Source organism: Nicotiana sylvestris, chromosome 11 (genome assembly GCF_000393655.2).
Source record: "Nicotiana sylvestris chromosome 11, ASM39365v2, whole genome shotgun sequence".
NCBI classification, from domain to species: domain Eukaryota; kingdom Viridiplantae; phylum Streptophyta; class Magnoliopsida; order Solanales; family Solanaceae; genus Nicotiana; species Nicotiana sylvestris.
Genome location: NC_091067.1, coordinates 33,062,301 through 33,134,389, shown reverse-complemented (window position 1 = coordinate 33,134,389; position 72,089 = coordinate 33,062,301). Strand labels below are relative to the sequence as shown.

General features: G+C 39.1%; 2 protein-coding genes, 1 long non-coding RNA gene and 1 other non-coding gene across 4 annotated transcripts in view; 3 read left to right on the top strand and 1 right to left on the bottom strand.

Moving 5' to 3' along the window:
- LOC104230587 (uncharacterized) overlaps positions 1–1,144 on the top strand; it is a 7,248-nt gene extending 6,104 nt beyond the window's left edge. Inside the window, exons 11-12 of the mRNA XM_009783429.2 lie at positions 372–516; positions 793–1,144. Coding sequence (XP_009781731.1) covers positions 372–516; positions 793–848 — 201 coding nt within the window. The 3' untranslated portion in view covers positions 849–1,144. The remainder of the gene's footprint in view (positions 1–371; positions 517–792) is intronic.
- Positions 1,145–44,854: 43,710 nt separating this feature from the next.
- LOC104221067 (ER membrane protein complex subunit 8/9 homolog) lies at positions 44,855–54,469 on the top strand. Its single transcript, XM_009772047.2, has 6 exons — positions 44,855–45,364; positions 46,197–46,343; positions 46,445–46,507; positions 53,904–54,070; positions 54,171–54,250; positions 54,318–54,469. Exons 1-5 carry the CDS (start codon positions 45,155–45,157, stop codon positions 54,199–54,201), a joined length of 618 nt encoding a protein of 205 aa, XP_009770349.1. The 5' UTR covers positions 44,855–45,154; the 3' UTR covers positions 54,202–54,250; positions 54,318–54,469.
- Positions 54,470–56,195: 1,726 nt separating this feature from the next.
- On the bottom strand, positions 56,196–56,297 carry LOC138882402 (U6 spliceosomal RNA). Its single transcript, XR_011404009.1, has one exon. It is a non-coding gene; the product is annotated as a U6 spliceosomal RNA (small nuclear RNA).
- Positions 56,298–60,584: 4,287 nt separating this feature from the next.
- Positions 60,585–65,612, top strand: LOC138882378 (uncharacterized). The gene is made up of 2 exons (XR_011403969.1): positions 60,585–63,266; positions 63,386–65,612. It is a non-coding gene; the product is annotated as an uncharacterized lncRNA (long non-coding RNA).
- The last annotated feature ends 6,477 nt before the right edge of the window (positions 65,613–72,089 follow it).

Sequence of the window (72,089 nt, the reverse complement as noted above, 5' to 3'; positions counted from 1 at the left end):
AACCTCTGGTGTTTACAGTTCCCGATTTTAATCATTTTTAGCAAGGGTCACATATACTAGTCAAGAATCTATGAACTTTGCCACATGATACTACCTGTCTACATTAGGTCCACCAGTTTGATTAGTCATAGATATTGAAGACAAAAGTTGACAACCTCTCGCTAAATGTTGTAATGAGATGTAAACTAAAAAATGCAGTCTCATTACCTTCTCAAGTTCTTTTTGTTACTTTAGTAAAGTAATGACGCATTGTACAACTCTATCTGCATGTCCTTCACCCGCCTTTCTTATTTGCTGATTAATTACCTATCACGTGTAAGGTTAATTGCGTACCAGGATCAAAGTCTAAAAACAATTCTATTTGACGTTAGGCTTTTCCAGAAGAACTTTTCTCTGTTCTTCGAACTCTGCAATTACTGAGAGGGCTTAGTGTTGGTCTGGGAATAAGTCATTCGTGTGCTGAACAGTGGAGACCTATCGCTGAGGAAGCTTTGTACGATGCTGGCAGATTGACAGGTTAGTCCGTAATACAACGTCTCATTCTTTGTCCAGTTAATTAAGTCAATCCATATCTTGGCAAGATAATATGCAGTCTTTATATTTGTACCACTTTATTGTTGTTGTTGTTGTAATTTTATATTTGTTGTTGGCTGGGAAAGGAGTTTGTAGTGATACACAGATGAGTATTTGAGTGCTATAGTCACTACGGTTACTAAGTGAAATCTTGTTTGATATACTGGCTATACAGCTCTAACAATGAATCACATCGTTATACGTCTTATTTTGTTTCAGCTAAAGATATGAAGCGATCACGTGGACATAAAACTAGAAGAAAGCCTGGAAAATAACATTTAACTATGGAGGGGAGCTAGTATGAGTCAAATTGGAGATGGTCATGTTGCTAATGTTTTGGAGAAAGAGCTTTTCATTTCTATTCATTTGCATTTGTAGCAAAGGTTTTCAGGACAAAGTGCAATTGATTTCATAAAACACTTCATATCTTGTACTTTTTTTTTCCAGCGGCCTTAGAACAAAATCTGCACAACATGGCCTGTAATCAGTTGATAATTGCCAAAACAGGTAAAAGAGATGTTTTGATTGGCCTTGACACACATCAAAACATGTCATTACTTTCATTTTCTTACCATAAGGTCCTTGTATTTGATGTTTAGTAAAAGTGATGGTTGGGCTAGCTTGCACGCATCTTGATAATTCCAGTGGAAACTCTACCACCAATGCTTAAGCAGAGGAAGAGAATTAATCTCTGTGTATTTTGATGTGAATTATGGTCTCAGATAATTTTTATCCACTTCATTGACCGAACTATAGTCCCTATTGGAAGTGAAAAGAGCAGTAATCTAAGCATTTTGCGCCTTAAACTGGTAAAAGAACACCATAACATTTTTCTTCTTGTGACTTAAAAGTTTATTTTTTAGAAAGAGGATGTTTGGATTGGCTAAAAAACTGGTCAAACCAGCTTAAAACACATTTTAGCTTGTTTGGTGTTTGGCAAACTAAAAAGTGAAAAAAAAATAGCTGTTTTTTTAAAGATAATATCTGTTTATCCGTACCCCTAAATATCTATATATAATTTCTAAAAGTTATCAAGGCAGTCAATCCCTTTTATTAGGGATGGTAATGGGGCGGGGCGAGGCGGGTTCAAACAATTTTTAAATGGGGGGGGGGAGGGTTGCAGGTTTAATGCGGGGCAACTTTGAATTTTATCTTTTTTGAAACAAAGCAATCATTTCAACTACAATTTCACATTCTTCTTCACTAGCAAGAATACTATTTTGATTTATAATTAGTCAATTTACATAAGTCTCACCAAAATGATATTACATAAGTCAAGATATCGTATTAGTAATAGGAAATGATAGTAACTCATTTATTTTGGAACACCAGCGTAATGCTCTCTCAGTTTTATGTTTATGTGATTCTATTAAACTCTGTCAAACTAAATTGTTTTAGAAAAAAAAATTAAAGAAAAAAAATAAGTGGAGCGGGGCGGGTCCAAGCGGGGCAAGGCGGGGCAGGTTGAAAACTAAAAAAATAACTATGTGGGAGCGGGGTGGGTTGAATTTTTTGTGGGTTTTACGAAACCCGCCCCGCCCCATTGCCCTCCCTGCCTTTTATATTTCGTTGGACCATCTTTAATTTGTTTTCCTCGTAATCTTTCCATCATAGAAGCATTTGCAAATGTTTTAAAAGCATAATGTTATTTATTAAGGGGAAAAGATTCAAATTTATCATATTCAATATGTCTTACATTGCTCTTCGTTCGCCTTTTGATCCATAGACATATGCCCCGGTTCATCTTTTGATTCATGAAAGGCCACATCACAATTTCGTCCGATATTTATGTCACGCCCCGAACCTAGGGGCGATATCGGCACCCGGTGCATCACCTATTCTTCCGTATCAACTTGTGATTAAGGGGACTCTGAACATATAATGTCATACTTTGGCCATGGGCCACATTGCAAGACAATTTGTGAAGCAACATATAAAATTGAACGGAAGCTAATGCTGACTAAACATCAATATAAAGCTGGGTCGACAAGGCCGTCATAACTACTACACATGACAAACCAACAAAATATACATACAAGGCCTACAAGCCCAACATACTGCACTAACTAACAGGATATGTCTATAAGCCTTTACTGATGGATGTACTATGATCGGAACAGGGCCCCCGACCTACCCATAACCTATATACATATATACACAAGATGTACACAAAACTCTAGACCCGGTAACTCCGAAGGACGTGGAGCTTATTGATAAAGCTGAACTCAGCAACACCTACTGAGGAGGTCTACCCGTCTGTCTGTCTGAACCTGCACGTATGAAATGCAGCGTCCCCAGAAAAAGGGATGTCAGTACGAAATAATGTACCGAGTATGCAAGATAATAAAATAACTGAAAGTTGAAACTGAACTGATAATATAATAACTGAAAGTAACCGGGAGTCAAAGATGATCTAGAGATATACTTACCTGCTGATACTGACTCAACTCTCTTGACATAGTAAGTAAAATAAATGTCCGGTCTTATAAGGCTCGATATATATATAAAACTGCTCTGCCGTAGTAGGCTCGCTCATAGACGCTCGGCCATACTAGGCTCTGTATCTCGGCCATGCTGGGCTCGCTCATAGGCGCTCGACCACAGTAGGCTCGGTATATAACTTACCATCTGATCAGAGGTTGCCCAATAGGGGCATGCCCACCTATTATAGCTCGATGGTGGTGAAAATACTATAATACTATATATATATATATATATATATATATATATATATATATATATATATATATATAGAGAGAGAGAGAGAGAGAGAGAGAGAGAGAGAGAGACCCTCCGCTCTCTTGACTGGAAGAAGACAATACTCAATTAAATATGAAGTCCTGATAAGAGAGAATATTGTAACTTATGAGATTATGATGTATATAAATTCAGGAATACGAACTTCTCTTTATGCCTCGTTACAAACTCATGTAATTATGGATCATGCCAAAATGAAGGAAGGGCTTAGCCTTAACATACCTGAGTCGGTTCTCTGGACAATCCTTCTAACACACGATAATTGTGACAAAACTCGTGATGACAAGATCCGAGTAGGAAAAAATTCATATGATATTCTTGAGAAAGATTATACCGGGTTTCTTTAGAGTCACGTTGCTAAGATGCTTAAGGATTTTTTTGCTTGAATTCTTGAATTCTTACGTGAATCTCCATTGCCTGACAATTTTATGTAAGACCTTTCTTTTGAATTAGATAAGTTTTGGGCTTTAAATGGTATGACTAAGCCATATACTACTTAAATGTTCCACCTTTTCACTCAATGTATAAGAGTCATAATTTGGATAAGATTTTGCTGCCACGTTAGCTATCCTTAGTCTTTATCCGAAGACCTTAATTAACCATCCACCAACTCCTTAATCAACTTATTAATTCCTCACTAATCCAATATTTAACCAATTATCCATATAATTAAGAATTATCTCAAATTACTTAAAATACTACTCACTTGACACACTTTATGTACCCTACTATCATGGTCATGTGGTACCTTATATGGCACTAGCCCATAAATATCGGGTATTGTAGCTCGGTCCGTATTTTATCCCAAATCGATAACCTTTAATGAAACTCATTTTCTTTGATTCGTTTATGCTTTATGTTTCACGACACTTACTTATTGCTTGTTATAAATAGTATAAATGCTTATAATCTCAAGAAAATCTCATCCCGAGCTTATGTCGATTAACTTACGACGAAACCTTAACGTGCAAAAATGCGGGATGTAACATCCTTCCCCCCTTAGAAACATTCATCATCGAATGTTTACTCTTAGAGACTTTGGGAAAATTTTGCCAGAGTCTCCTCCATATATTAGACTAAAACCAACCTGTACGCAGCCAGAAAACATACTATACATGTCGCACATGGCCAATGTCTATAAATAACAACACTTGACCTCACACACCTGTCTATTATAAATTCTAAAAATAAAAAATAAGAGCTTACCTGATAACCTACTGTCCTGAATAGAGCTGTGCTGAAGTATCCCACCTCGAGTCATATCTTTAGTTTGAAATAGGTGGGGGTATTTAGACTTCATTTCTTCCTCCGCCTCCCACGCTATCTCTTCCACATTCTTGCTTCTCCATAAAACCTTTACGGAGGCTACCTCCTTATTTCGTAGCTTGCGGATTTATCGGTCTAGGATAGCAACCGAAATTTCCTCGTATGACAAGTCCTCCGCAATCTGTACATCATCCGTGGGCACCACTCGGGTAGGATCACCAATGCACTTCCGTAACATAGATACGTGAAAAACCGGATAGACAAACTCCAATTCTGAGGACAATTCTAACTCATATGCTGCTTGGCCCACTCTCCGAATGATCCTATAAGACCTAGTATACCATGGGCTAAGCTTGTCTTTCTTGCCAAACCTCATCACGCCCTTCATAGGTAATATCTTTAAGAATACCCAGCCATTAACCCTGAACTCTAAGTCTCGTCGACGCATGTCAGAATATGACTTCTGATGACTCTAGGCTATCAATAGTCACTCCCCGATAAGCTTTACAGCCTGCTGAACCAGGTCTGGCCCATGTAACCCAGATTCTCCAACATTAAACCACCCTATAAGAGATCTGCACTTACGCCCATACAAAGCCTCGTACGGAGCCATCTGGATACTGGAGTGGTAACTGTTATTATATGCAAACTCGATAAGAGGTAAATGTTCATCCCAACTTCTTTTAAAATCCAACACACATGCTCATAACATATCCTCGAGCGTCTGAATTGTGCGCTCGGCTTGTCCATCAGTCTGTGGATAAAAAGCTGTGCTAAGATTCACCTGCGTTCCTAGACCTTTCTGAAATGACCTCCAAAAATGTGCTATAAACTGGGCCCCACGGTCAGATATAATAGATATTGGTATTTCGTGTAGCCGTACTATCTCCTTAATATATAACTTTGCATAATCTTCTGGTGTATATGTAGATCTGACCGGCAGGAAATGAGGTGATTTCGTGAGCCTATCGACTATTACCCATATGAAATCGAACTTATGATGAGAAGGAGGTAAACCCGTGACAAAGTCTATGTTTATCGCCTCCCATTTCCATGTCGGGATCTCTATAGTCTGTATTAGCCCTCCGGGCTTCTGGTGCTCTACCTTCACCTATTGGCAACTAGGACACTGAGCGACAAACTCAGCAATGTTCGTCTTCATATCATTCCACCAGTACACATCCTTAATGTCATGATACATCTTCGTCGACCCAGGATGAATGGAGTACCACTTATAATGTGCCTCTGACATAATCCTGTCTCGTAGCCCTGATACATCTGGAACACACAGACGACCTCTATATCTGAGAACCCCATCTTCCTTGAGCTCTAACAATGGCTTCTTCTGCTGCGGAACTTGCTCTCTCAACTCAACCAACTCTAGCTCCTCATACTACCTCTCTTTTACTTCATCTATGAGAGATAATTTTGCAGTATCTTGGAGTACAACTCCACCATCGCCAGAGTCTACTAACCGAACCCCCAAATAAGCCAATTGATGAATCTTTCTAGTTAATTGTCTTTTCTCGGCCTCTACATGGGCTAAGCTACCTATAGATCGGTGACTTAAGACATCTGCTACAACATTAGCTTTCCATGGATGGTAGAAAATGTTAACATAGTAATCTTTCAATAACTCAAGCCATCGCCTATGTCGCAAATTCAACTCTTTTTGCTTGAAGATATATTGCAGGCTTTTATGATCTGTGAATACATCAACAGAACACCATATAAATAATGCCGCCATATCTTAAGTGCATGGACAACTGCAGCTAAGTCAAGGTCGTGGGTTCGACAATTCCGTTTGTGCTTCCTTAACTGCCTTGAAGCATATACAATTACCTTCCCATGTTGCATCAGGACACATCCTAACCTGACACTTGAGGTATCACAATACATGGCATAACCATTTGGACCCTTTAGAAGTGTTAGAACTAGCGCAGAGGTCAACCTATTCTTAAGCTCTTGGAAACTCTGTTCGCAAGCCCCCGTCCACTGAAACTTAGTTGTTTTCTACGTCAACTTCGTCAATGGTGCCGAAAGGGAAGAAAAACCCTCTACGAACCTCCGGTAGTATCCTGCTAAGCCTAAAAAGCTATGAACCTCTGTCGAAGTGGTAGGTCCAGGCCAGGATTTCACAGCCTCAATCTTTTGAGTGTCTACCTTTATACCTACATCGGATACAATGTGCCCCAAGAATGCTACAGACTTCAACCAAAACTCACATTTAGAAAACTTAGCATACAATTTACTATCACGGAGGGTTTAGAGTGCCGCTCGCAGGTGGGCCGCATGCTCAACCTCTGAACGTGAATAAACCAAAATATTATCAATAAATACTATCACGAACAGATCTAAAATCGGCCGGAATAGGCTACACATCAACTCCATAAATACGACATGTGCATTCGTTAACCCGAAGGATATGACAAGGAACTCGTAGCGGCCATATCGGGTCCTGAAGGTTGTCTTAGGAATATCTTTCTCCCGAACTCTGACATGGTGGTACCCCAACCTCAAATCTATCTTGAAAAGCATCTAGCCCCCCTGCAATTGATCAAACAAGTCATTGATCCTTGGAAGTGGATACTTATTCTTAATAGTTACATTGTTCAGCTGCCTGTAATCGGTACACATCCTCAACGAGCCTTCTTTCTCATGCACAAACAATACCGGTGCACCCCAAGGTGAAGTACTGGGCCTAATGAAACCTTTCTCCAGCAAATCTTTTAACTGTTCCTACAACTCCTTCAGTTCGGCAGGTGCCATTCTATACGGAGGGATGGATATTGGTTGAGTTCCCGGAAGCAAATCGATGCCAAAATCAATCTCTCGTTCTGGAGGAATACCTAGAAGCTCATCTAGAAATACATGTGCATACTCTTTGACTACTGGAATAGACTTAAGTGTAGTTATCTTAAAATCTGCATCTCTAACTCGCACAATGATAAATGCACCCTTTTGCGATCGTTTTCCTCGCCTTTAGATAGGAAATAAACCTACCTCTGGGTGTCACTGTATTACCTACTAATGATGTTCAAATCCACTACAAAAAGTAAATGGACACGGTCGCATGCAATATAATATACCCAACTATGAGTCGGGGTCGAATCCTACAGAGAACAATATGTAGGCGATTAGGAATGTAAGAGAATTATCACTTGTTATGCAATGCCAAACACTTAGAATTGGTTTTAGAAAAGATTTGTACCTAAATACGAAATGTAAACTAACCTAAAAAAAAGTAAAATGATCAATGATTACAAGTATGGATGCATCGGGAATTACACTCAAGTAACGATCCAATGTATTTCACAATTTTACAAATATGAGCGAGTTTATGTGTCACACCTCCTTTTTCCGCACCAGAGAGGGTGCAAGGGAGTTTTTCCAATTAAAGGACAATCGAAACGGGATTTATTTATTTATTTCAGAGTCGCCACTTGGGAGATTTAGGGTGTCCCAAGTCACCAATTTTAATCCCGAAGCGAGGAAAATAATGACTCCATATTACAGTCTGCGTACCAGAAATCCGGATAAGGAATTCTGTTAACCCGGGAGAAGGTGTTAGGCATTCCCGAGTTCCGTGGTTCTAGCACGGTCGCTCAACTGTTATATTCGGCTTGATTATCTGATTTTATACAAGTCTGAACTTATGTGCAAAATTTAACTTTTAACCGCTTTTATCATTTACTGTTTTTATCAAGAATTGCAACGTTGTGAAAATGTATCTCGAACCGCGTTACAATCAATGTACCCGTGGTCGTCGACACACTTTGACTCCGTTGAGATTTGGATTTGGGTCACATCAATGTGCACCCGAGTTTAAGGAAATTAAATTATTAAAGGCGCGCCTAAAGCGACTAGCGTATTTATTTTGGGTAGGACCGTGGAATTTTACTAAACGGTCCATCCCGAAGTCTAAATAATTTTTAAAGCAAATATTTACTGAGGGCCCCGCAATTTGTATTTTATTTGGCGAGGCTCATCTCATTCTTATTTTTTTTTCAAAATGAATTTGCAACGTCATGGACACGCATCTCGAACCACGTCACAATCAATGTACCCGTGATTAGAAACACATTTCGACTCCGTTGAGAATTGGATTTGGGTCACATAAATGTGCACCCGGGTTTAAGAAGGTAAGATTTATTAAGGCGCGTCCTAAAGAGTCTAACGTATTGTTATTTTAGGAGGGTTGTGAAATTTACTAAACAACCCGTCCTGGAAACTAAATGCTTTGATAATATACGTTTAACGAGGGCCCCGCATCTTGTGCGTTTCTGTTTGTCGAAGCTCATCTCGTCTTTATTTTAACAGGATATCCTATAGCAACTACGTTTCTTGTCACATTTGTCTCTACTAGTTGAGGTTAAAAATGACCCTATTCAATTACATGCTTGCAGGTTATTATAACGGAATCCCGAGTGCCTTTGCAGAATAAGAAAACATGATCGTGCCCATGGGCAGCTAATCGAGCACCGTGGGCCCAAACCCAGCCCACACGGTATTGGCTGGACCTGGGCCAGTGCCTTTCTGATGAAAGGCTGCTGGGTTCGTTTGATTCGGGCTCGACCTTCGGGAGGTTGAGAAGTGCAGCCTTGCGCCGTTTATTTTAAAGCAATGGTTTGTCAATTATAAGGAGACAATTTATCAAAAGGACATGAAATTAACTAACATGGTTAGTTCTATGTTTTAAGGACATGCTAACCATAAAAAAAACCTAAGATACAACCTACTGCATTTGAGACCCTTTTATCTATCAACCTACATATACAAACTAACATTCAATCACCACATATTGACATCTATTGGGCACACAGGCTACCTTCAGTATCTAAACAAGGATGCAAACTATTACATATTACATGAATGTTTAATGTAACCATCTATGTATAAAGACATTCTTCAGGACTTTCATTTATACTCATGCTCAAATTTCCCAATTACATTTGACAGTGCATTGGTTGTGTACCTGGTATAGAAGACAAAGAAGAAAGGAATGATCAGCTGGGCAGTATGCAGTAAACACAGCAACAGCAGATACACAGCAACAACACAGCAACAAAATCAACCAACAAAGATGAAGCTCCCGAGTAGTCGAGCAACAAACAACAATCCCCGAAACAGAGTATGAACCAGCAGAGACAGCAGAGTATTCAATGTAAACACCCCAGCAATTCAACAACCACAAACAAGCTCAAACAGGCAACTAACAGTAATTGGCCAAGACAGCTAAACCAACATAAACTCTTATGTAATTTTCAGACAGTGTTTGGTTACAATATTCTGAGACTTTATGTTTCTTGTTTTTCTTTTCTGAAGACTAAGAAATGTCCAGCCTCGAGACTAAAAATTCCAGTCTTTTCTCTCTCTTTTCTGAAGACTAAAAGTCCAGCCCCTTTTAAGTTCTCAAATGGCTTCTTTATAAGCCAAATGAACCAGTGCAGTTAAGCTGCCTTTTTTTTTTTTGCAACTTGCAGCCTGCCCATACCCCTTTTAGCCCCATGCCTCAGCATCTTTTGGTGTCAGCCCCCTTTATTCCCCACGCCTGGTTTTGTTTAATCAGGAGTTATGGGCATCATTTTATTATTCAATTTAAGCCTCATACCCTTGTGTCTTGTTCCCCATTGGTATTAGTTTAATCCTAAATTAGTACCCTACTTGTCAGCCCATTTATACTAATCTTTTCTGTCTTTTCCGACACCCTAGAATGCCCTTGTTAACCCTGGATTATTATTGCCCTGCCTATTGCAGCATCAGGGCACTTTGGGCTTTGAACGTTCGATTTCAGAACTGCCCCAACCTGGCCTTTAATTGTTTACAATGTAGTTACAGACTACCAATCATGGGTAATGCCCAACATTCAAATCACAATACAGGCTCATTAGTCATGCGACATTATTAGCTCATTCGATTCATTAGTTATAGAAAACTAATCGACGACATTTATTGAGTCGACTATACTAATTATAACAGGTAATAATCAGTCGTTCAAATAAACAACACATACAGGGACCTAAAGGGCATCAGACAGTTTTTTGTTCAATTACTAGGGCTATATGAATTAATTCGCTTGACGACTACTCTAATTGAACATGTACATCACAGAATACATTCAAATCATACACAGAAAGCAATTGACCAAATAAAAGGTCTTTACAGAGATGAAAGAAGTCCGAATGAAAAATAACAAAATAACAAACAAACACAACGAAACATGCTGACCACTTAATCAAAACTAACACAAAAGAAAGGAAAACTTACCGAAAATGTTTAAATCAAACAGACCCAAATCTGATTTAACCTCGAACTTTTGAGGCCGAACAAACTTTAATCAGGGTGTTCTCACATGAGAACGCCTTGATTAAGGTCTATTAGACCTCAAACCCATGTCCAAACCGCCCGGATTCCCCAGGTGCATGTGTTCTAAAGTCTGGATTTCCAGATCTGATTTTTAGGGAGTTGTGGGTAGATTCGGACCAAACCAAGTTTGGTTTGGTCACGAGGAAGGTCAGGGGAGTGTCTGGTATGAAGATGGGATGGTTTGGCATAGATCCGGGTTCGACTCAAATCTTCAAATGAAGATTCGAGACGAACGGAAGTGATTCGAGGCTCGTGGTTAGTGGATTCGTGTTCAGGACAGTGAGGTGGTCCTAGGGTGTTCAGGAGGTGGCCACCGGCGTCCATGCCGCCGGCTTTTATAGCGAGGGAGACGGGGGCGGCTAGGGTTTCTAATGAGAGGTCTGGGTTTGAGCTTGGGGACGAAGGGGTGGGGTGTTGGTATAGGGGGCGTGGGTGTAAGGGAAGGTTTATATACGGAGTAGGGGATTGGATCTGAGCCGTTAGATCAAATGATCTCAACGGCTTGGATCTGATGGTGAGAAATGAGACGGGGTCGTTTGGTAGTTAAACGAGGTCGTTTGGTTTAAGTGAGGGGTTGGGTTTGAACACGGGTTGCCGAAAATGATCCTGGACCGTTGGATTGGATTGATTGGAACGGCTGGGATTGATTTGCCTGAAACGACGTCGTTTCAGGAGGTGCTTGGGCAGCCGGTTTGGACCGGGTCAGATCGTTGGTTTGGGCCTGTTTTTTGTCTTATTCTTTTGGGCCCAAATTGATTTCAACTTTCTTTTGTTTTCCAATTTAAAGAAAAATAAAAATAAAATAAAAATAACTAATAAAACAAATGAAATTAAAACAAATAACAATATGGCATTTCAACATAATTATCATACCAAGTCAGTTAAATCACAACCTAAAACGGACGATGCACATACATATATTTATATTTTTTGAATTTTCTTTTAACGCCACATATATTTTTTGTATTTTTGTTTGATAATGACTAGATGCAAAATGGACAGACTCACAAACGACTAACAACACATGTCACGGAAAGATCGAAAAATTGTACAGCGAAGCCTTTTGCCACTATTTTTATTTTCTTTTGGAGCGATTGTCCGTGAAGCAAAAATCACGTGCTTACAGCTGCCCCTCTTTGCACGAAGACACGAAGGGTTTTCGCGCAAAGATAAAGCGAGCGATTTTTGCCCGTCCGAATACTCCGTGTGAAGCATTTTTTGAAAAAGATTTGACCGAACCTTTGCTTCAGAGGTTTCCTACATATCCTGGGCTGAACAGGAATCAGGTCAATGTAGTTCGGGAAATTTTGGCAGCTGGGACTACCGTGTGACTGTAGTGCCTGCTGCTGTTGTGCTCTGTTGCATGCTGTTGTAGGATGCTACCGCTCACTGATCTCCTTGTTACATTGATCTTGAAAGGAAAAACAAGAAGTTAAGCTAGAGTATGAGATCTCATCTATCTCCAACTTGTTCTTGTTGTCTTGCTTTCTTGTCGGCTAACGCTTTCCTCTGACGCCTTTATTTTGTGATCTTGGGGATGATGCTGTTCCTTCACCTTTTCTGAATGTCAGTTCTCATCACTTTGCTTGATTTGCTGGGAACATGGCTTTCTTCTTTAAATCTTTCAATGGTTTCTTCAGTGGTATGGCTTTTCATCAGAATTGTTATGTTGGGCATGCCATAGCGTTCTCAAACTGCTTCTTCTGAGACGTGTTCCTTCTTCCTTTTGAATGTGCGCTTGCTTTTGCAGCCTTCTGCTTCTTGGCGCTGGGGATTTTATTGTTTTTCCTGCTTGGGGCTCTCTGTTGTAACCTTCCGTCTTCAGGTGGGGTTACTGATTCCAAAATCTCGAGCTAGATGTATTCCCGCATTATACTGGTGGGCGACCTAGAACTTAAATGTATTCCCGCATTATACTGGTGGGCGACCTAGAACTTAAATGTATTCCCGCATTATACTGGTGGGCGACCTAGAACTAAAAAGTATTCCCGCATTATACTGGTGGGTGACCTAGAACTAAAAAGTATTCCCGCATTATACTGGTGGGCGACCTAGAACTTAAAAGTGTTCCCGCATTATACTGGTGGGTGACCTAGAACTTAAAAGTATTCCCGCATTATACTGGTGGGCGACCTAGAACTAAAAGGTATTCCCGCATTATACTGGTGGGCGACCTAGAACTAAAAAGTATTCCCGCATTATACTGGTGGGCGACCTAGAACTTAAAAGTGTTCCCGCATTATACTGGTGGGTGACCTAGAACTAAAAGTATTCCCGCATTATACTGGTGGGCGACCTAGAACTTAAAAGTGTTCCCGCATTATACTGGTGGGTGACCTAGAACTAAAAAGTATTCCCGCATTATACTGGTGGGCGACCTAGGACTTAAATGTATTCCCGCATTATACTGGTGGGTGACCTAGAACTTAAAAGTGTTCCCGCATTATACTGGTGGGTGACCTAGAACTAAAAAGTATTCCCGCATTATACTGGTGGGCGACCTAGAACTTAAATGTATTCCCGCATTATACTGGTGGGTGACCTAGAACTAAAAAGTATTCCCGCATTATACTGGTGGGCGACCTAGAACTTAAAAGTGTTCCCGCATTATACTGGTGGGTGACCTAGAACTAAAAAGTATTCCCGCATTATACTGGTGGGCGACCTAGAACTTAAATGTATTCCCGCATTATACTGGTGGGTGACCTAGAACTTAAAAGTGTTCCCGCATTATACTGGTGGGTGACCTAGAACTAAAAAGTATTCCCGCATTATACTGGTGGGCGACCTAGAACTTAAATGTATTCCCGCATTATACTGGTGGGTGACCTAGAACTTAAAAGTGTTCCCGCATTATACTGGTGGGTGACCTAGAACTAAAAAGTATTCCCGCATTATACTGGTGGGCGACCTAGAACTTAAATGTATTCCCGCATTATACTGGTGGGTGACCTAGAACTTAAAAGTATTCCCGCATTATACTGGTGGGCGACCTAGAACTTAAAAGTATTCCCGCATTATACTGGTGGGCGACCTAGAACTTAAATGTATTGAAATTGTTTCCCCGTTCTTCCGAGAAAATTTTCGACAATCGGCAGAAAATTTTCTGCCCCGGTTTTTGGTGACTTCCATGGCGGTGCATCTTGCTGCCATCATCAATCCTTTGTTTTCCTGCAGCAGACAAAAGGATTTAATCAGTTTTAATCGTGGTGGTAGAGGGTGCCTTTCTGGCGAGCAATTTTTCTCTCTTCCCCTTTTCTTGCTCTTTGTCCCCATAATTGGTTGGCGGGCAAAGTTGCCTGTTGGGGGTCTCTAGCCTGCTGGGGATTGGTTTTCAATTTATCCCCTTCTCTGCTTTCTCTTTAAACACATGATGTGGGAGTCTGCTTCTAACTCCCGAAACCACTCCCTTTTGGAGCATACTTCTTCCAACATTTCCGAGCACAATCCCTGCATTGCCTGGGGCCGGCCTTTAAGACTGTTTGTATTATCCTGCATTGGATGAATTCCCCTTCGGTTTCTGGTAGTAAGCTTTGAAAAATCCTTTAAAGACACATTTTAGGAAAAGAAATAAAGATATGGAAAGGAGAAAATCTTTCTGAACCAATATTTTGTGGGAGGAGACAATCCAAAGAACTTATCTGGAGGACACAACTGGTCCCCGTGATCATGATGTGCACCCCGTGATCATGACGTGCACCATAGATTCCCGACCCAGTCTATTTGTATCAATCGATTTGTCCGATGGTCTGACTTGCTGGGGATGATAAATGGATGTTCATCTTGTTGCGAATGTGGTAGCTTTTGTTGCTCTATCTTGTCGCCTCATAGTGCCCTTCGAGGGGTTTTCACTAATGAGACTCTCTCTTTTCTCTCATCTCCCGGCGCCTTATGGTGCCTGTGAAGGTTTTCACCAAAAAGACTCTCTCATTTCATATCCCTCGTCTTACGTCGCCTCTCGGTGCCTGTGAAGGTTTTCACCGATGAGACTCTCTCATTTTATTTCTTTCGTTGAATCGGGGCGTTGTAGATACGACCCTCTCCTTTGGAGATTCCTTTGACTATCAATTCATTCTCAGTCTCACGATCCTCTTCTTTGCTGGGGATCAATGTATTATTCTCGGTCTTATTTGCCGGATTTGGCATCTCTCGAACATTGATCGGGAGGTCTTTTGGATGTTGACGTTGGTTTTGGTGTGGGATTGAAGAAAGGCTATGAAAAACGAAAATAATTTGATGGGTGATGCGCTACAACTTTTGGAATCAAACCATAACTTCTGCCCCAGTTTTCTTGCTTGGGGAATTTATTTTTTTACTCTTATGTTGTGCTATGTGCGTTACGCACGCTGTGCCTATTATGCACACTATGTACATTATGCATCCTATATTTGCTATGATGCATACTATGACCGAGCCGTGAGGCGCCTACGTATCCTCTTTGAGGAATCAGGTCAAACGTAGTTCCCACGGTTTTATATTCCTTGATTTTTCTTTTCTTTCTTTTCATTTTCTTTTCCTTTTCTTTTTCTTTTTCTTTTCTTTTCCTTTTTTTTTTCGTATCTTTCCCATTAGTGATTCCAAAAGAGGGGTATTGAAAGAATTTGCTTAAGGCTCAAAGGGGGAAGCGAGGGTTAAAAGTGTTTGGATAGAAGAAAGAATTGCCTCCGTCATCTCATTATTCAACAAATGCCAAATACAAACAAATAAACCAAAAATTGCCGTAATTAAAGAAATTACGCATAATATCTCTTGATTGCATCTGAATTGATAGCCATGTCGACACATCTACCCTCGACATCTGTCAAACACAAAGCACCGTTGGACAATATTCTGGTCACGATATAAGGCCCTTGCCAATTTGGGGCGAATTTGCCTTTCGCCTCGACCTGATGTGGGAGGATCTTCTTCAATACCTGCTGCCCTACTTCAAACTTCCTGGGGCGCACCTTTTTATTATACGCTCTTGCCATTCTCTTCTGGTACAGCTGACCATGGCACACTGCTGCCAATCTTTTCTCATCTATCAGGCTCAACTGTTCCAAGCGAGCTTTGATCCATTCATCATCATCAATTCCGGCTTCAGCGACAATTCGGAGGGACGGAATTTCGACCTCCGCTGGTATCACGGCCTCAGTTCCATACACCAACAAATAAGGAGTTGTGCCTATGGAAGTCCGGACGGTAGTGCGGTAACCCAACAAAGCAAAGGGTAATTTCTCGTGCCACTGTCTGGACCCTTCCACCATTTTTCGCAGTATCTTCTTGATATTCTTATTGGCTGCTTCGACTGCTCCATTCGCCTTGGGACGATATGGGGTGGAATTGCGGTGTGTAATCTTAAATTGTTGGCATACCTCTCTCATCAAGCTGCTATTAAGATTCGCACCGTTATCCGTGATGATCACTTTTGGGATCCCAAATCTACAGATGATATGGGAGTGAACAAAGTCCACCACTGCCTTCTTAGTTACTGATTTGAAGGTTTTAGCCTCAACCCATTTGGTGAAGTAATCAATGGTCACTAGAATGAACCTATGACCGTTGGACGCTGCTGGCTCGATGGGCCCAATGACATCCATGCCCCATGCTACAAACGGCCAGGGTGCTGACATCGTATGCAACTCTGTTGGCGGAGAGTGAATCAAGTCTCCATGTATTTGGCACTGATGGCATTTCCTCACGAAAGTGATACAGTCGTGTTCCATGGTGAGCCAATAACACCCTGTTCGAAGGATTTTTCTTGCCAATACATATCCACTCATGTGTGGCCCACAAACTCCAGCATGTACTTCTGCCATAACCGTTGTTGCCTGCCTGGCGTCTATGCATCTCAACAATCCCAGATCCGGGGTTCTTTTGTACAATATTCCCCCACTGAGGAAGAAACCATTCGACAAACGCCGGAGGGCTCTTTTTTGGTCTCCAGAGGTATGTTCTGGATATATCCCCATCCTGAGGTATTCCTTGATATCATGAAACCAGGGTTCGCCATCTGCTTCTTCTTCTATGGCATTGCAGTAGGCGTGCTGATCACGGACCTGGATGTGTAGAGGATCAACATACATTTTGTCAGGGTGGTGCAGCATTGATGCTAAGGTGGCTAAGGCATCCGCAACCTCATTGTGAACTCTCGGGATGTGTTTGAACTTTACCGATCGAAATTGCTTGCTCAGATCATGCAAGCATTGTCGGTATGGTACGAGTTTTAGATCTCGTGTTTCCCATTCTCCCTGAATTTGATGTATCAAGAGGTCCGAGTCTCCCAAGACCAAGACGTCTTGGACATCCATGTCGGCAGCCAGGCGCAGACCCAGAATGCAAGCCTCATATTCGGCCATATTGTTGGTGCAATAGAAGCGCAGTTGAGCCGTAACAGGATAATGCCGTCCTGTTTCAGAAATGAGTACTGCCCCTATTCCAACCCCTTTTGCGTTTGCAGCTCCATCGAAGAAAAGCTTCCAACCCGGTTCCTCGGGTAATTCCAACTCATTCGTATGCATCACCTCTTCGTCAGGAAAATACGTTCTTAAGGGCTCGTATTTTTCATCAACGGGATTCTCTGCCAAATGGTCTGCCAGTGCCTGGGCTTTCATGGCCGTCCTCGTTACGTAGATGATATCAAATTCTGTGAGCAGAATTTGCCATTTTGCCAACCTTCCCGTGGGCATAGGTTTCTGAAAGATATACTTCAACGGGTCCAAACGGGATATGAGATAAGTAGTGTATGAAGACAGGTAGTGCTTCAACTTCTGAGCTACCCAAGTTAGGGCGCAGCATGTTTTCTCGAGTTGAGTGTACTTGACCTCATGTACTGTGAATTTCTTGCTAAGATAGTAGATGGCCTGCTCCTTCCTTCCTGTGTCATCATGTTGCCCCAGTACACAACCAAATGAATTTTCCAAGACCGTCAGGTAAAGGATTAGGGGTTTCTCGGGCTTAGGCGGGACCAATACGGGTGGATTAGACAGATACCCTTTGATTTGGTCGAAAGCCTCCTGACACTCTGCCGTCCAACCTACCGCAGCATCCTTTTTCAGCAGCCGAAATATGGGTTCACAAGTTGCTGTGAGTTGAGCGATGAACCTACTGATGTAATTGAGTCTACCCAGCAAACTCATTACCTCTGTTTTGTTCCTTGGCGGTGGCAAATCTCGGATGGATTCAATTTTGGATGGGTCTAACTCAATCCCCCGTCGACTGACGATGAATCCCAGCAACTTTCCTGATGGGACCCCGAATGCACATTTGGCCGGGTTAAGCTTGATATCATACCTCCGGAGTCTTTGGAAAAATCTCCTTAGGTCTGCTACATGGTCCTCCTGACGCCAAGATTTGATGATCACGTCGTCGACGTACACCTCAATCTCTTTGTGTATCATGTCATGAAACACAGCAGTCATTGCTCGCATGTACGTTGCCCCGGCGTTCTTTAACCCGAATGGCATTACCCGATAGCAGTAGGTTCCCCATGGCGTAATAAACGCTGTCTTCTCAGCATCCTCTTCGTCCATTAGGATCTGATGATAACCCGCATAGCAATCCACAAAGGATCCGATCTCGCGCCCAGCGCAATTATCGATCAGGATATGAATGTTGGGTAACGGGAAATTGTCCTTGGGACTTGCTTTGTTGAGGTTGCGGTAGTCGACGCACACCCTGATTTTTCCATCCTTCTTTGGGACTGGTACCACATTGGCCAGCCACTCGGGATATCGAGTGACCCGAATGACCTTCGATTGCAACTGCTTGATCACTTCTTCTTTGATTTTCACACTCATTTCTGTTTTAAATTTCCTTAGTTTTTGCTTGACCGGAGGGTATGCCGGGTCAGTGGGTAATTTGTGAACCACTAAATTGGTGCTTAATCCAGGCATATCATCATATGACCAGGCAAAAATGTCTTTGAATTCCCTGAGAGTTTTGATCAATTCTGCTTTGACATTTGGCTCAATGTGGATACTAATTTTGGTCTCTTGGATGTTATCAGCGTCTCCTAGGTTCACAGCCTCAGTGTCATTTAGGTTAGGCTTGGGTTTCTCTTCAAATTGGCACAGTTCTCGGTTTATTTCTTCGAAGGCTTCCCCTTCGTCACCTTCGGATTCATTATCACAAACGACCTCTTGCATTGTTGAGTCAGATTCAGATTGATTTATTTAGACTAGGTCGAAGATCCGTTGTGCATGCCATGTCATTAGGACCAGTAAAAAGAGAACTGTTCAGAAAGAAAAAGAACAAAACAAGAAATTAAAATGGGACAAAAGAAAAGAACTTTATTAAATTTGCAGGATAAAAAGGGTTCACACTTTTACAAAACGGGAGTAAAATTTGGATTACACCCTTGAATAATCCGATCAAACAAATAAACAAACAAAACATTAATCAAAGCCTACTACCAAGACTCCCCTCGGACAGGAAGAGGAGTAACCGTCCAATTGTTGGTCTTGGCCTCAGGCCCCACAAATTTTATCTCTGCTCTGCTGGAACCTTCTCCAGCTTCCACCATACTGACATCCGCGAACAAACTCTCAAAACTCTGATTTAGGTTTTCATTTATACCGATCAAAGGTCCTCGAATCTTTGGGATCACTGACCCCTTGGCACTTGCTTTAACAAAAGACCTTGAGAGGCGTGGCACTGGTTTAGGCAGAAACCAGACCCTCTTCTTCATTCTTCGCGCCTCCTTCCTGTCTGCTGCGGTTGGTTTGAACCCCAACCCGAAAGTTTCCAGATTTTTAGGAAGGGAGACAGGTTGGACTATCCCTTGAAGTTCAACTCCCAGGCCTTTTCCCGGCACAAACCCATTACCCAGCATCTCCGATACCATCATGACTGTTGCGGCAGCCACCCTAGGGTGCGGGATGATTTCTCCTTCAGAAATTTTGTTGGCCGACCCTGTATCGAGAATCTGGTAGACCCAGGGACCCTTGTCATCAGTGGTCTCTATGAAAGGCACAATGGTTCCGCCCATGGTGCATGTTGTATCCTCGCCGTGCAACACGACCTCTTGTCTTTCCCACTCGAACTTCACTGTCTGATGTAGGGTGGAAGGCACCGCTTTAGCTGCGTGAATCCAGGGTCGTCCTAACAGCAAGTTGTAAGATACCGTGGCGTCCAATACCTGGAATTCCATGGTAAACAGGACCGGGCCAATGGTTAGTTCAAGTACAACATCCCCCACAGTGGCTGTTCCGTTTCCGTCAAACCCCCGGACACAGATGCTGTTCTCCCGGATTCTTCCACGGTCAACCTTTAACTGGTCCAGGGTGGATAATGGACAAATATTGGCGCTTGAGCCGTTATCCACCAATACTCGGGTTACCACCGAGTCTTCACATTTGACAGCTAGGTATAGAGCTTTATTGTGCTCCGTTCCTTCCACTGGCAGGTCATCGTCTGAGAATGTCACTCTGTTCACCTCGAAAATCTTGCTGGCAATGGTTTCCAGGTGGTTTACAGAAATCTCACTGGGTACATGGGCCTCGTTCAATATCTTTAACAGGGCCCGACGATGTTCCTCGGAATGGAGGAGTAATGACAATAGTGAGATCTGGGCAGGTGTTTTTCTCAGCTGCTCAACCACAGAATAGTCTTGTACTTTCATCTTCCTCAGGAAGTCTTCAGCCTCTTCTTCTGACACTGGCTTCTTGGTCGCCACTGGGTTGGTTTTTCTTAACTCCACCGGAGCAAAACATCGACCTGATCGAGTCAGCCCTTGCGCTTCACAACTGACTTCTTCCACCTGTTTTCCTTGGTACGTCACCACTGCTTTTTCATATTTCCAGGGCACAGCCCTGCTGTCAAGCATTGGCAGTTGGACCACCGGCTTTATGGTCACCCGTTCTCCACATACCCCTTTCAACATGACTGCCGGTGTGGGCAGGATCCCTGGTATTACCAACTTGCTTGGCTCGGGTTTGCTTGCTATGATGGACGGGCTCTTCCCCAATATCACTACCGGCTTGACGCCTTCTCCCTGCGACTGTACATTTGTTCCTCCACTGGTTAAGACTTCTTTTGGGGCAGCTTGGATCATCATCACTGTTTGTGAGGGTTTTCTTAATTCTCCTCCCTCACACACCAACTCAATCATGTGAGTTTCGTGGTGCGCTGGCAGTGGGTTTTGGTTGATGTTAGGAGCCTCCGGTGTCTGGACCTCGATCTTATTGGTGTCAATAAGATCCTGTATGGCATGCCTTAACTTCCAGCACTTCTCGGTATCGTGCCCGAGCATCCCTGAACAGTATTCACAACTGATTGAACGATCCAAATTCTGAGGCGGGGGATTTGGTTCCCGAGTATGGACAGGACTAACCAAACCCAATTGCCGCAGCTTGTGGAACACAGCGGTGTAGGTTTCTCCCAGTTCGGTGAAGGTTCTTTGCTTCCGCAACCTGTCATTTCTGGCATCTGGATTTCCCCGGAAACCTGCCCCTGAAGGATTTCTATATGCCCTTGGTGGAGGGTAAGTGTTTTGTGGTGGTGCATATATGTTCTGGGGAGCCGGTGCGCGCCATTGTGGGCGAACCGGAGGCTGAGTGTATACCTGGGCTTGGTGTACGGAACAATGTGGTTCTCGAGGTGGATAGAAATTTTGTGGTGGGTTGTATGGGTAGTTTGACCTGTGAGGCCTGGGTTGGTTGTAGTGCGGCCTGCCAGCTCTGGACCAACTGCCTGCCTCGATCGTGGCAACCTCTTCTTTCTTTCTTCTTAGCGCACCTCCCGTGCCGCTTTGAATAGCCTGGGTTGTGGCCTTAAGTGCCGAATAGTTCAAGATCTTGTCCGACCTCAAACCTTCTTCTATCATGACCCCTATTTTGACCACCTCATTGAAAGATTTTCCAACCGTTGTCACCAAGTGACCAAAGTAGGTTGGATCCAATGTCTGCAAAAAGTAGTCTACCATCTCTCCCTCTCTCATGGGAGGATCGACTCTAGCTGCTTGTTCTCTCCAGCGGAATCCGAACTCGCGAAAACTTTCCCCGGGTTTCTTCCCAGTTCTCAATAACGTGAGACGGTCAGGGACTATCTCTAGATTGTACTGGAAATGACCTGCAAAAGCCTGTGCCAGATCATCCCACGTGTACCACCTGCTGAAATCCTGCCTGGTATACCATTCCAGTGCAGATCCGCTCAGACTTTGGCCGAAATAAGCTATCAAAAGCTCATCCTTGCCTCCTGCCCCTCTCATTTTGCTACAGAATCCCCGCAAATGTGCCATGGGATCACCGTGCCCTTCATATAAATCAAACTTGGGCATCTTGAACCCAGCCGGGAGTTGGACATCTGGGAAAGGGCACAGATCTTTGTATGCCACGCTGACTTGATTGCCCAGCCCGTGCAAGTTCCTGAAGGATTGCTCCAGGCTTTTGAACTTTCTTAACACTTCATCCTGTTCAGGGGCCTTAACCGGCTTCTCAACCTCTGCCGGTATTTCCAAATGGGGATTGTAAGCCTGTGGTTCCGGTGCGTGGAATGTAGGCTCAGGGGGATAGTATTGTGTATCGTGAGCCTGAAACAATGGCTCACTGGTCGTTCGCTGCAAAGGGGCTGATGCAGGTCCCACAAAAATGGGAATATTGGGTGTTGGGAGAGGTTGATGGGGTGGTGGAGCTTGGGAATCATGAGGGCTTCTTTCTTGATGATAGAGGGGATTTGGGCGGCTTGTGGAAGGGCCAGAGTGAGGGTACTCCGGCATGTGTCCCAGTGTCTCAGGGCTCTTTTGCGTTTTGGCCAGGGCTAGCTGCATTGCATGCATCTCTAGTCCCATCCTTTCAATCTTTTCCATTGCCTCTTTTAGCAACTGGCTCATCGGCCTTTCTTCCTCATTACTATTCTCTGAAGTAGTCATGCTTGTTGCTACCGGTCCTTTGGATCTGGTTTGGTATGAATGTGTTGCCAGAATTCTTTAACAACTAACTGTCTGATATCAGACAACAACAAACTTTGTTAGTGTTAGAGCTTAACAGATTTGATCATAACACATAGAGGATGCAATGCACCTAGGCAGTTAACCGTTTCTACATGCTTTGCTTCAAACAACATGCGTCATCCCGGTTTGCTCATTTGTCTCTTTAAAGTATTTTGCGAAACCCTGCGTTTTATTCTATTTACATTTTCTTTTCTTTATTTATTGAAAGCGGTCGAATCTTATGGGGATTGCCTACGTATCACGTCCCCGCGTGAATCAGACCAGGCGTAGTTCTGCCTTAAAGTAAAGAAACACACAATTCTTGTGAAATCATTAAATTCATTCTCAAAATTTTGCTATTACAAATTACTTCAAGCAAGGAATAGCAATAGTACAGACTCCACAGTTCTTAACCCGTTTTGAAGAAAGGAAAACAACATATGGAAAAGCGACAAAGCCAAATAAACAGGACTCAACCAAAGATTAATTTTCCAACTTAGGGACCCGCGAGGCATCATTCGGCCTTTCCGCGGCCCTTGGTGTGAGGTCCCTCTGCAGGTTTTTCAGCTCATTCATGATTCGGTGGACGCAACCCATGATGGAAACAAGGAGGGTCTTTCGAGGCTTTTGCTCGCATGCCAGGCATCTCATGTAGATGTAATGCCCAATCTCGTCGATCTTTCCCCGAATGTTGTCCCTTTCCGCGAACAACTGCCTTATCTGTCGGTTCTTCAATCCTAGTGTTTGTGCATTGCTGGCAAGCTGGTCCTGGAACATCTCCATCTGCCTTTCCATTCTGGTCATTGCCTCGTAACATCGCCTTCTGTCGGCTTGGGCATCTCGTGTTTGCTTGAAGATCCTCTCTTGAAGAGAGGCATTCGTTTCCCTTAATGTCCCGATGCTCAGTTCATAATCCCTTATGACTCGCTGCAGGCGCTGCCTCCGAGCTATCGCACCCTTTGCCCACTTGGTTCGCAATTTCGCTGTGCTGTCCCTGGCTTTTTCCAAATCTTCCCGGCATTCCGCAATCTGATCCTTTAACCCTGCTATCAATCTTTTATCTGCCTGGCTTCTTAGCTGGCTATTAGCCTCTTTTTCCATTCTCCGGATCTGAGCTTTGAGGATCTCGCCTTCTCTGATTAACTGGTTCTTTTCTCCTTTGTGTGCAGCAGACTGTAATTGGCACTCAAACTTCATATCCTGGATTTGTTGCTTCAGTTTGCCTGCTTTGGCAAGATATTCCTGCTCTTTGGCCAACCAGCCCCACTGTTCTTGTGAGGATTGGGCAAATTCTTGCAGGTGAGGTCTTTTGGTCGGTCTTCCAGGTGATGTCTCCCCTTTGTACCAGGCCTGATACCCGGGCGAAACTTCCCCTTTTGCCTGATTCATTACACAAGTATTTGCTTCTAAGTATTGACATTGGCTCCAAATTTGACGAACCCTTGCTTCAGGAAACTGGCCGTCGGGACTGATCTCGATTACCTGGATGCTCAGATCCTCGTCTTTTGGCACTATCTGATACCTTCCCAAGTTGCCTTAAAACCCGATGCGGCGCGTATGGTTGAATGCTCTTAAGTCCCATTAAGAGAAAATGGGGCCTGGCTGCTGGCATGTATATGACTTCGTCGATCGGTAACCATCCTAGCGCCCACTGTATTTGACTGGCGTTGAGGGTATGGAAATATGAGGTCCATGCTGTGACTCCTTCTGGTAGGTAGGTTTCATTAACTCTGGTATAGAACTCCTCTATGCAGGTCTTTCCAGCGGATCCATGGCTCAGAAACTGGGCTCGGTGACATAGGTGTTCGGTCATCCACATTTGCAACAACAAATTGCAACCCTCGAAAAAGCTTCCTCCGGCTTTGCAAGAAGTGAGTGCCCGGAATATATCAGATACTATCATGGGCGCCAACGTACTATCACTCTGTGTGAGCAACGTACTGACGACCCCTGCTATCTTTATGTCAATATTCCCGTCTTTTCTTGGGAATACCAGTAGTCCTAAGAAAGCTATCATGAAAGCAATCCGTCTATGTTCTTCCCACTTTTGGCGATTACCTTTGCTGCACAACTGGTTTTCTGGCTTGTCGAATCCTCCTATGTGACCATATCTTTGATATACGAAACTCATGCTGCAAAAACCTTTTGCCAAGTCAGGGTTATGAATTGTTCTGACTATCTTTAAAGAATCCAGGAACCTGTGTATTGCTACAGCTCTTGGAGCAATCAGATATTTGTGCCTCAAAGGAGTCTCAGTGCTGCCGATATACCCTGCTATTTCTTCTAAAGTTGGGGTAAGTTCAAAATTTGAGAAACGGAAGACATTGTGCGCAGGATCCCAGTGGGGGACTAGTGCCCTTATGATATCTCCTCGTGGCTTGATATCCAACAAACTCGTGAGGCCTTTCAGATACTTCTTGATTTCGTCATGCCCTTCTTTGCCCAAATCATTCCACCAGAGCCGCAATCGGAGGGGGATTTTATTCATGATTGAAAAGGGTTCATTCGGAATCGTGCTCATTCTGCACATTTATTAATAAGATTTAACAAACGACACTTATCCTGATAAAAACAAAAATATATGCGATTTTTTGTGAATTTTGAATTTTCGTATATATATAAAAACTTTCCAAAGAAGTCAATAACGGAAAATATTTTGGATTTTTGTTTCGAAAACTGGGAGCCTGAAAGGACTTTTCTAGACCTTTAGCAAGACAAATATTTTGCCACAAATAGAGATATATATACATTTTGAAGTAAAGCAAAACTTTTGAATTTTTCATATATATATATATATATATATATATATATATATATATATATATATATATATATATACATATATTTGCAACAAATAATAAAAGTAAAGACAACACAAGACTCTTTTTATTATTATTTTCATAAAAAAAACCATTTTAAAGATAGGGCCTTTTTTTTTTTGACAAGACAAACTATATATTTCTATTGATATTTTATTTTTGAAAGACAGAACAACGACTTTTCAAAATTTTGGCATAGTTTTGACAGTATTTGTTTTTTTTCTCTTTTTTTTTTCAACAATAAACAATCAATTCCTAACCGTTATTTCCCTTTTTTTCACAATATTCCAAATATTCAAACACCGGTCAGCATGCGGGTATGAGACAAATAAATGCACGGAAAACAATAGGATGCATCAGAATGGTCTTTTCATATCAGGTTGCTAGTCCTAGACGGACCCAACCCCTGTGTTGAGTCCCCTAAGTCATATGCAACATGATGCAAATAAGCGTTCCTACTAGGGATCCGGCATGAAGTCACGTTATTCTATGCTCAAAACCTGGGTCGGTGTTCTAGACAGTGTACCCGAGCGGACAACTCGAGTTGAGGAAGGAGCTCCTTTCCGGGAACCAAAAGGCCAGCCGGCTTAGAAACTTTCCGAGCCTCTTTTACTTAGGGTATGACACTAACAGAATAGGGAGTCTCAACCAGTGAGCACATCCCCGGAGGTAAGAAGAGAAAGGTTCCGGCACAGTTTATATACAGTTCAAATAATATCAAAGCGGTAACAGTAGCATTTAGCACATTAGTCTCAAAAACATGTAATAATCAGATAATAAATAAAGCCAAATAATAACAATTTATTCTAAGCTCGAATACTTAACCCTGAACCATTGGTTCTGGGTTAGGACTCCCCAGCAGAGTCGCCAGAGCTGTCACACCTCCTTTTTCCGCACTAGAGAGGGTGCAAGGGAGTTTTTCCAATTAAAGGACAATCGAAACGGGATTTATTTATTTATTTCAGAGTCGCCACTTGGGAGATTTAGGGTGTCCCAAGTCACCAATTTTAATCCCGAAGCGAGGAAAATAATGACTCCATATTACAGTCTGCGTACCAGAAATCCGGATAAGGAATTCTGTTAACCCGGGAGAAGGTGTTAGGCATTCCCGAGTTCCGTGGTTCTAGCACGGTCGCTCAACTGTTATATTCGGCTTGATTATCTGATTTTATACAAGTCTGAACTTATGTGCAAAATTTAACTTTTAACCGCTTTTATCATTTACTGTTTTTATCAAGAATTGCAACGTTGTGAAAATGTATCTCGAACCGCGTTACAATCAATGTACCCGTGGTCGTCGACACACTTTGACTCCGTTGAGATTTGGATTTGGGTCACATCAATGTGCACCCGAGTTTAAGGAAATTAAATTATTAAAGGCGCGCCTAAAGCGACTAGCGTATTTATTTTGGGTAGGACCGTGGAATTTTACTAAACGGTCCATCCCGAAGTCTAAATAATTTTTAAAGCAAATATTTACTGAGGGCCCCGCAATTTGTATTTTATTTGGCGAGGCTCATCTCATTCTTATTTTTTTTTCAAAATGAATTTGCAACGTCATGGACACGCATCTCGAACCACGTCACAATCAATGTACCCGTGATTAGAAACACATTTCGACTCCGTTGAGAATTGGATTTGGGTCACATAAATGTGCACCCGGGTTTAAGAAGGTAAGATTTATTAAGGCGCGTCCTAAAGAGTCTAACGTATTGTTATTTTAGGAGGGTTGTGAAATTTACTAAACAACCCGTCCTGGAAACTAAATGCTTTGATAATATACGTTTAACGAGGGCCCCGCATCTTGTGCGTTTCTGTTTGTCGAAGCTCATCTCGTCTTTATTTTAACAGGATATCCTATAGCAACTACGTTTCTTGTCACATTTGTCTCTACTAGTTGAGGTTAAAAATGACCCTATTCAATTACATGCTTGCAGGTTATTATAACGGAATCCCGAGTGCCTTTGCAGAATAAGAAAACATGATCGTGCCCATGGGCAGCTAATCGAGCACCGTGGGCCCAAACCCAGCCCACACGGTATTGGCTGGACCTGGGCCAGTGCCTTTCTGATGAAAGGCTGCTGGGTTCGTTTGATTCGGGCTCGACCTTCGGGAGGTTGAGAAGTGCAGCCTTGCGCCGTTTATTTTAAAGCAATGGTTTGTCAATTATAAGGAGACAATTTATCAAAAGGACATGAAATTAACTAACATGGTTAGTTCTATGTTTTAAGGACATGCTAACCATAAAAAAACCTAAGATACAACCTACTGCATTTGAGACCCTTTTATCTATCAACCTACATATACAAACTAACATTCAATCACCACATATTGACATCTATTGGGCACACAGGCTACCTTCAGTATCTAAACAAGGATGCAAACTATTACATATTACATGAATGTTTAATGTAACCATCTATGTATAAAGACATTCTTCAGGACTTTCATTTATACTCATGCTCAAATTTCCCAATTACATTTGACAGTGCATTGGTTGTGTACCTGGTATAGAAGACAAAGAAGAAAGGAATGATCAGCTGGGCAGTATGCAGTAAACACAGCAACAGCAGATACACATCAACAACACAGCAACAAAATCAACCAACAAAGATGAAGCTCCCGAGTAGTCGAGCAACAAACAACAATCCCCGAAACAGAGTATGAACCAGCAGAGACAGCAGAGTATTCAATGTAAACACCCCAGCAATTCAACAACCACAAACAGCTCAAACAGGCAACTAACAGTAATTGGCCAAGACAGCTAAACCAACATAAACTCTTATGTAATTTTCAGACAGTGTTTGGTTACAATATTCTGAGACTTTATGTTTCTTGTTTTTCTTTTCTGAAGACTAAGAAATGTCCAGCCTCGAGACTAAAAATTCCAGTCTTTTCTCTCTCTTTTCTGAAGACTAAAAGTCCAGCCCCTTTTAAGTTCTCAAATGGCTTCTTTATAAGCCAAATGAACCAGTGCAGTTAAGCTGCCTTTTTTTTTTTTGCAACTTGCAGCCTGCCCATACCCCTTTTAGCCCCATGCCTCAGCATCTTTTGGTGTCAGCCCCCTTTATTCCCCACGCCTGGTTTTGTTTAATCAGGAGTTATGGGCATCATTTTATTATTCAATTTAAGCCCCATACCCTTGTGTCTTGTTCCCCATTGGTATTAGTTTAATCCTAAATTAGTACCCTACTTGTCAGCCCATTTATACTAATCTTTTCTGTCTTTTTCAACACCCCAGAATGCCCTTGTTAACCCTGGATTATTACTGCCCTGCCTATTGCAGCATCAGGGCACTTTGGGCTTTGAACGTTCGATTTCAGAACTGCCCCAACCTGGCCTTTAATTGTTTACAATGTAGTTACAGACTACCAATCATGGGTAATGCCCAACATTCAAATCACAATACAGGCTCATTAGTCATGCGACATTATTAGCTCATTCGATTCATTAGTTATAGAAAACTAATCGACGACATTTATTGAGTCGACTATACTAATTATAACAGGTAATAATCAGTCGTTCAAATAAACAACACATACAGGGACCTAAAGGGCATCAGACAGTTTTTTGTTCAATTACTAGGGCTATATGAATTAATTCGCTTGACGACTACTCTAATTGAACATGTACATCACAGAATACATTCAAATCATACACAGAAAGCAATTGACCAAATAAAAGGTCTTTACAGAGATGAAAGAAGTCCGAATGAAAAATAACAAAATAACAAACAAACACAACGAAACATGCTGACCACTTAATCAAAACTAACACAAAAGAAAGGAAAACTTACCGAAAATGTTTAAATCAAACAGACCCAAATCTGATTTAACCTCGAACTTTTGAGGCCGAACAAACTTTAATCAGGGTGTTCTCACATGAGAACGCCTTGATTAAGGTCTATTAGACCTCAAACCCATGTCCAAACCGCCCGGATTCCCCAGGTGCATGTGTTCTAAAGTCTGGATTTCCAGATCTGATTTTTAGGGAGTTGTGGGTAGATTCGGACCAAACCAAGTTTGGTTTGGTCACGAGGAAGGTCAGGGGAGTGTCTGGTATGAAGATGGGATGGTTTGGCATAGATCCGGGTTCGACTCAAATCTTCAAATGAAGATTCGAGACGAACGGAAGTGATTCGAGGCTCGTGGTTAGTGGATTCGTGTTCAGGACAGTGAGGTGGTCCTAGGGTGTTCAGGAGGTGGCCACCGGCGTCCATGCCGCCGGCTTTAATGGCGAGGGAGACGGGGGCGGCTAGGGTTTCTAATGAGAGGTCTGGGTTTGAGCTTGGGGACGAAGGGGTGGGGTGTTGGTATAGGGGGCGTGGGTGTAAGGGAAGGTTTATATACGGAGTAGGGGATTGGATCTGAGCCGTTAGATCAAATGATCTCAACGGCTTGGATCTGATGGTGAGAAATGAGACGGGGTCGTTTGGTAGTTAAACGAGGTCGTTTGGTTTAAGTGAGGGGTTGGGTCGGATTGGTTATTGGGTCGGGTTTGAACACGGGTTGCCGAAAATGATCCTGGACCGTTGGATTGGATTGATTGGAACGGCTGGGATTGATTTGCCTGAAACGACGTCGTTTCAGGAGGTGCTTGGGCAGCCGGTTTGGACCGGGTCAGATCGTTGGTTTGGGCCTGTTTTTTGTCTTATTCTTTTGGGCCCAAATTGATTTCAACTTTCTTTTGTTTTCCAATTTAAAGAAAAATAAAAATAAAAATAACTAATAAAACAAATGAAATTAAAACAAATAACAATATGGCATTTCAACATAATTATCATACCAAGTAAGTTAAATCACAACCTAAAACGGACGATGCACATATATTTATATATATTTTTTTTGAATTTTCTTTTAACGCCACATATATTTTTTGTATTTTTGTTTGATAATGACTAGATGCAAAATGGACAGACTCACAAACGATTAACAACACATGTCACGGAAAGATCGAAAAATTGTACAGCGAAGCCTTTTGCCACTATTTTTATTTTCTTTTGGAGCGATTGTCCGTGAAGCAAAAAATCACGTGCTTACATTATGTTAATTAGACACGGGTAATAATTCTATATTAGCTTCTTCCAAAGACTAACAAGACTTTCTAATTGAATTATCCCTAAAACAATTAAGAGATTAAGCACACCCGGATATGGATACAAATAGTTCAATCCTATCCCTAGGTAGAGTCTATAAAATGAGGGTTAAAGCCTCAAGTTCTTATTAATTAATCTTTCCCAACCCCAAATAATCTTTCCCAAAATTAATTCAGAGTTAATGGGCGAGTCCTAGGATTAGCTAATCCCTTTTGAAACATTAAAGAACACTTAAAGTAACAATAACTCACTTCATAAAAAATTAAAAATCATTCAATACATAAGCACAACAATGTATTTAATCCACACTTTAAACATGAATATTTCCATAAACAAGATTCAAGTGTTGAATAAAATACTACACACTTAGATATACAATACAAAGCAAGGAAATGAAGAAATGAACATAAATGGGTAAGAAATTCTCAACCAAAAGCTTCAAATCTTCAAGACCAAAGTGTGTGTGCAAAGCCCTAGCTTCCAACCTTGTTCTCTCTAGCCGTATGACTGAAAATATGCCAGAAGATCTTTTACAAATGAGCTGATTTGGGTATTAAAGGGTTTGGGGCCAAAAAATATTAAATTCTAGAATTGCGCAGAACTGAAGCACGATTTTCGCATTTGCGAACTATGTCTATACTGCTTAACTTCGCATTTGCGATAAATACTTCGCATTTGCAAAGACTGCCTGAATAGTCTTTCTTCGCAATTCCCATGCATTACTTGCAATTCCCACGACTGCTGGCTTCGTAATTCCTAGGATCTTGTCGCTATTGCAACAACTGAGGGCATTTTCCAGATTTTCCTCTTTTTAACTTCTTTTTGACTTGTTGCACTTGGTTTCTTCAATATCACTTCCAAATCACATAGAACCTATAATATAGAAGTAAATGGCATTAAACACATGATTTTATCACTCAAACATAGCAAAAATATAGGCTTAAAGACAAGATAAGTTGGTAAAATACCAACTTATCAAACCCCCAAACTTAAATTATTCTCAAGCAATGAAAGCGACAAAATCTCCTCCCAAGTATTTAACTCAACATTGCATCCTTATCATGTCAAGACAAAAATGTCGACTATAAGCACAAACGCATGACTTTGATTGGTACCAACAATTAATCCAAAGCATATGAATTGCCGAACACTTTTCATGAACTTTATTACATTTCAAGTGCTCAAGCACTATGCAAATCAAAGTAGCAAATCAAGTCATGACACTAAAGCTTCAAAAATTGCATCTCTATCACAATTATTTTTCTTTGGTCATTCCTTACAATTGAAAATGAGATTAAATTCACAACTCAAATCTCATTTGCCCTCACAATTAAGAGAGAATACCGCACTCATAAATCTTAATTCAAAACAAAAATGGGATATCAAATGGAAAGAATTAGCTCTCTCTCTCTCTCTCACAAAGATGTTCAAATGCATACAAGTAGTACCATAAGCTTGCCCTTCATGTATTTTTCACTAATGTAGACAACTTGGTTCAAAATCAATTAGGACTTAAAGGGTTGTAGTTTAGGCTTTTGGTTAGGGTAGGGCACAATTTTGGTTAGAGTGACTCAAAACCTCCCCAAGCACTACAAAATTTACAATCAAAGTCCATTTCCTTCAAAAATATTTTCTATCCTTTCTTCACTTTTTATTCCACACCTAATCTTCTTTTTATTCACAACTTATTATATATATATATATATATATATATATATATATATATATATATATATATTTATTTTCAAAATCAAGGGAGGTTTCATTTTTTATCATTTTTTTCTACCTTCCACCTTTTAAACAACTTACATATCACAACTTTTCCAACCTTCACCCACAAACTTAGGCTTTTAGCCTATGTTTACACTTTCAAAGTACTTAGGGAGGTAGGGTGCCAAAAACTAGATCAATAAAGAACAAAGGATTAAAGCTTGTAATATTGTTGCCAAAGAACAAGGTTAAAGGCTCAAAATGGATTGACCAGGAAAAATATTCAAGGTTAGGAAATTGAAGGCACAATAGCGGTCCAAGGAAGGCCTAATATCATTTTTCAAACCAAGCTAGTCTATAATTTTGCCTTGAAGCACATTCCGGGCAAGTTCTAGACTACAAGTAATGCAAAAGAATTCACAATAAATCTCACCACACAAGGCATATGAACACTCAAGTGGAATACAAATCCAAAATCCAATTGAAACCAATGACTCAAAGAGGTTACATATAGCTTAGGAAGCTATTCAGTGAATCAAAAAGCCAAAATTTGAGTCTAAAATTCATGACATCTTTACTTCAATTATTTTTTCTTTTTCAACAACCAAAAATTCATATGCCGAGGTTTAAATCATGTTGGTACCAAGCAAGCCACAACTTGGTCAATGGGCACAAACCCAACTCAAACCATTTATTCTTCCTAAATTAACATAAGTTATATCTAAACTACAAGACTAATTCCCTTAAGAAAGTTGCCTAGCTATCCATCATCGGAAAAAGTCAACAAAATTTACTAGCAATTACCCGGTTCAAGAAGAAAATTAGCATTCTTGGAAAAAGAACTGTGGTACAAAGAAAGCCAAGTATATCGTCACTAACATAAAACATACTATACAATAACAACAAAAAATTTAAGAAGCTAATAACCAAAATTAAGAAGCTAATAAACATCAAGTAGCTAAAACATAATATATATATATAAAAAAAGAAGTTAAGAAGCTAATAAACATAATAATATCACACATCACATGAAAATACAATAACAACAAAATGAAAACAACCACAGTACCAATCTGTCATACCCACAGTTATCCACAATTATACAAGAACAACTGTTATATAAGAAGCCACCCCCAACTAAAGATGTTGCAATGTCCCCAATGCAACTAAACATGATAGAGTAAAATGGTGAAAAGTGCTCCCTGAATACTGCATCAGGTGCTCTCCTTGCTGTTTGACTCAGAGGCATCCTCCTCTCCTTCTTCCTCGGACCAAGCAATAGGAGCATTATCATCATCTACCGCCCTGGTCGATGGCATTGTGTCTTGAGGCTTTAGGACTTTCCACAACCCCTTCACACCCTTCCACATGCGAGTAAAGAATTTGTCTCTTTTCTTCTCCCTTTTCTTCATCTGGGTGTGTGCCTTTGCTAGAGTGCCATAGGAACTGCTCAACTCACCATGCGCTTTGGCCAGCTCAGTGTATGCCTTCTCTAGCATCTTAAGGTGATCCCCCTTCTTCCTCTTATCATCAAGGTATTTTTGAAAATCTTTCTTTGAAATGTAAGCGGCTCCCTTAGATGTCTCCCCAGGTCCCTATGGAAGGCCAACTACTAGCTCGCGAATTACTCACATCTCCTCACTAAGAACAGCAAATGGTCCTCCTGCAGAAGATGATGGATGACTACTCTGATCAACTTGAGAAGAAGACACCATCTTTCTCTTTTTGCTCTTCACAGCGCCGCCCTCTCCTCTTTTCTTCAACAGATTTAGAGGCTTTCCCGGCTCTATCCAATTGTCTCCCGGAGCTTCTTTCACCCCAGCAAGTTGGCACAGCTCAGTGATAAACGATAGGAATATTAATGATGGACTATTCTAGATCGGATACTCTCTCAGTTCATTGATGAAGATTTCACCAATATTTAGCTGAATACCATCAAGGATGCAGGCTATCATTTGAGCTTTTGTAACCGGTACATTCCATATGTTCGACACAGGGGAGATACGACTGCATATGATGGCCAACCATATCTTTGCTGCGGCAATGAACTCTTTGGATGTGATCCCTCTTTTCTCAGCTGCCCATGGAACATCCACACACCGGGCATAACTTGGACACAAACCACTCCTCTGAGGCACAGTCTTTTGCATGGAATGGGGTCATGTCGTGGTCCGGCAGGTGATACACTTGATTCACAGCTTCAGCTCCAAAGTGTACCATTTTGCCATGAATTCTCATCTTGGGCTTCCTTAGTCTGATAGCTGGGAGATTTGCATAAAATTTCCTCACCCATTGCTCATTGGCTCGGCAATGTTGAGGGGCAAAACAATCCCATCCCATGTTTACTAGCCTGATAAAACTCGAGAAGGCGTTCCTGGACGTTGTCTAGCAGTATACCACTCTCCGGGAGCAACTTTTTTGATATCAGTTCAGTAAAGTACCATTATTGGCATTCCAATGGCAAGAATCGGTGTTGGTCGTAGTTCTTCTCAGCTTCCAAGGGGTTGTCATTTGCGGATCCTTCAGAGTTAGAGCTCATTTTCAATTATAGCACCTGTCAACAAACGATAGGAGTAAAAACATGGTATGGCTATGAAGAATATTGCAAAATAAATCAAATATGCCAAAGGAATGATCGAACAGTCGAAACCCAGCCTTAAAAAAAATTTCAGGATTTTGAGATTTTGAACTGACTGCTCTCTGATATCGCAAATCCCAACAAATCTTCGCAAATGCGAAGTTATCAGAAACCGCAATTACGAAAGATTCCTCGCAAATGCGAAGAATAATGACTTCTAATAAGATCGCAATTGCGAAGAAATTTTTGCATTTGTGAAGCTGGCTGGACTTGAGATTTTTCGCAATTGCGACCACCTCTTCGCAAATGCGAAGTCACAAATGCGAAGAGGTCATCGCAAATCCACGAAATAATTTGATCTATGGACAGCTGCGATATCGTCGTCCCCAGCCTCACCTTCCTCAGATAACAGTACCAAGCCCTAAAATTTTTGAATACAAACCATTCCTAATGAACCCAATCATCTTTTAAACATAATATCATGCACTAGACTTCATAGACAACTATGAATCAACAAAAATATCGATGATTCGGCCAAGAATCTCATTCGGGCCTTTCATCGATCACAAAAGAAGCATAAAAAATTCACTTCTATTTGACAAGCCTTAGGCACTTAGACTTCTCCAATTTTTTAGCAAAGAATAAAACTCACACTCTCAACCAATCTCACCCAGAAATCAACTTACGATTTGAACAATTTTTTAAGCAATTTCGGGCAAAGAAAATGTCACCCATTTGAAAACCTAGGGTTTCAAAGAAAACCAAGAAGAAGAAGAAGAAGAAGAAATGATTAAGCTTCCATACCTGAACTGTTGCAATTAGGAGCGAGAGACAGTGGATTTTTTTTTTGTTTTTATAGTAAGGAGAGTGAGGGAGACAAAGGTTTGAGAGCCTTAGATTTTTTTCGTCACTTTTGTTCAATTGAGCGAATGAATCTGTTTTACCCCTTTGATGTTGCAATTGCGACACAGCCTTCACAAATGCGAAGGTTAATGAATCTTGCTATTGTCGCAATTGCGACAGAATTTTGGGAAATGCGATGGTCAATGTTTGCAAATGTGAACCAATTTTCGCAAATGCGAAGCCTGGCCCTGCAATTTTCATTAGCTACTGTCTTTCATGCTCTCCGTCTCCCCGACCTACTCAAATCAACTCCAAAAATTATGAAACTTGGCTGATTGGTTAGAAACAATATAATAAGCTATTTTAAAAAAGAAAATTTCAAAAATGACTAAAAATTTTGAAAAACGATGGGTTGCCTCCCACCAAGCGCCGCATTTAACGTCGTGACACGACGCAAAATAACTTTACCACTTTTCTCGCCACTTGGACGATATTAATTGGGCACCCAACTTGGAATCAAGCTTGTAACCACGAGCGGTGGGGGGTGGTAAGTAGATGATCAAACCAAGACTTAATTTCTTCATTTTGAACTTCTTGGCTTTCATGTGAGAAATGTCATTTTGCCTTCTTGTTCCCTCAAATTGTAAAATGTATGACCTTTGTCTTTCCTCCTCGCAATTCCTCATTGACTCGTGTAGTTCAATTCCCATTTAACCACACAATTCCAATATTGAAAAATGCTTGGAATGTGACATCAACCCTCCAAATTGCAATTCTTCCCGGATTTTGACATCCTCCCCCCGGACTAGAGTCAATCTCAACCAAATTTTTATTTACACCGGTTGACTCTAATTCCATATATTTCTTGGCATCACTAACACTCATGGAGTCGGTTGGTGGATGTTCAATTCTTGATTCCTCAAAGTATAGCTCACTTCCTTCCTCGAAATCGGACTCTTCTTGACTTTCTTCCACACTCTTAAGTTGGTGGGCATAATGAGCCTCAACCAATATTTTTATTTGCTCTACCAAAGTGCGGATATGTTCATCATTGTAATCCAAGCCTTGTTTCAAGTCCTCGAGTGCAAAGTTGTGCTTCTCCTCATTTTCAAGAATGGTCTCCAACATGAGCATCATCTTCTCATTTTGAGCATTTGAGAGGTCTTCTTGGTTTTGATCAAGCGCCAAGGAAGGATTTTCGGCTTCCACATCTAAGGAAAATTCTTGGCTATCATTAACCTTTGAGGCTTGTTGGACCTCTAAAGCTTCAAGCATTTCTCCCATTTGTGAGTGCAACTTTTCAAGTGCCAAGTCATTTTGGAGACTATTTTCCAAAAGCTCATCCAAGGCACTTTGCTCTTTGTTTCCTCCTTCAAGTAGGCATTCTAACATGAACTTGAACTCTCCATTTTGACCATGCTCAATTTCTTCCACTTCCATAGTCCTACCATTTTCACCATAAAAAGTAGAATCATCATAGTGAGGGCTTAGGGAAGGGAAGGACAAATAATCACAATACTCCCAATGACTATTTTGACAGCCACATTTATCACAAATACTCCACTCATGGGTTTGAGATTGTGTGTACAATCCACCCCGGGGAGAATTTAAATAATTTTGCCACGAGTATGGTCCTCCACAATAAGGACATGGGTCATCAAAGTATGAACAACTACCATCCGATCAATTTTCATTAAATGTTGCCATTTTTCAAAACTAAGAAAATAAGCAAGAAACAAACAAGAAAAATAGACCAAGGTAAGAAAAATAATTACACAAATATTCACAAGTTTGGACCAAAGCACTTACGCTTATTTCTCAAACAACCTAAATTATGCCAAATTGTTCCCCGACAACGGCGCCAATTTTGATGACGTCCAAATCCACTACTAAAAAGTAAATGGACACGGTCGCATGCAATATAACATACCCAACTATGAGTCGGGGTCAAATCCCACAGAGAACAGTATGTAGGCGATTAGGAATGTAAGAGAATTATCTTTTGTTATGCAATGCCAAACACTTAGAATTGGTTTTAGAAAAGATTTATACCTAAATGCGGAAATGTAAACTAACCTAGAAAGCAAGTAAAATGATCAATGGCTACAAGTATGGATGCATCGGGAATTACACTCAAGTAGCGATCCAATGTATTTCACGATTTTACAAATATGAGCAAGTTTATGTTAATTAGCCATGAATAATAATTCTATATTAGCTTCTTCCAAAGACTAACAAGACTTCCTAATTGAATTATCCCTAAAATAATTAAGATATTAAGCACACCCGGATATGGATACAAGTAGTTCAATCTTATCCTAGGTAGAATCTATAAAATAAGGGCTAAAGCCTCAAGTTCTTGTTAATTAATTTTTCCCAGCCCAAAATAATCTTTTTCAAAATTAATTCGGAGTTAATGGGCGAGTCCTAGGATTAGCTAATCCCTTTGAAAACATTAAAGAACAAGAATAATTAAAGTAACAATAATTCACTTCATAAAAGAATAAAAATCATTCAATACATAAGCATAACAATGTATTTAATCCACACTTTAAACATGAATATTTCCATAGACAAGACTCAAGTGTTGAATAAAATATTACACACTTAAATATACAATACAAAGCAAGGAAATGAAGAAATGAATAAATGGGTAAGAAATTCTCAACCAAAAGCTTCAAATCTTCAAGACCAAAGTGTGTGTGCAAAGCCCTAGCTTCCAACCTTGTTCTCTCTAGCCCTAAGACTGAAAGTATGCCAAAAGATCTTTTACAAATGAGCTGGTTTAGGTATTAAAGAGTTTGGGGCCAAAAAATGTGAAATTCCAGAATTGCCCAGAACGGAAGCACAATTTTCGCATTTGCGAACATAAGTTCGCAATTGCTAACTATGTCTATACTGCTTAACTTCGCATTTGTGATAAATACTTCGCATTTGCGAAGGTTGACTGCTTGGGTTGACTTCACATTTGCGAAGACTGCCTGAATAGTCTTTCTTCGTAATTCCCATGCATTACTCGCAATTCCCACGACTGTTGGCTTCACAATTCCTAGGATTTTGTCGCAATTGCGACAACTGAGGGCAGTTTCCACATTTTCCTCTTTTTAGCTTCTTTTTAACTCGTTGCACTTGGTTTCTTCAATATCACTTCTAAATCACATAGAACCTGTAATATAGAAGTAAATGGCATTAAACACATGATTTTATCACTCAAACATAGCAAAAATATAGGCTTAAAGACAAGATAAGTTGGTAAAATACCAACTTATCACCTACCCATTCATGGACTGGCTCACCCGAAAAATGAAATTTGGTTGTCTTTGCTCGACAATCGACTATTGCATAACAAGTTACCAACCAGTCCATGCCCATGATAGCATCAAAATCCAACATCTCTAGCTCAACTAGGTCGGATGAGGTCTGACGACCACAAACTGTCACCGTACAACCTCGGTAAACCCGTTTAGCAATAATCAATTCTCCGACTGGTGTAGATACCGCAAAAGGATCACTTAGTATTTCAGGAATTGTACCAAACTTCCTCGCAACAAATGAGGTAATACACGATAAAGTAGATCCTGGGTCTATCAAGGCATAATCATCGTAAGAGCAAATAGTCAACATACCGGTCACAACGTCTAGTGAAGACTCATGGTCCTGTCGACCCGCTAAAGCATAGCTACGATTCTAGTTACCACCTGAATTGGAACCTCTACCAGCTGAAAACTGAGACTCGCACCCTGAAAGATGTACATATATAAATGATCTTGTTGTTGTTGTTGTTAGTTGTGCCATACCCCCAGAATCTCTATTTGGGAAATCTCACATCATATGCCCTGGACGTTCACATGTATAACAGGCATTGGAACCGGCTCGTCATTGGCCAAGTGTCCTCTATCACAGATGTCACACCACGGCAGAAATGACCATGTCTGCCCTGAACCTCGCTATCGCTGCAAACCCGATGCATGTGAGCTCTCACTTGCTCCTGAATGAGTATAGCGGTCATACTTGTAACCCTGTAACTGAGGTGGCGGAGGCCTAGGTGACCGTTCGAAGTACTAGGGCCTATAACTACCCTGGGACTGCTCCTGATACCTGGCAAATCTCATCCTCTTATGCTGCCCTGACTCAGTCCTCACTGTACCCTGCTGCCGACGTCTTTCCCTTTCTATATTCTGGGCGAATGCCTGAATTTAGAAGATATCCATACTATCCTACAATGCAGCGGTGGCACATGCCTTAGTCAACCCTGGGGCCAATCCTGCTATAAACCTATAGATCCTGTCCAATATAGTAGCAACTATGGATGGTGCATATCTGACCAATGAGTCAAAATGGATACTATACTCTCGAACACTTATATTGCCCTGCTTGAGGGCTAGAAACTGATCGACTCGAGCCTGTTGGATCTCCCGCGGTAAGTACTAGTCAAAGAAGGCATCTAAAAAATTATCCCAATTAGCTGGAGGTGCATCATGTCCCCTAGACCTCTCCTATCCCTCGTACCAAAGGATGACTATGTCTCGGAGTCGAAAAGCTGCTAGCTCAACTGCCTCTTTCTCCGTGGCATGCATAACCCGAAAATCCTATGAAACCGATCTATGAAATCTTGCAGTTCCTCCCTCTGATCTGTCCCTGTGAACTCTGGGGGACTCAAAGCAATAAACTCTCGGACCTTTGAACTCCCAGACCCCTCAGAAGATACTGCATTAGCAGATTCCCTAACATGTTGCTAGGTAGCTACCAATTGTGTTAAAAAATGCACCGCACTCCTCAAGTCCCGATCTGATGGAAGCGGAGGGGGAACTGGATGTGCAATTTCCCTAGCAATCTCCTTAGGTGGTGGAGGAAATGGTAATGGCTGAGTAGGGGTCTCTCCCTCGGCCTCAGATTGGGCCGCATCTACTAGGGGTACCCTGCTAGTCCCCTCACCTACCGCTGTATCTCTCATCTGGATAGCCATTGTCTTCCTAGTCACCGTCATCTATGCATGCAAATGCCAACACGTAAGTTTAACTCAAATTTCCTATAACTCAATTCTACCGTACAATTTAGATTTGAAAGAAGGGTAACCAACTCTTAAATGCCCTGTAGTCCCCTGCTTAAATAATGTGGTGCACAACAAAACTATAAACAAAACCCTACTAGACATGGCTTGTAGACTCCCTTGGATAGAACTGCTTTGATGCCACTTCTGTCATGCCCCGAACTTGGGGGGGCGAGACCGGCACCCGGAGCCTTATCTATCCTTGCATACCAACTTGCGACTAAGGGACTCTAAACATATAATGTCATACTTTGGCCATTGCAAGACAATTTACGAAGCAACATATAAAACTGAACGGAAGCTAACACCGACTAAACATCAATATAAAGCTGGGCTAACAAGGCCGTCATAACTATTACAGCTGACAAACAAATAAAATATACATACAAGGTCTACAAGCCCAATATACTGCACTAACTAACAGGATATGTCTACAAGCCTTTACTGATGGATGTATTATGATCGGAACAGGCCCCGATCTATCCATATACATATATATATATATATATATATATATATATATATATATATATACACACACACACACAAGATGTACACAAAACTCTAGACCCGACAACTCCGAAGGACGTGGAGTTTACCAATAAAGCTGAACTCGGGCAACACCTATTGAGGAGGTCTACCCGTCTGTCTGTCTGAACCTGCACGCATGAAATGCTGCTTCCCCAGAAAATGGGGCGTCAGTACGAAATAATGTACCGAGTATGCAAGGCAATAAAATAACTGAAAGCTCAAACTGAATTGATAATATAATAACTGAAAGTAACTGGGAGTCAAAGATGATCTGGAGATATACTTGCCCGCTGATACTGACTCAACTCTCTTAATATAGTAAGTAAAACAAATATCTGACCTTATAAGGCTCGGTATATATATAACTACTCTGCCATAGTAGGCTCGCTCATAGGCGCTCGGCCATACTAGGCTCTATATCTCGGTCATGCTGGGCTCACTCATAGGCGCTAGGCCATAGTAGGCTCGGTATATAACTTAGCATATGATTAGAGGTTACCCAATAGGGGCCTGCCCACCGATTATAGCTCGATGGTGGTGAAAATACTATAATACTGTATATATATATACCCTCCGCTCTCTTGACTGGAATAAGACAATTTTCAATTAAATATGAAGTCCCGATAAGAGAGAATACTGTAACTTATGAGATTAGGATAGTGTATATAAATTCAGGAATACAAACTTCTCTTTATGCCTCGTTATCAAACTCATGTAATTACGCATCATGCCAAAATGAAGGAAGGGCTTATCCTTAACATACCTGAGCCGGTTCTCTGGACAATCCTTCTAACACACGACAATTGTGACAAAACTCGTGACGACAAGATCGGAGTAGGAAAAAATCCGTATGATATTCTTGAGAAAGATTATACCGGGCTTCTTTAGAGTCACGTTGCTAAGATGCTTAAGGAATTTTTTTGCTTGAATTCTTGAATTCTTAAGTGAATCTCCATTGCCTGACAATTTGATGTAAGACCTTTCTTTTGATTTAGATAAGTTTTGGGCTTTAAATGGTATGACTAAGCCATATACTACTTAAATGTTCCACCTTCTCACTCATAGTATAAGAGTCATAATTTGGACAAGATTTTGCTGCCACGTTAGCTTTCCTTAGTCTTTATCCAAAGACCTTAATTAACTATCAACCAACTCCTTAATTAACTTATTAATTTCCCACTAATCCAATATTTAACCAATTACCCACATAATTAAGAATTATCTCAAATTATTTAAAATACTACTCACTTGACACACTTTATGTACCCTACTATCATGGTCATGTGATACCTTGTATGACACTAGTGTATAAATACCGGGTATTGTAGCTTGGATCGTATTTTATCCCAAATCGACAACCTTCAACGAAACTCATTTTCTTTGATTCGTTTACCTTGTATCTTTCACGGCACTTGCTTATTGCTTGTTATAAATAACATAAATGCTTATAATCTCAAGAAAATTTCATTCCCGAACTTGCATCGATTAACTTACGACGAAACTTTAACGTACAAAAAATACGGGATGTAACAATTTACAAGTTGGCTCTAGCATGTGCTACTGTAGAGCTTGTAGACTAACAAAATATTTGAATCTACCCCTAAACGATCAAATTTCTTTTTTGCAATAGTTTGAAGTACGTTCCTTAATAATTAAAAAGATTCAAATATACTATGTACACTTGAAAATATTTAACTATACTCATAGTATCAACCAAATCAATTTAGTGAGACTAAAGATAACCGTGGGACTTTCATGGACTGAAATATAATTATAGAACAAATGTACAACAAATCACATTTATTAAGGATACATTTGAACTTTTTTCTTTTTCAAATGATAAAATCTAAAAAAGATAGAATTCAATCTACATAGAATTAACTTCTTATTAAAATTAATACTATACAAAAACATAGAATAGTTCTTCAAAAGTCAAACTTAAAAAGCCAATAATTTTCATAACCTAATTTTAAAACACAATCAAAACGGCCTCCTATTTTAGTTTGGAGCTTTTCCAACTAAAGATGAAAAAGATAAGGTGGCCAGTAGACCAACACTCGAACATGAATATTTGAGACACAAATTAAATTCCAAATTTCAACAATCTTAGAGATAATATTATTGGTCCCCTAACCTATAATGAAAATTGCTTAAAAATCAAAGACATTCGGAATAATAATGGATGGGATCTAACAAATTTTTTTTTGAGCTTCCTCAAAGCATTATTACTAGTATCCATTCCTTAGCTGCAACCTCCTACACTACTCATATCAACAACCTCATCTGGAGTATGAACTTTAGTGGGGTATTCACAACCTCTTCCTGTTATTAATTGATTGATAAACTATACCCCCAAATAAAAAATTCAATTGGATTTGGGGCACAAAATGTCCAAGGAAAATCCAGTTCTTCCAATGGAAATGCTATCACTCACGTGTCCATACTAGAGAATACCTTGAAAAAATTGGTAGTAACATCGACCCAAACTGCCTGATATGCAAGACCATAAATGAATCCACAATACATATCTTCTGGGAATGCACGGTGGCTCAAACCTTTTGGCAAACCATGGAGGTAGCCATAACCAATCAAATGGATAATGAACACTGGGTAGATTTTTTACATACTAGGAATCCTAAAATAACCAACAAATTCATCACATGGAAGGAAACTTTTCCATTTGTATTATGGGCGATTTGGCGAAACAGAAATGAAAACAACGTGAACAATACTAGCAACCATATCAACACGACCAAAGTTATTAACCAAGCATTGGAATACCACTTGTTAACATCCAAGCCTACTACTAATAATATAAAAGTCAAGCTTAAAACAAAGTGACAGACTCCTCCAAGAAATTGGTATAAGCTCAATTTTGATGGAGCCTTCAACAATAGCTGCTTACATGGAGGTGTCAGTGGAATAATACGCAACAACAAAGGCGAATGGATACTGGGCTACTACGAGAAGCATCCCACAACATCACCTATCCAGGCAGAACTCCAAGCACTACATCATGCACTTCAAATAATCATCAAGGAAAACATATTTCCAGTTGAAGTTGAAACAGATGCCACAGAAGTCATATGCTTCCTTCGTGAGGATTATCCTACTTATAATGATTTAATTCATGAATGCAAATGATTAATGGAGAAGGCAACGCAGCAAGGGGAGATCACAATGAAGCATAGCTTTCGTGAAGGGAACATGGTAGCACACCAGTTCGCAAAAGAAGCTCTAATGGCTCCTAATTATAATAAACGTTGTTATTTTGTCTTACCTCCTATCTTCGCAATGGACGCCTATTGCAAGGATCAGGATGACCATATATATGTTAGAATGTATTCTATGAATGTGTGTAGTAACCTAACGGCACTAGGCAATGGTTGTGCCTTAGAAGACATTTCTCTAGTATGTACAAAAGAAAATGATATGGGTCTCGTACCCTAGCGTGTAACTGTTATTATTACTATTATTAATATAAGTATCCTTTCCCTTCCCAAAAAACTAAAGATGAATAAAAACAAAACCAAAAAGGACTTATAGTAGTGACAGATTCTATTTACACAGAGAGCATCGACTTCTCGAGACGTAGAAACAGATTTTATTTTAGCCGGCGCCTGCAAAAAGGATTTCACAGTAATTGTTCGTGTTCGAGATGGGTGGCGGCGAATCAAATTACGAGATTCATCAAAACGCGTACATCAAGTTAATCCTACATGCCCTTAAGCACAAGACTTCCTCCGTCAACGGTGTTCTTCTCGGCCGGATCTCCGGCAACGACACCGCCGTCGAAATCGTCGAATCCGTTCCGTTATTCCACTCTCAGATTGGCCTCCTTCCTCCGCTCGAAATTTCCCTTATCATGGTAAGTCAGTCCCCCTTTTCTTCTCTCAACTTTGCATCTGGAATTTACAGTCAGTGGATTTGAACTTAGTCTTAATGATTACTTTGTAAATGTCGGTTTGGCTCGCTGATCTTTGTGATGATCAATTTGAACTTAGTATAAATGAATCTAATACGAGTTTAAAGTTCAAAAATTTATATTACACTGTTAACTTAAATCCTAGTATAAATGAATCCAATACGAGTTTAAAGTTTTATTAGCTGACGTTTGAAAAATATTTGCACAACCAGGTAACTAGTAATTACTGGTTAATCATTATGATAAGCATTAATCGATACTCCCTTCGTTTTAATTTATGTTTTTGTGTTTGATTGGACACAGAGTGTAGGGAAAAAATTCTTTTGAATCTTGTCTAAAATATTTATGCGACTATATAAGCATGTCATTAGTGGTACAATGGGAAGCTTAAGGTTACATTGTTTTTAAATATAGAAAGGTGTTGCTCTTTTTGGAACTGACTAACAAGGAGAGAGTGCCACACAAAATTGAACAGAGGAAGTAACCTGCTAAGAAAAAATGGTAACTGGTATCACAATGTAAAAAATCTTACATTGTCAATGTATATAACTTAAATCCAATACTTTTAGATGTGGGTCAGTATCTATTATTTCTGTGCGACAATAGATTTGAGTCGAGTATAAATCAATGCTTTTGGAGAATTTTCAACTAAATATATGTTGTTAGAGTTGAAGGTAGTGGATACACACTGCTTTAAACATGCATATACCATGCCTTCTACTTGTAATTTTAGTTATTTGGAAGTCTCATCTTGTTTGGATGTTTATTTGGATAGATCGAGGAGTACTATGCTGATAAAGGTTTGAGTATTGTGGGTTACTTTCATGCAAATGAAAGATTTGATGATTTCGAGGTTGGGAATGTGGCCAAGAATATTGCAGATCATATCTTCAAATATTTCCCTCAAGCTGCTTTGCTTCTGGTACCTTTTTGCTTTACTCAAGATAGTTCGAATTCAAAAGTTTCAATCTTTGGATTGTAAGTTACAAAAATCCTTAAGCTTAACGTTTCTTGCATTTTCAGTTGGATAACAAGAAGCTTGAAGCTTTACTAAAGAAGGGGAAAGACAGAAGTCCTGTAATGCAGGTATGTACATTTCATTTTAAGGAGCTATTGGCTTTTGAAACTGAAGCTTAACTAAGTGTATTTTCAAATTTTTACCCTTCTGGTTAATTATTGATGTCAAATTTCGTACTCTTTCATGCCATTCAAATTTGAAGTTTTGTGGCATTTAGCTTCAGCAACTACTTGACCAGTTCTCTATCTATTCTTTGTTCTTCCATAAGAAATTCTAGCTGCCTTATGATTTATCTTCTACAACAACTGGGTTCGCAGGGAATCTGTCCCATTTACGCCTCGTGATGAAATTAGTTGGAGTAATGTGGTTGCTTTAGTCTCTTTTGTTTTTATCCAAATGCCGAAGGTTATTACTTCTTTCCTGTGCTAGAACTAAGTTGCTTGGACTCGGGTGCGGGTATGCGATACAGGAACGGATCCGAGTATCGGATTCGGCAAAGTCTAAAATTTAAGATTCGGGGGTGCAGATCCGGATATAGATACGGGTGCGGGATTCGGCTAATAAAAAATAGAACTACAAAAATATTGTAAATTTTGAGAGATATTCTGTGAAAAACTTACATGAATATTGTAGAATTCAATCTTTCATTCTCCAAGATGGACATTATTCTTTCATTGTCCTAAATCTGTTCTATTTTTGATTTTGAGAAATCATAATCTCAATTTTTCTCCCAAATTTGTCGATGGACTCCGATCAAAGTGTCCGAAGTTAGTTGACCGAATCCGGGACATATCCCGTCCCCGTCTTGTATCGGGACGGGGACAACACCAAAATCGAAGAGTCCGCGCAACTTAGTACTAGAGAACTTCATGTCATTGTTTGACGATAGAGAACTTCGCCCTATTGTTTTGATTGCTATGGGAGTCAAGAAATCAAGTTCTCATCTAAGGCTGTTTGTGCACAATAATCTTCATTTTTCTATACTGGGTGAACAAATATAAATCCTCCCTTCATATTCTATCTGCAGTATTTTGATTTTGTCAATTGACACTAAGGAAAAGAAGTTGATAATCCTATTTCGTTGTCTACCTTCGTTATTGTTCGCTTTTTTCTGAAGTTTGATAAAGCTTCATCATTCTTCTTTCTATAATATTTTGGAAAATACCGAGCATTCACATATGGTGCTTCTGCCTAGGGCTGTGCATGGATCGGATCGGATCGAATTTAGCATATTTCGGATTGAAATTTCGGATTTCGGATTCCACAAATTGCAATCCGAATCCGATCCGAATTATATCGGATTGGATCGGATTTTTAAATTTTGGATCGGATTGGTGATCGGATTTTCGGATCGGATTGTATGTATTATTAAGGAGTGTGTATAACTGTATATGGATAATGGATGTTACATAATACAATAGCATTTAAAAGAACAAAAATAGCAAACAAATGACTATAAATTACTTTACCTCAAGATTTTACTTTTGGCTTCATTCCAATTAATAAATATGTTACTAATGTCTAATAGTATAGTATTGTAACTGGTTAAAGCTGACAGTCTCATTGTACTTGCAACCCATAAAGGTACACAATATTGCACAAATTCATTTCCCAGTTGAAGCATAGCAGAAGCATAGCAAAAGCATAACACAAGTCCCTGCAATAACTGTGGTACTTTGCAAAAGCATAGCAAAAGAATTTCAAGTTCTACTGATCATTCTCATTCAATCCAGATTCTTTTACGAACCAAAATGGAAGAAACACAAGAGCAGAATCATAGCTAACAGTTCAAGAGAAGGTAATAATTCAACAGTTCAACATGTCCATAAACAAAACACAATCTTCAGAATAAAACAAAATTAACTAAAATCCCAAATAGCTGTTTAATCACTAATGAACTGAAATCCTCAACCAGAATTCCTTAATGCAGCAGCCTTAAGTTCTGGCACACTGGAACTAAAATCCTCAACCTGGCACACTTTCAAGTTCTGCAATACTACACTTGTCAAAAATGAGAGAATCGGTAAATGTGTATCATGTCAAGTTGGGCAGCCTGTGCATCAGCCTAATACATCAGCTTGACTGCTTGGTGGTAGAACAAAACAATACAATAGAGAAGGCTTAATGCAGCAGCTTGGTTCAATTTATTAGAAGGCTTAAGAAAACTTTTAACATGCCACGAACTCGTATCTTTTATATGTCGACGATGCAAGGCTCTTTTCCGGTATTAATCAAGTCTGTAGAATAAGATAGTAATAGAATAAATTAGTTTAAAAATAATCTAAAGAAACATAACATAAGTATACATTAAACACAAGTAAAGTAATAGAAGAAATAAGATAGTCTTACGCGCTTCAAGTTGTTCAAGATTATCTAAATCTTCTTCAATTTTAACCAGAGTTGTTGATTCATTCCGAAGCCAATCTTGGACGCACACAAGAGCTTGAACCAATCTAGGTGTCAATGAACTCCTAAATGGATCAAGTATGCGTCCACCGGTACTAAAGACTGATTCTGAGGCAACACTAGAAATAGGAATGGCTAGCACATCACGTGCCATATCAGCAAGTGCGGGAAATCTGGGTGAATTCAACTTCCACCACCCCAGAATTTTAAAATTTTCAAAGTCTTCCTCAACATCTTCACCCAAATATTTATCTAACTCTGTTTTAGAATCAATTCCTTCACCCTTCTTATGCTTCTTTAAATCTAACATGAATTTTGAAAGCGATGATGAAGAAGTAGATGAAGTTGGAGAAGATGGACATGAACTAGGGGAAGATGGAGAAGATGGACATGAACCGGAAGATGGAGAATATGGAAATGAACCAGAACCACCATTCTTCTTTGCATACACATTGAACAAAGATTCCATGTATGTCTTCACCTCAATTTGTATTTTCACACCTATTGTTTCTCCAAACATGGCAGCAAGAGCAAACGAAAGAGATTGAAACTTGTGGCGTGGATCGAACACACATGAAATAAAAATCATTTTGTTCATCTTTTGTGGATCCCCCAATACTTATCAAACTTCTCTTTCATATTATTTGCCATTTCTTTCAAGGTAACATCTTCACTTTGCATCAACTCTTTCAAAGAAGAACCAACAACACATATCTCAAGAAAGTGCACATTAGACGTAATATAAAGTGTACCTGATACCTTCAAGGTCAGTTCATAAAATATTTCAAGAAACTTCACAATACGTCTTACACTATCCCAATCAGTACTTAAAAGTGGACCTGCAGGCTGTCCATCCTCACAAATACAGTTAGAAATACATGACATCAAACCATAATCAATATCACAATATTTTGTAAAGGCTTCCTCATAAACTGTAGCAACCTTCAACATCAAATATGTGGAGTTACACCTAGTAGGAACATCCAAGCACAATGATTTTTTAGAAGTTATCCTATCTAGATCACAACATTCTTTAAACTTCTTCCATCTTGCTGGAGATTGTCTAATGTACCTAACAACTTGTCTTATTCGTTCCACAGACACACTCCCTTCTCTCAACCCATCTTGAACAACTAGATTGATGATGTGAGCCATACATCTAACATGAACATGCTTACCTTCCATCAAGTTAGTGTTCCATCTAGTAAATTGTTTGGATAATTCTTTAACCATGACATCGTTAGAACTTGCATTATCAACTGTCACAGTAAATACTTTATCCACCCCCCATTCAAGTAAACACTTAGCAACACCACTAGCTAAATCTTGACCTTTGTGACTAGTAATTGGACAAAAATTTAATATCTTTTTATGCAAATTCCAATTCTTGTCAATGTAATGTGCTGTAACACACATATAGTTAATTCTTTGAATTGATGTCCATGTATCAGTCGTAATACAAATTCTCTGTTTTGATTCTTTAAAAATTGACTTCAAAGCAAGTTTTTCATCATGGTAAATCTCAAAACAATCTCTAGTCATAGTAGTACGAGATGGAATATGAAATAAAGGTTGAAGAGCTCTCACGAAGTCTCTAAATCCATCCTTTTCAACAGAAATGAAGGGTTGTTCATCTATAATTATCATACGAGCTAAAGCCCTCCTACATGCCTCTTGATCAAATTTCCAAGGGATAAGTGAGACATCACCTGTTTGACCTTTCGGTTGAAAAGCTAATTTTGTCTGGCTTGTCTCCGGCTTGTGGGGATTGTTCGGACACTTGAGAAGATGTGATAGCAAATTGCTTGTACCACTGTTTTTGGTGTTAGCTACATATTCTTCTGGACAGTACTTGCATTTCGCTTTTTTAACACCCGCGTCATCAGTGAACTTACTGAAGTGTCGCCAAGCCACTGATCTTTCTTTCATGATTTTTCTTTTCTTCGAACCAGAATCAGATTCGACGTTGCTTGTGGAATCATTTGAAGCACCACTTTCACCACATTTTACAAGGGCTTGAACTTTATTCACCATCTCTACCTCATCTTCCATCTACGAAACAAAACAAAAAATTAAAATTAAAATCGGATTCAAAATAGTAGTATAGTATGGTCTATTTCTGTTTAAGAAAATCAAGAGTGAAACCCCCAATTTATTTCATCAATTTTATCCAAGAAATAAAAGAGAACAAAAAGACCTAACCCTAGTGTCTTTCTTAAGAATTTCATCAATTCTTAGTGTCTTACCAGTTACCAGTGCGGTCGCCGGAGCACAGAGAAGAGATAGAGGAAGCAACGAGCAGGAGGGAGCAGCTTGAGGCGTCGCGTGAAGACTGAAGTGAGCAGCACCAGCACAGCAGTCTCTGGGTGTGACTTGTGAGGCGTGATGAGTGAAGACTGAAGCCGGGAAGTGAGCAGTGAGGACTGAGTCTGAGGCGTGAGAACTGAGATAAGGCAGCAACATCAAAAAGTTGCTTCTGAGAATTAGACGGAGGCAGAATGAAATAAGACCTAATGCACCTAACCCTAAAAATAAAATTAGTATTTATTTTTCCCTTAATAAATTCGGATTTCGGATCGGATCGGGTTCAAACTATACAAATCCGAATCCAATCCGAAAATCCGAAATTTTAATAAATCAAATCCGAATCCGATCCAAATATCCGAAATCCGAAATCCGAAATCCGAATTTGAGCGGATCGGATCGGATTTCGGATATCCGATCCAAATGCACAGCCCTACTTCTGCCACTAGCACATGCATAATGTCTCCACTGTTTCTATTTGTCCTTCACTCTAACTCCTATAAAAATCTTTCGGTCGGTCTTTAACTCCAGTAAACTTGTTTTGGCACCAAAGGAAAAATCAGCTCCAAACAGACCATAACAAGGTGCTCTATACTAATTGATGGCTCCTGCTACCATTTTTAACTTCATTTCCTGTCTCTCTCAGTGTGCAAGTGGTACAACAACAACAACATTTTTTGAGATCTGTTTGAGAGCTTTCTATGTCGAGAAGTCCTATTAGAGCAGCTCATTGCCTGCAGTACTTAACAAAAATATTGTATGTCTGGTGGAAATGTTTACTCACTAAGGAGATTATTTTAAGCTTGACATGTTAAAGTATCCGAAAGTTAGAAGAAGATTTTTTAGCTTTAGTAGTTTTTTCAAGATCCTGAGGTAGACATGATCTTTTACTGTGCATCCCTCTTTCCATCAGATGCAAAATTAAGCTGGAGGTTAGCCCAATTCAAGCTCTCGAATGTTCTATGATTTGGATATTGATGCAAAAAATATGTTAAGAAAAAGCTAAATCTTACAAAATAGGAAATCATCCATACTTTTGCGCACTTGAGTCGTATGCGGGGGAACTCGCACGTGTGATTTTTTGGGGTGAGGTTTTTTGGGGGTTGTGGGGGGGGGGGAGGGAGCAGAGGCGGATCCAGGATTTCATGATTGCGGGTGCCGTTCAGTCAAGGATATTGGAAAAGAGTGATGTTTGGTCGATTCTCTATATTTTGAATTATCTTGAATTAATCCGATACGGCTTACAAAATTTTGGCACATAAATAAATACGCAACCACCAAACAAAAAATATTTGGTCCAATTTGAAATCAAGAAAAAAATAACACTAGATGAATAAAAAAGGAAAATAATTAAAATTATATTCAAATAAAACTTTGAAGATCTAGAAAATGAAAAAGGAAGCAAATACATAATCTAAATAAATAATAAACTGGCGTTGTAACAAAGAGAGAAAATACAACGATGAAGAAAATAAAAATTAAGAAAAGAAGAAATAAGAGAAAAGGACAAAAAGTACAAAAAAGAGACACTACATACAAAATGAGTTTCGATCCCAGGCCAAAGGCCTGAAAAGCTGGAGCTTGGACCATTAGCACCTACCGTCACTTTGTTACTATGGGTGGCACCCTTTACTTATATCCATTTTATTGTGTGAAATACCAGTATATACATTAGATTTTACCCGAGCGTCTGGTGGCGTGGCACCCCCTCTTCTGTACATAGATCCGCCCTTGGGAGGGAACTAGTAGGAGCCATTCCATCCCAATTTGTATATGTGGAGCTCAGTATAAAATCCTATTTTCTTGCAAGACTCGAATAGGTGAAAACCATCTGCTTTATATCTTCAATTCAATCAACTCTGTTTTGTCTTCTCCAGTCCAAGACATTGGCTCAGGACGGATTGTGAGGAGGAAAATGAAATATTTTATATAGGTGGAACATGGAGAGTTTGGATAGGTTAGATCTTCACATGATATCTCTTGTTGGATTGGGCTTCCTTTAAAATACAAATATCTTGAATGTAAAAAGGAATAGAACCCCCACTCTGACAACTTCAGCAGAAAAAATAATATCAGAACCCAAATTCGTATTTGAAATGGACCCTATATGTTCTGTTATATTCTGGATGAAGATGAATCACCATGCTTAGCTTGCGTCAGAGGAGAAAGTTGCTTTAATTCATTCAGATGAAATAAAGTCTTCAGTTGGTTTCATCTGCATGTGAAAAACAGAGAATTGTCCGGAATGAGTAGCTTCTGGCTTCGGATGAAAGATTTTCAATGGGTTTTAAGACCGCTGGCCTGAAAATCTTGACTGCCGAGTCTTTTTGCTGTTGTTTTGGAATTCGTGATAAAATAAGTAAAGCGTTGCTGGAAAATTGAATCGTTTGCCATAGGCGAAGTTAGATCCTCTCTGTGTCGTAGTTACCAATGTATCCAGGGTTCTAGATGTGATTATTTGTAAATCGGTTAGATAACAATTGTGTAGAGATACTTTATAGAGTGAATATCACTATGCTCTGTATTAATCTGTTTCTCCCTACATTTATAATTGTGTTACGTATCGCAATGCAAGCTAATTCAGAGTTCTAACTTCTGGTTTACTTTAAAGCTCGTTCTCTGCACTTGTTTGTGTCTTTGTCATTACTAGTCTTGCTTGTATAAGACTATGATTCTTATAGTTTTGTACTTAAACAAGTTATCCATATCTTCGTAGTAGTTTCCTTTACTGTAAGTCATTTACTTTTTATTCAGCTTTACACTAAGGAAGTATCTAGGAGCTGGAAACTAGTGGGAACGGATGCAAGCGGCCCTCTGAAAATCAAGGAGCCATCTGCAAATATTATCCTTTTAGATTATATCTCGTCAGGAAAATGGAAGGATATCGTAGATTTCGATGACCACCTGGATGACATTAGCAAGTAAGAACTACATACTGTTATCTGCTTGAACGCTGCTAATATCCACATTGATCTCTATAAGTTCCTCATGTTTTCTGCTTCTGCTATTCCATTTTGTTAGGGACTGGCTGAATCCAGAGCTCTTCAAGTGAAGATTCTGTGAAGCACGGAAACTATCGTGTGGTTACCATGTGATATTCGGTATTTATCCCTCCAGTGTAGTTGCTGAGTTTCTGATGAAAAGAATCTAATGGCTCTGATTTTGCAGATTGGTAGTGACTTTGGAGTATTATAGAAGATAGCATCATATCCTCGCAAAAGTACGCATTTCTAATAGGTCAAACATAATTCTTGAGCAAGACAACTTGATTTTGTATTGAATGGAACCCGAATAGTTTATTTGGAACCTTAAATCTTTAACTTGCCTGTGTCATGGGTGTTTGTTTCTAGTTATTTGATGACATGTTCTCGTATTCCATAAAAGACACTTCATCTAAGAGCAATCTGGCATTAAATTATGCATATAGGTCATCGACTCATTATCAATTAGCAACGTACAAGAGAAATGCAGATTTGTCGGAAGCCTTCTTGGCAAAGCTCCTAACCTCAGTTGTAGCAAGTGTTCAAATATTACATTTTATGATATGATTTTCTTTTAAAAAGAAAACTGTTTTAGTTACAAAAACACATTCATCTGTCATCAGCGCACCTCTAATGAAAAATGGCTGTTGCACTAATACATCAGAAGATATATATGTTCCATATATTCTTCAATGCCCTAAAGCCAACTATATATGGAATCTATTTTCAGAAACCACTATGTTTTAGTGGTTATTAGCTAGTTGTAGCTACCATTTACTATATTACTTTCTATAGCTATGTTTTCAAATATTTTATAGTGTATTCGATGTATTTAAGCTACTGTATTCATGAATATAGTAGCATTTCTAGGCGTGAAACAGAGAATTACAGCTAGACAGATTTTTGTATTCGACTGTATTTATGGCGTGAAACATGGGATTACAGTTGGACAGATTGTTGTATTCTACTGTATTCGACTGTATTTACGGCGTGAAACATGGGATTATACTGTTTTTAAACGGAAAGCGAATCAATTAACATAATAGACTCCCAATATAACTCAACAAACTCAATTATAACACACAAATTTTGTACTTCCAGTTATAAAAAAGATTCTCAACCGAAAAACACTCCAAAAACATAGCAATCTTTAGAGAAATTATATAATACATCTGAATACATAAATTATATTAATTAAAAAAAAATATATGAATACATTCATGAAATATAGCGAGACAGTGAATACAATGAAATACATAGAATACAACGGGATACATTGAAATACAATGAAAAAACTGACAATGAATACAATGAAAATACATAAAATACAGCGAAATACATTGAAATACAATGAAAAAAAAAGACAATGAATACAATGAAATACATCGATATACATTGAAATATATTAACTGAAGTATTTCTTCTGCGAATCTGTATCCGAAGTATATCGATCAATTGGATCGCGAACCTTCCAACTACATCGATGAACGCCACGGTGAACCAGTACCCTGGCACTGTACTAAGTAGTGCAATCAAGGTTTGTGCTCTTGCAATCTTGTAAACTTCTTGAACGACATTCATGGTTTTGGCTGCTGGTATCCATCCAATTGCGCTGAACACATCTTTCTGGCTATAGAAAGCAATGTCCAACAAGAACCATGTGGAAGTTGTGCCGAATAGGTGCAGCCCATGGTGACGGACGAATTCCCAAGAAAATATACCAAATTTATTGGTTTCGTCCCTAGACATTTGTTCGATATTTGCATCCTCAGGATCAATGTCAACTTGTAGTACCCATGAGATCTGATTTGTTAAAATAAGAGAAAATTTTATGGAGAAAAACTGGAGTTAGAGAGAGAGGGTGGAGAAAAATTTGAAAGAGAGAGAGAAAAATAATACAAAGCGTATTTTATGGTTTAAAGGTAGGAGGTGACCATAAATAGATATTTGACTATAAAAATCAAAAGATAGCTATGAAATATGATTTTTTAAAAGGGTATTTATTTAAAATAAATAAGGTATCAACCTTTGCTATACAACGTAAGAATTCCTTTCTTTTAAAAATTAAAAATTGGACCATTTCTCGATTTGTCCGTGTTACCCTTCCGCAATGGGCATGCTAATTTTTTCTGTATTGCTCCATCTTTATCGGATGTCCGGAAGGGACTATCTATATATGGAATTATTTAAGCATCCCCACACCCCAGTGCAACTTGCATGACTGGCTCAAATACTGGTTCAAAACACCAGTACTATTACTGTTGCTAAACTTTTACCTGTTTCCATCCTAATGCCTATTTTAATTACTTTGGAACATCTGGACCAATAGAAACTGCAATTCTTTTGACAATAAAAACGAACCGGTTTCTCTTATGGGATAATTTCACATAAATACAACTCACACACCCGACTTGTAATATAATAGCCTAGATACCACTTTGCAAATCTATAGTCCAAAAAAATAGGCTAATTCCCGAAAGACAGCTTATTTCACACAATCAACTACGGTTATTGCTCATTCTTTATACAACCAGTTGTTTTCATACACTATTATGTGTAATTGCTGAAGCAATCCAACAAGATAAAAGAAAAATAAAAACTTGGTAAATGAATTGTAGAATCCCTCCAACGCGTACAAATCTTTTTTATACAACACATACACGAAAAAGAAGAAGAGAAGGAAGTGTCAAACTTTCGTAGAGACCTCTTGTCATACCTCCTTTTTGCGCGCCCGACCCGAAGGGCAAATGCGTGAGGGAGTTTTTCCAATTTAAGTGACAAGATTCGAAATGAGATTATTTATTTAATTCAGAGTTGCCACTTGGGAAATTTTTGGCTTTTGGTGTCCCAAGTCACCGGTTTATCTTGAATCCCAAATCGAGGAAAATATTCGACTTTCCAAATGAAGTCTGCGAACCAGAAATTCTAAGTAAGGAAATCTGTTGACCCGAGGGAAGGTGTTAGGCACCCCCGAATCCCGTGGTTCTAGCACGGTCGCTTAAATTGTTGTAGTGGCTAAATATCTGATTTTAATACATATTATAATTTATGTGCTTTTATCAACTTTAAACCGCTTTTATTATTATTATTTTTTTAATAGAATTGCAACGTCGTGAAAATGCATCTCGAACCACGTCGCAATCAATGCACCCGTGGTTGTTAATACATTCCGACTCCGTTGAGATTTGGATTTGAGTCACATAAATGCACACCCAAATTTAGGAGATTTGGTATCGCAACTATGCCACGAGAACCGTTCCCATAGCCACGATAATTTATTAATCGCGCCTAAAGCAAACTACGAATATACAATTATTTTTTCTAAACTACTTTGAGATTATTACAAAGCCGAGAGTTATGAATTATTGTGGTAAAAGTGATATAGTGTAGATTTTTATTCTTTACCCAGTTTGTATTTGAGCCCGGATCATAATCCTTGCTATGACTTATTAAATCTAAAAGCCCAAAATCTCATTTATCTCACTTTAAATTTAAAAGATCCAATTGCTCTAATATACCATAGTTTCTTTAGCGTAAGGCTCCATTTTTTAGTTTTTATTAGATAACTATAATAATTTTGAACTTAAAGCCATATATTGTTTCATGAAACAAGAAATTAAAATAATTGAACACTAGAAACATAACATCAACTAAGGAATAAAATGCTAACATAAAAATTGTTTTTTTTTTAAAAAAAAGAACTTCCTTTAAAATAATGACTTATTTACGTTCAAGTCTAACATGGATTTCTCAAATCATATTAATCTAACAACATAGGTGAGAAGCTAATTATTTAGTGACTTGAGAAACTAATTCTAATCAAACACACATAAATCAAAACAGAAACAAAAGAAATAATAATGAAACATTTAAACAGATCTAAATCAAAACTGAAACATTCATCTAATGCAAACAAGAATTTAGAGGAAATGAACCTTTGATATGAATATTCTATCAATAGACTGAGAAGACAACCTTCTTCATGAAATGGATACAGCTCAACAATCGTTACTCCAAAACGAAATAAAGCCAAGCAAAACCATACGGACTAGAAGGAGACTCAAACGGAAACCCGGACTAGCGACTTCGACCGGCGACGAAAATCCAAACGCATCTGTTCCGATTTCTTTTAGCCGATTTCAGCAGATCTTTTGGCTCATTTTGGGTGGTGTTAGGGGTGAATTTTATGGCTGTTTGCAACAGGTTTTTGCTGCTATTTTAGAGGTCGTTTTGACTAAGAAAACGGAGCTATTTTCAAGCTTATTTTGATGTGTTTTGAACAGATTTTTGATGGCTGAATTACTGGAGCTTCAAGGCTGATCTTGATGGTGAAAAGGTCATTGTTTTCTGGTTTGAGAAGAAAGAAAGAAGGAGATCCGTTGGGGAGGGGGTGTTCTGCGCATGTATACCCACGATATATTGAGTGTATATCGAAGGTATACTCTATTCGCGTTTTTGGGAGGGTGAGTGTATTTGGAGAAAAAATGGGTAGAGGAGAGAGTTGGGGAGCTCCCCTTGCTGCCTCTGACCGTGTGTGTGTGTTGAAGAAGCTTAAGAAATGAGGAAAAGAGGGAGAGGTAAAAATTGTCTTGTTGTTGGAGTGTAACATGGGTGAGTTGGAAATGGATAAAGTGAGAGGGGACAAGGAAAAATGGGGGACAAAAGAAGGTGGGATGGGAATATGGGAATAGTGGGATGAGGGACCGGTATGGGGGCGAGGGAAAGTGAAAGTGAGGTATTGACGAGATAAGTGGGAAAAGTGGGAATAAATTCAAATAGGGTCAAAAATTAGGTGTCAACACCTCTTACACACTAACAATGTATATACATCCTTATAAACTGAAAAGATATATAATTATACAACATTATACACATTTATACACAATTATACAATACTGTATAACTTGTATAAACATGTATAATAGTGTATAAGATGTGTTTGTATATTCATATACACAATTATACACTATTATATAGTATTTATACAAACTGCTATATCGTTATGATTTTTATCCAAGCCTCGAGTTGTAGTAGAAGGTATTAGATGATTCAACTCGTCTATAGGTTAGCAATTTTGCGCCAATGATTCGGAATTCAACGCACAGATACGATACACCCAATTTCAGATTCGAGATTTCAAGGAGGACAACACACATATGATGAGCCAAGAAGGTCAACAAGCTTAAGAACAAGCAAGTCTGGAGCTTTCTGCTTCATCGTGGATTCCGATCTTTTCTTGTCGGAGCTCGACCAGACATTGGAAATTAAGGTTTCAAACTGCAAAGAGTCAGACCCAATTTCAAAAAATCTTCAATATTCTTCTGCTTGCCACCATGGACGACGGAGTAGGAGCCCGAGCCTTCTTCGAGCCATTGATGGCAGAACTGCGTAGGGGGTAGGGGAGGGGGAATAACGAAAGCTAGGTTAAGAGAGGATGAGGGATCTATGTGGGTTGAAAAGAAAGAAGCGAGAGGCAGTGAGAGAGAATTTGGTGTGCTGGGAATGAAGAAAGAAGAAAGAAGAAAATAATAAAAACCCTAAAAGTGTGTCTTTAATAATGGGCTAAAGACTAAAAAGTTTCTTTCAAGTTATGTACAACATGGACTAAATAGGGTAAGAGCTTCAAATCTGGGCCATTTTCGGTTGGGCTGTTAGGCCAAGTGACAAGGGTCGTAATTCTTTCAACTGTATATCATCTCTTGGCACTAGAACACACCTACCTCAACTCAAAAGTAATTCTCTCAAAATCCCACCAGGAATTGCCCATACCCAATTACAATTACTATAAACTGAATATTGATGGAGCATTTGTTGCTGTTATGGGAAAAGGAGGAGCTGGCTTGAAATAGCTTTGGCACATGGAAGGCTGGATTCTCAAAACCATTACATTATATTAATGCTTTGCAAGCTGATCTTATGGCATTATTACATGGACTGCAACTAGCTAATAAAGCCTACAATTTCATTACATTAATTTAGGAGACTGATTCAAAGGTATTAGTCAATTTACTCCGACATGCAAACATAAAATAATCATATCTTTTTTGATCGCAGGCGAATCTAGGATTTTGATCCTATGGGTTCATGATTCGAGTTCTAGCAGCTGAACCATCAATTTGTTTAAGTTATGAATTCATAGATCAATATTTTTAACAATTTTAGTAGGTTTTATACAGATAAATTCAAAACTAGACTAAAAGTTATGAGTTCAACTGAGCCCAATAATTTCGACACGGAGCATAAATTTATGAGTAAAGATTACTAAAATTGCAATAAATAATAGATATGAATCCATAACTTTAAAAATATAATAGGTCTAATGCTAAATATCTTGAAGGTTGAACCCATAAAGTTTAAATCTTGGATTCATCTCTGATTGACACGACATGGAAATCCCATGACTTATGCAAAATACAAGAACCTCCTAACTTTGCTTTCCTTTCGCTTTATCGACAGTAATGGGACTGTAATTATACATAGTCTCAATTCAATAAATCGCCTTCTATTAACCAAGAAAAGGCTCGCCTTTGACCCGCTAGAACACAAGGTCAAATCAAGCCCTTACCCCCATAGGTAAGAATTTATATCCCTTTCATCTGGTGGAGAAGGAACGAGATCTTGACTCTACCTCTTTTATTATATTTACATTAATTACATTACAAAAATTTAAGTCCATTCGTCATGATCGATCCACGTCTTAGGTGTGAGTCACCTGAACTACGAATTTTTCCTTTGATTAAGTCTTGGAATCACCTCTTGAAAAAGCCATCGGGTTCAGACTCACAAATGAACAGAAAGCAAGGCAAGGTTCCTTCACTCAGGAGGGAAAAGAGGAGGTGTGATGTTGCAGTTGCCTAAAAAATTGCAATGTTGTTGCAACCAATAAAATCAGGAGCTTAGTTAGGCTGCAGAAGTTGAGGAATACACACCAGATTGTGTTGACTTTGCAGATATTTAGGATTCTATTTTTTTATTTGAAAGTTTGTTAGCTATCTTCAAGTTCTGTTCCTCCTTCTTAGTTGGTAGTAGAGTTGTTTAGCATATTTTAGCAGTATTTATTAATAGTCAGTTACCGACTTTATGTATTTAAGCAAGCTTTCATGATCAATAAAAATACAGATTTTTCAAGTCACTTTACTGCTCTTTGCTGTCAATAGCTTTAACAGTGGTATCAGAGTTTTTTTTGTTCTTAAAGGACTTGTGAGAGTGTGAGTTATCAACTGAGTGAAAACTCAAACACTTAATCAGACCATCCATAAAATCGCCTTAAAGAATTATGGAAGGTGAGAGTGTTTTTTCATCAATTGTTCCACCAATTTTTGATGGAGAAAACTATCAGGTTTGGGCAGTCAGGATGAAAGCCTACATGGATGCATGTGATCTTTGGGAGGCAGTAGAAGAGGATTATGAAGTTCCTCCTTTATAGGCAATCCTACCATGACTCAGATCAAAAATGACAAAGAGAAGAAGATCAGGAAGTCGAAGGCGAAGGCGTGTCTCTATGCTGCAGTATCTCGTACTATTTTTTCCAGAATCATGACTCTTAGTTCGGCTAAGGCAATCTGGGATTTTCTAAAAAAAAGAATATTATGGAGATGAAAGAATTCGAGGCATGAAGGTCTTAAACTTGGTGAGGAAAATTGAAATACAAAAAATGAAGGAATCTAAAACTATTAAGGAGTAATCAGATAGGCTTATCAATCTGGCAAATAAGGTAAAGTTATTTGGTGTCGAACTTTCTGACAAAAGAATTGTGCAGAAATTTCTTGTTACTTTACCTGAGAAGTTTGAAGTAATAATTGCTTCACTGGAAAATACAAAAGATCTATCAAACATTAGTTTGGCGGAACTTTTAAACCCTTTACAAGCACAAGAAAAAAAAAGATTGATGAGGAACGAGGGAGCTGTTGAAGGAGCTTTGCAAGCAAGGTAACTATTCAACCCTGGCAGCAAAGGCAAGAAGCAGAAAGGCAAGAAGAGCTATTCTACATCAACAGAAGCTGCTGCAACTAATCATAGCAACAACAACAAAGGTGAAAAATATCCACCTTGCCAGCATTGCGGGAAGAGAAACCATCCACACTTCAAATGTTGGAGAAAACCTGATATGAGATGCAAAAAGTGTCATAAACTTGGGCATTCTGAGATTATTTGCAAAGAGAAAAGACCACAACAATCAAATGAAGCACAAATTGCAGAACAACAAGAAGAAGAGCAATTGTTTGTGGCGACATGTTTTGCAAGCAAAAGTTCAAGTGAAAGTTGGTTAATTGACAATGGTTGTACAAATCATATGACTCATGATGAGGAAATTTCGAAGTGTTAGACAAATTTGTAACCTCTAAAGTCAAAATTGGTAATGGTGATTATCTTCCTGCCAAAGGAAAAGGCACAATAGCTATTGAAAGTTACTCAGGTACAAAGTTAATTACGGATGTGCTCTTTGTTATTGAAATTGATCAACATTTGTTGAGCGTAGGGCAATTTTTGGAGAATGGTTTCAAGCTTATTTTTGAGGACAGGATGTGTGTGATCTTTGATCCAAAGGGTCAAGAAGTCTGTCGAGTTAAAATAAGAGGAAGAAGTTTTTCCTTTGATCCAATGGAGGAAACATTGGCTGCCTATCCAAACCATGTGATAACTGCAGATGTATGGCACAAGAGATTCGGGCATTTCCATCAGAGGGCACTCTTTTACATGTCGAAAAAACATATGGTTCAAGGAGTACCACTTATGGAGGAGGAACTCTCAAGCTGTAGCACATGTCAATTGGGAAAGCAAAGCAGGATGCCTTTTCCCGAGGCAACCTGGAAAGCATCAGTAAAACTTCAATTAGTCCATACCAATTTGTGTGGGACCACATAAGACTGCTTCTCTCAAAGGAAGTAAATATTTCATAGCATTCATTGATGATATGACAAAAATGTGTTTAATTTATTTTCTCAGGTTCAAATCTGAAGTACCTGAAGTGTTCTGGAAATTCAAAACTTTGGTAGAAAATCAAAGTGGTTGCAGGATACAAATGCTGAGATCAGATAATAGTACTGAGTACACATCAGATCAATTTGAAAAGTTCTGTGAAAATGCAGGAATTGAGCATCAACTCACTGCCCCATATACTCTGCAACAGAATGAGGTTAGTGAAAGGAAGAATATGACGATAATGGAGATGTCGGGGTGCTTGTTACATGAGAAGGGACTACCAAAGAATTTATGGGCAAAAGCAGCTAACACTACTATTTTTTTGTTGAACAGGTTGCCTACAAAAGAAGTGGAGGGAAAGACACCTTTTGAGGCATGGCATGGGTACAAACCTTCCTTAAAAAACTTAAAGATCTTCGGTTGTTTGTGTTTCTCTTATATTCCACAGGTTAAGAGAGATAAGTTAGACAAAAAAGCTTAACCTGGAGTGTTTATTGGTTATAGCACGGTCTCTAAAGCTTACAAAATTTTGCAGCCTAATACAGGAAAAATTATGATAAGCAGAGATGTATTTTTTATGGAGAATGAGCAATGGGACTGGGAAGAAGGTAAGCAGAAGTAGATTACAAACAATCTACCCGATTCTGATGAAAGCATTGATCATCAACCTGTAAGAGGGATGACGTTGCTCTCTGACATATACCAGAGATGTAATGTGGCTATTTTAGAGCTGTCTGGATTCGAGAAAGCCATTTCATATCCTAAGTGGCAATATGCAATACATGAGAAGCTTGTAATGATTGAGAAAAACGAGACCTGACATCTTGTGGAAAAGCCTCAAGATAGGAAGATCATTGATGTGAAGTGGGTTTACCACACCAAATTAAATATTGATGGTTCTGTTAACAAGCTCAAGGCTAGACTTTGTTTTGAAAGGTTACTCACAGATTTTTGGAGTTGATTATTCGGAAATATTTTCTCCAGTTGCTAGACTTGATACTATAAGATTATTACTAGCTATTGCTGCTCAAAAAAGTTGGAGAATCTTTCAGTTAGATGTCAAGTCAGCTTTTTTAAATGGTTTTCTGCAGGAGCAGATTTATGTGGAGCAGCCTTAAGGTTTTTCTGTAAGGGTACATGAAGATAAAGTTTATCTATTGAAGAAAGCCCTTTATGGTTTAAAACAAGCTCCAAGGGCTTGGTACAATCGAATTGATGAGCATTTGCAAGGCTTAGGTTTTAAGAAAAGCCTAAGTGAACAAACTCTCTTTATTAGAAAAAGAGATTCTGATACTGTGATTATATTACTTTATGTTGATGATCTTTTTGAAATAGGCAACAACCTTGAAATGATCGAGGACTTCAAGGCAGATATGAAGAAAGTATTCGAAATAACAGACTTGGGAGAAATGTCTTACTTTCTTGGAATGCAAATTCATCAAACTCAAAATGAAGTGTTCATTTGCCAAAATAAGTATGCAAGAGAGATTATGAAGAAGTTCAAAATGGAATATTTCAAGCCTACGAACACTCCAATAAATCAGAAAGAGAAGCTGGTCAAGGATGATGGTAGTAACAAGGTTGACAAGGCTAGTTACAGAAGTATGATTGGATGTCTTATGTACCTCACTGCTACTAGACATGATATTCTTCAGGCAGTAAGTGTATTGTCCATATTTCTAAATTATGCGAGTGAAACGTACATGAAATCTGCCAAAAGAGTGATAAGGTACGTCAAGGGAACTTTGGACTATGGTGTTAAGTTCTCTAAGTGTTACACTTTCAAGTTGCAAGGTTATTCTGATAGTGATTAGGCAGGTTCAGTTGATGATATGAAAAACACTTCAGGTTATTGTTTTAGCCATGGTTCAGGATGTTTTTCATGGTGCTCAAAGAAAAAGGAAATCGTAGTACAGTCAACTGCAGAAGCTGAATTCATTGCTGCAACTGCAGCAGTTAATCAAGCTCTTTGGCTAAGGAAAATCCTATTAGATCTTGATCTGGAGCAACAAGCAAGCACAGAAGTGTTTGTGAATAATCAGGCAGCCATAGCAATTTCTCATAATCCAGTTTTTCATGGTAAAACCAAGCATTTTAATATCAAATTGTCCTTTCTTATGGAAGTGCAAGAAGGAGGAGAGGTGAAATTGGTGTATTGCTGTAGGTCAGAAGATCAAATTGCTGATCTGTTTACAAAGCCATTTCATGTTAATAGATTTGAGTTTCTTAGAAGCAAACTTGGAGTCTGCAATTCTTGAGGCAAGAGGAGTGTTGCATTTGCCTGAAAAATTGCAATGTTGTTGCAGTCAATAAAATCAGAAGTTTAGTTAGGCTGCAGAAGTTGAGGAATACACACCAGATTGTGTTGATTTTGCAGATATTTAGGATTCTGTTTTTCTTTTTGAAAGTTTGTTAGCTATTTTCAAGTTCTGTTCCTCCTTTTTAGTTAGCAGTAGAGTTGTTTAGCATATTTTTAGCAGTATTTATTAATAGTCAGTTGCCGACTTTATGTATTTAAGCAAGCTTTCATGATCAATAAAAATACAAGTTTTTGAAGTCACTTTACTGCTCTTTGCTGTCAATAGCTTTAACATGTGAGAATGAATTCCCACCATTTCTTTCGTCCCTCATAATTAAGTAATAATAACCGTTGAAAAGTTTCTTCTATCTCAACAGGTTCCATTATGATGAGAAATGGATCACTTCAACCAATACTTTATTTACAAGTGGGCCAAATATTATCCCTTTGACTCTACACTTGGTCCAAATTTGGACCATATACGGAGCTTCTATTATTAGTGCAATACAAGAGGCATGGGCATATTTCCACTTTCGGCAAAGTCATGTTTATTTTGGGACATATACGAATATATGCTGTCCCATCCCTTCATTCCAATTCTATAAATATTCACACAATCTTGCCCATTGAGACATTCCAAGAGCTACATATGCATGAAACCAGTGATCATACGACATAATTTCTCCTATTCTACTTGTGGAGATTTGCTCATAATTTGTCTAGAGAGTCCTTGCATGAAGAGGTAGGGAGTAGATTGCAGCCAAGGATGACTTGCCGAGATGTTGTAGCTAATGCAACGACTTATCGGCAGGTCGTCCTTGGCTACATTTTACTCTCTTCTGCTCATGTAAGTCTCTGAAATGCATATATATAATTCAGAGGTAAAGTTATCACACATCACATCCAGTTGAATTGCTCACAATTTGTCTAGAGAGTCATTGCATGAAGAGGTAGGGAGTGGATTGCAGCCAAGGATGACTTGCCGAGATGTTGTAGCCAATGCAATGACTTATCGGCAGGTCGTCCTTGGCTACATTTTACTCTCTTCTGCTCATGTAAGGCTCTGAAAGACATATATAATTCGAGGTGAAGTCAGTGATTGAGTTTCACAAATCACATCCAATTGAATTGCTCATGATTTGTCTAGAGAGTCATTGCAAGAAAAGGTAGGGAGTGGATTGCAGCCAAGAATGACTTGCCGAGATGTTGTAGCCAATGCAATGACTTATTGGCAGGTCGTCCTTGGCTACATTTTACTCTCTTCTGCTCATGTAAGGCTCTGCAAGACGCATATATAGTTCGAGGTGAAGCCAGTGATCGCATTTCATAAATCACGTCCAGTCGAAAAGGTAGATCCAGCTATATTGAGAACATTCGAGTTCATAGACTATTCATATACTCATAACATGTACATTTATGCGAAGCTTTTATATATTTTCGTATCTTCTTATGTTTTTTCTCCTCACTTATAGTGTCATTGTAGTTTTCCATTATTAGCATTATTTCGTATTTTGTTGATTCCATTTGTGACATGATCCATGCTTTAAGCAAAGAACAAGGACCCTATAAAGTACATATAGGGTTTGTTCGGTTAAAAAAATAAGGGATAATTATTTTGGAATAAAATATAGAATTACTTAATTTCTTGTTTGGTTGGACTTTTATTTCCAGTATAAGCAATTTTGAAATTAGTGGTATATACTTTTGGTGTTACTTTTATATCCCATTTAACTATATGGATAACAATCGTGAGATAGCTAATCCAAGGATGAAACGACCAAACGACAAAAGTGCACTTCTCCGCTTCTCCAAAGCCCGCATAGCTAAGTCCTTAAAAGGTTAAAATTCAAATTAGCTTATCCAAGTTTATCTATTATAAAATCAAACACATAATTTATATTATATCACTATATTTATTTTTAATTCAACAAACCAAACATCTACCAAAAACGTATCTTTATTATATTATTTCATTATTATTTACTCGATCTCTGTATTATATTATTTCATTATTATTTACTCGATCTCTGTATTATATCCCTCATATTACAATTCTAGAATAACATGTTTGGAAACCAAACCACCCCAAGTAGGATTTCTCACTTCTGTTGAAGAAACAAATGGTAGGAGTAGAAAGTATAGACTTTATCACATGTATAAAATAGCTGAGCCATTGTTTCCAATTTTGACATGCTTACTGTGTTATCGAACTCAAAACTTTCGAAATTTCACATATTTGTTTTAAATCTACATCTATAATGGCAACTAATAGGGGCTTCGATGACTCCTTGTATATTAACAACTAAAAGTGATACATGGAGGAGGGAGACGCCCGAGATGTTATTCAGTACCTAGTTTGACTATAATCTTTCAATTTCATTGTACGCACATTTTTTTTTAGTACATTCCAAAAAGAATGGTAGCTTTCTCCGATCGGAAATAATTCAACGTAAGCTTCTAATTTTCTTTGAATGAGAAACTTTTAATTATAGCTGCACAGATGATATTGTAGGTATACAATTACAAGTTTCAAAATTTCCTTTTTGTTTTTCTATTAAATTTTGTGCCAACTATGCCACCTAAATTGAAACTAAGCGAATATCATTTGGGATTATCATTGCGAGGACAGGCAAGTCGATCCGTTTCAACAAGTTTGACAGATAAACATTGGTAGTATTTCTATATTTAGGTTTCCAGCCTGTCATCATACCAACTTCACCAGAAGTTCAGTCAATGATTGATAATGAACCAGATCATATAGTTGGGTTGTTACAATATTGATTTATTTTTCTACCTGTCATGGACTACGTGGATGATAAACGCGAATTCTAATTCAGACCGAAGATTAAAGTCTCTCACATTTGATACGAGTAAGGTATTCATTAAGTACATAAGATGTTCAATAGGAAAATTTCATATTGTGTGGTGCATTTTAATGGACGATTACGGTTTAAATATGGGGGGAGGGGAGGGTGGAGGGGGAACTTAACACGTGCTATGCCGCCCTAATTTTAATTTAATAGATGCTACAATTGCTTGGTAATTTTGAAATTTGTTAGATGATGATTAATTTGTACCACAAAAGTTAGAATGAAACTTACAGTTGGGTAATGATATTTGACACTCGGGGAATATAATACTCATTCTCTCATTTTATGTTATAAACTTTCCTTTTTAAATCTGTTGACACCTTTCTTCTTTTTGGAAACTAGTTCTGGGCACGTGTCTTGTGCGTATATTTCAATATTAGTTGGTATAAATTTTTTAAAAATCATATAAATATACAATCTTGACGTAAATTTTTATAAAGACGCAAAAAATAATAATATAAATAAGTAGTTTTGTTGACAACAACAACAATAAGCAAAAGATGAAGAAATTAGAGAGAAAAATGAACAAGAGGGGGACAAATGTGAAGTGCTCCTAAGGTTCTTCAACAACAGATATAATTCTATCTTTTCAATGGGTGAATTAAGTAGGAATTTGAAATTAAGCCCATAGGTGAGAATTGAGAGCAATGGCTTAATATGTCTCCCCCCCCCCCTCCCAAATATGTCACGGATCTAATATATATTCCATCGAACTAAACTGCTATATAAATTCCCCGTGAATAGTAGAACTACTTCACTGGACTGGTAATGATCTGAATCATGTTCGACATAGAATATATATTATATATGCTGCATTGTTGCACATTACTATAAGAAAAAATATTTATTAGACTTTATTAAAATAAATCCATAATTCAGATTTGAATTTACAAATCCAAATATATACAACTGCTCCTATCAACATACAAAATAAGTTCCACGTATGTTATGTTTAAGTGGGGAGGATGTAATGACCCGACCGGCCGTTTTGAGCATTTACACTTTGCTCGGTTGGTTGAGGGTATGAGTAGCTCCGTATGATGTATTATGACCTATGTGAGTTTTGATTTTCAGGTTATTCGGAAATTTAAGTTTGGAAGTTTGATCGGGGAGTTGACTTTTTGATATCGGGATCGAAATCTGATTCCGGAAATTGAAATAGCTCCATTATATCATTTATGACCTGTGTGCAAAATTTGGGGTCAATCGGAAGTGATTTGATAGGTTTCGACATCGGTTATAGAAGTTTGAGGTTTCAAGTTCATTAAGCTTGAATTTGTGTGCGATTCATATTTTTGGTTATTGTTTGATGTGATATGAGCGCTCGACTAAGTTTATATGATGTTTTGGGACTTGATGGTTGATCGGGTCCAACCCTACACCACTATAGAGTGGCAAGAACGGTCGGTGCAACTTTTATCCGAGAAGGTCGGGATCGAATCCACAGGGAGCTAGATATATTTGGAGTTGGATTCCTATCTAATCTAGCAACGTATAATGCTCTTGATTGCACTTCCAATCATTCTTGTTTGTTTGTTACTTCTAATTTTATACTAATGATGCACAAAATTAAACTAAGAAGATATTTTGTAGGATTTTCTAAATGGGTAAAAAGGCACTAGGAAAGTGACTTTCTCCTGGGTAAGTATCTAATGGGATCTAAAACTTAGGGCAATAATGTAATAGTTGAGATCGTGATATAGCCAATGCACGAAGCTACTCACTCTATACCTCTTGGTAGTTTGAGTGACTTTGCCCTAATTGGCTTTCTCAAGCCGAATTGGATGTTCAATTTGTGCAAGCAATGTTGGCTCAAGTCGGGTGTTACTATCTCTAGGTTTAACCTTTTAATTAGGGATATCAATCTCTTGAATACACCCCAATTCCTTGTTGGCCTGAAATTCCTAGACTTAGTCTCTCTTTCTCAAGAAGAGCCTAAGTTAAAAAGGCACAAATTAGTATTTGCAACCACTAATTCAACATAGAAAGCATAAATCAGGCCAAATATCCATCACCCCTAAACATCTAAGCCCTAAAATAAGAGACCCATTAAATACCCACACTAGAGTTGAGCCACAACCCTAGCTAATAGGTTTAGATACTCATAATTGAAGAAGAAATCATAGATTGAGATGAAGAATAACCCATAAAATATAATTACAAGATAAGAAACTAAGATTAATTGCTAAACTAGCTACAAAATTACTCAAAATAGGTAAAATACGGCGTTCACGTGCTCACTACTGATATTATGACCTAAAAATCTAAAAAGAAAGTATTTGTACACAGCTAAATTTTCCGAACAAAAATGTCCCTAATGGAGGTACCGCTGACAATGAAAAATGGACCGTTGCAGTAGTGAGGTTACCGCGACTGCATAAAATCAAGAGCGGACTGCGGTCTTCAATCTTCCAGCTCAACTTCCAACTCTCTGAACCTCTTCACTGCGGACCACGGTAAATGGACCGCTGTCGCGATAGGTCCTTTGCTGCCGCATAAAAGCACCGCGGTCAACGGTGACTTGAATTCCAAAAATGACAACTCTCTGAATCCTTGCCACCGTGGACCGCAATAAAAGGACCACGGTCGTGGTGGGTCTTCTGCATCCACAGTGGATTTTTCGCTATAGCGCTGCTTTGACTTGGCTTTGAACTTGTGCAGGTTTCACTCCTTTTAGAGCTGGTTTTGGCATCCTTGTCTCTTCTTGACCAGACACTGCAAACAAGGATAACAAGTTAGCTTTTGGGAATACTTGTACATATTTTTAATCCAAAACTCAAGTAAAAAGAAGCATAAAATAGACTAGAATCCCTAGTTATCAATGGTACCTTTGGTTAAGGTCTCGGGAGCCTCGGGTGTGTTTCGGGGTGAGTTTTGAGCGAGTCCGGGCATTTCGGCACTCTGATATTGTTATGGCAATTTTGGGGGTGCGGACCGCACATTTTGGGGTACTGAGGCGAAGGAAAGGTGAGGATCACACATAAGAGGTGGACTGCAGCATAAAAGTGCGAACCTCAAAGGAGGAGTGCGGACCACACAATTTTGCCTACGGCTGTACTCCAAGGAGATTCTGCAGATTCTCCGGTCCGACTTCGAAAGCTTATATCTTTTGATTTACAAGGAATTTTGAGATGATTCAAAAATAAAAGTTATATCCCTTCATGTCTAGGTTTTAGAAAAATAAAGAAGTCATCATTTGGACATCTATAGAGAAAGTTATAGTCAAAATACTGAATCCTGGTATGGAGGAAACTATGGTGTACGACCGCACTTGGATTTGTGCGGACCGCACAATGAAGTTCAGAGGAAGTACTACATAAGCGAGACTTAGGGTTTTATTTCACATTTTAGACTTGGGGAGCTCAGTTTGTGACATTTTTTCGTGAGATTTCCAAGAAAATTATAGGGGTAAGTGATTCTAACTCGAATTTGGTTAATATACATGAATATATCATCGTCTTCATCATTCAATTAGTATTTTGAGATGGAAATTTGGGAAAAATTGTAGGAATTTTATAAAGCAAATTTTTGAGATTTGAATGTCAAATTGAAGTCGGATTTGAGTGAAACTAGTGTAGTTGGACTTGCAATTGAATAGGTTGTCGGATTTTGTGAGTTTTGTCGGGTTCCAAGATGCGGGCCCGAGTGTGGTTTTTGGCCGGATTTGGGATTTGATTTAGGATTCGATCTTTATCATTTGTATTGTTTCCTTGGGCTTTATCCGATGTATTTGAGTTGCTCTTGGCTAGTTTTGAGCCGCTCGGAGGTCGCTACACGCATGATGGCATTTTTGGAGCATCACTTGGCTTGCTTGGTTTGGAATTGGATGCTTCGAGATAAATAACTTCTAAACTTAGTGCTGAGGGTA

What these genes read in the sequence shown, in the direction of transcription:
- LOC104221067 (XM_009772047.2), top strand. Translation starts at nt 45,155, where the DNA reads ATGGGTGGCGGCGAATCAAATTACGAGATTCATCAAAACGCGTACATC. An exon ending in TCGAAATTTCCCTTATCATG is followed by an intron (nt 45,365 to 46,196) that starts GTAAGTCAGTCC and finishes TTATTTGGATAG; the next exon opens with ATCGAGGAGTACTATGCTGA. An exon ending in CACCTGGATGACATTAGCAA is followed by an intron (nt 54,071 to 54,170) that starts GTAAGAACTACA and finishes CCATTTTGTTAG; the next exon opens with GGACTGGCTGAATCCAGAGC.